Source organism: Lactuca virosa, chromosome 5 (assembly GCF_052849685.1).
Source record: "Lactuca virosa cultivar CGN04683 chromosome 5, Lactuca_virosa_CGN04683_v6, whole genome shotgun sequence".
In the NCBI taxonomy this organism is placed as follows: Eukaryota; Viridiplantae; Streptophyta; class Magnoliopsida; order Asterales; family Asteraceae; genus Lactuca; species Lactuca virosa.
This window is the reverse complement of record NC_136430.1, coordinates 213105911-213177999: the sequence shown is the minus strand read 5'-3', so window position 1 is coordinate 213177999 and position 72089 is coordinate 213105911. Positions and strand designations below refer to the sequence as shown.

The 72089-nt window shown below is 34.2% G+C and overlaps 1 protein-coding gene across 1 annotated transcript; it reads left to right on the top strand.

Moving 5' to 3' along the window:
* The first annotated feature begins 39069 nt into the window (after positions 1–39069).
* On the top strand, positions 39070–50361 carry LOC145115332 (cysteine-rich receptor-like protein kinase 26). The gene is made up of 7 exons (XM_079051606.1): positions 39070–39847; positions 44234–44365; positions 48834–48958; positions 49086–49296; positions 49384–49621; positions 49784–49931; positions 50022–50361. Exons 1-7 carry the CDS (start codon positions 39436–39438, stop codon positions 50343–50345), a joined length of 1590 nt encoding a protein of 529 aa, XP_078907732.1. The 5' UTR covers positions 39070–39435; the 3' UTR covers positions 50346–50361.
* Positions 50362–72089: the final 21728 nt, after the last annotated feature.

The window sequence follows — 72089 nt, the reverse complement described above, 5'->3', positions numbered from 1 at the left end:
ATGAATTTGTCTGATGTTTAAATGATATAATCACTTTGATTGATTTTGGAATAACTCATTTGTATGGTTTAAGTGTTTTTAAATGAAAATTTTTCTATGAATTTTTGGGACGTTACAAGTTGGTATCAGAGCCTTGGTTTGAGGGATTCAGGCACACTCTCGAATGTGATTGAACTATAACTGGGGAATTGGTAATATTTTTGAAATAAAATAAGTTTTCTAAAAATATTTTTATAAAGAAGAATGGATGTGATGTGTGCAATCATCCGAGCTTAAGTAAGTGATTCCCAAAATACCCATACATGTTAATATATTATATGATATGTAATTTTTGCATGCTACGACAAGACTAAGGATAACTTCAGGAATTGCATGATAGATTGGCCTAATTGTGATTCCTTGTTGCCTAGGAGGAATTGCATGTTATGTTAGATTTGAAATCTATATTGGTAGAAGTGATTTCTAAGTGTATGCTTTAAAAATTGTATACGGTTAGGATCAGATAGCCCTAGAATGATTGATTTAGACTTATTTCCTGATCCTCGTCTAGTTGTGGTTATAGGGTATAATCATTTATTCGACTGTCTATTTGATCTCGTATTGTATATAATTTTCATGCATAAGGTAACCGACAATGAGAGTAGATGTAACATCCCAAAATTCGAGACCAAAAAATTCATTTTTAATTTAATATTTCATAAAACAGATTCACTGAAAACATCATAATATATCATATCATAAAAACCCATAAATCATTTATCCTAAAAACATGTCATAAGGTAATAATGTCAGAGTACAAATCCCAAGAATCTCATGTGCAGAAAATCATGGGTGTGATGCACTGTAGTCACGCTGGCTCCTTTCCCTTCGAAGAAGAGGTACCTGAAACCAAAACTGTAAACCATAAGCACGAAGCTTAGTGAGTTCCCCCATCATACCACATACCATACAATAAACATACCGGGAGGCATATCTGGGTGCCCGACCTACCCTACTAAACATACCGGGGTGCTCAACCTACCCCTGCTAGGCATACCGGGGTGCCTAACCTACCCCTGTCATACATACCCGGGTGTCCGACCTACCCCTCCGGTTTATCCCAACTGGTTACGGGGACTATTTCACCCTTACCACTACTACATAACAACATAACATAAACATTCTGTCAGGCATATCGGGGTGACCGACCTACCCCTTTGGTCCTTTCAACCGGATACGGGGACTATTCCCCCTACTACCACTATCACGTGACATCATACCATACTAGCACATAAAGCATAACAGATAGTGGCATACCAGACAATTATCACAAAGGCAATCATCTAACAAACAACTCCTACTAGTGGGCCGACATTGTGGTCTTAGACCCACTTCTACTGAAAGGTAACTCACCTCATGTTGCTGAAATTCACTGCAAGAAATCCTTAGCTGTTGTCTTGGCAACTCTTCGAGCTATCAATACCAAAATATCATCCAATTAGCAATTGGGTTCTATATCAGGATTCATAATCAATACTTGGGTCAAATAAGCATTTTACCGCTGGCCCACAAGATACTTAGCTAAGGCCCGTGTAACAACCGGTTATTTCAAATCAACAAATGTCAAAGCAAGTAAATAAAAGTCAATTGTTATAACAAAAATCAAAAGGTTAGGATTTAATAATAAATTATACCCCATTTTTGTGTTTTCGGCTTTTGTAATTAAAAACCCATCCACTGAGAACCCTTGATCCGAGAAAACATTAGGCCGAAAACCAAAGGAGACCGAGAACACTTATAACCGAAATCATGCGAGGTCCCACCTTCGGACCGAAATCCCTTCCCATCGAAAACCCATTAGACCAAGAAACCATGGTTCTCGGTTGGAACTTTTTGGACCGAAATCAAAGTCTTCGGTTGGAAGATAAGCTGAAATCCCATTTTTAACGGTGGCACACTATTCAAGAAGATAAAATACACATCCCAAGGTAAGTGTCATGTCAATATTATCCCATATATATATATATATATACACACCTAAACCAAAAACTCCTTCCATAATCTCATTTTCACTCCAAAACATACCACTTTTCCTCTCAAAACCCGTACTTACGTCTTCACATCTTCATATCTTCAAAAACCATTCCCAGTATATATTCAAACTCCTCAAGAACACCATCCAAATTCTCCAAGAAACCATTTACTCAAGACTTATTTCCTAGAATTATTGTAAGTCTTCTTACATAATATAAGGATTTATCACCACTTACATAATAAACCATTTTATTTGTACACTTTATTATGTATTAAATATTATTAGGATACGGCTATTTACACGTATTCTAACCCGAGGATAATCACTATCACTTCGTAAACTAGTCAAGAACACACTCGAGGTGAGTTCATACCCTTACAGTTTTCACGATTTTTATACGTTTTAGGCGGGGGGGAATACAAGTAAAACACAAGATAAATTGTGTTAATATACAAACCGTTACATTTATATTTTTATTAAATATAAATATACATATGAGTACAAATTTGATACAGGAAAACTTTAACCCTTTTGTAACATGTCGAGCAAAAAGGGTATAATTATATAAACGAACATATATAATTATTTTACTTCAACTTATTATCATTTCAAATTTGATAATATTATACAAAGGATTCACATTTCAACGAAATATTTATATAAACTATAATAGGTATAGTTAATGGAGCATACACACTATTTTACCCGGTTGGGGGCACATAAATAATTATTTAAAAGAATAATTATTTTTCATATTATGTAAACATTTACATACAAACATTACAAGACAAAGGAGTTTCATTACACTACACATAAACCATTAATATAGCTTTGTGAGACATTCCTTCACCGTACTTACCATAGTACATACTAAAGTCCCTGTATTATAACCACAGTCTCCTGGAGAGACAGCGTGACACTTGTGTATAGATCTATACGGGACTGACAATCCCACACCTAAACTGTTAGCTACAGTTAGACCGGCAGGTCTGGGGTGATAAATGTCGTACCATTCTGACGCCTGAAGAACGTCGTAGCAGGCCATCTAGGTCATTAGCATGGTTATAATAACTCACAATTTGGTATTTGTCATATGTTTGGTTTACGAATACATACACGTCTTCAAATGGTTTTATTTATTCCTCAGTGCATACAGTTTACATTTTCTGGAAACATACAAAGGGTTTTACACATACGATTACAGTACAATACATTTTATATTTCTGGAAACATACAAAGGGTTTTACACAGATACGATTACAGTACATTATTTTCTAGAAGAATACAGTTTACATTTCTGGAAACAAGAATTCAACTAGTTTTATAAAGATATAAACTACACTATATTATTACAAAGAACAAAAATACCTATACATTTTCGTCTTGGAACATTTAAGACTACATTACATCTTAAGAAAATATTGGAATTTCTGGAAGAACATACTATCATTTTCAAGGAGCAAAGACAGTTATTTCTCACAAAAAATACTTATGAACTCACCAACTTAATTGTTGACACTCTCTTTTCAAAACCACTTGTATTCTCAGGAAATCAGTAGACAGGTACCCACACATGTATTGGTGAAGATGGAGCTTTGTATTGTTACGTATTATATTTTTTATGTATGCTTTTGGAGTCAAACAGTGAATCAAATACAATGTAAATATTAAATTATCAATACAATGTTTGTAACGCTTTGATATCTATTATGCAATTGTTGTGATACTGTACATGACGTCATCCGCCCCCCGGCGTTTCCGCCGTTTACTCGATTCGAGGGTGTGACAGATTGGTATCAGAGCATTGTCTATAGTGAACTAAGTTTATCAAACCACACAAGATATACAACTATAAATACAATGGGGCTAAAACGCTCTGACTAAAAGTATACTTTTAAAAATACAAGTATTTTTTTGTAAAAGTATACATACATGCATACATACCAGAAACAGTATCACACTAAGAACTACACAAAAGTACTTAGATAAGTTGAACATTGCGATTAATCCTAAATAGTTATGTAATCATATCTGGGATAAATATAGCCTGATCAACTATATTTATTTGAGATACGACCAACATGTGTTTGGGAATAGTCGTGGTGAACAATGAGTCTAAAACTTAACGACCCTACATACCAAGAAAACACTAGAATAGAACATAAAGTTAAAATACTATAGGAGTATTTATGACACTTTAGAGCTATACAACTAGACCCTTCATGTGTCTTTTTACTGCTATCCTGGTGCAGTCAACATAACTAAGTAGTTAAGACACTCTGTTTTGGATAATGCTCGATTCTTAGCCATTATCAAAGACTTATCATTATTCCACTCATAAACCTTATGGCAGAAAGACGCCACCACGTAAATCAAACAGGCGTTTCAACAACACACCACCAACTCCACCACCTCCACCACCTCAGTAGATGGACACTGCTATTTTCCAAGCTGATGTAACAGCTGCTGTGGCAGCCGCCATGGCACAAATCAGCACGAGCGGTGCTAGTGGGTCAGGAGGCGGGACCAATAACGCTAGCCAGGGAGACAGTCAGGGACATCCAAGGGAATGTTCCTACAAAGACTTCACAAATTGTAAACCCAAGTCTTTTGATGGCTCCGGGGGTGTCATTTCTTTAACACACTGGTTCGAGAAGACAGAATCGGTGTTCGAAATTTGCGCATGCCCTGAAGCTAGCAAGGTCAAATTTGCAGCATGCACATTCATGGATAGAGCCCTTTCTTGGTGGAATGGTTATGTAAAATCGTTGACTCTCCCAGTACCCAACGTCATGAGCTGGGAAGACTTGAAAATTCTGATGCTAGCAGAATACTGCCCAAGGGGCGAAGTGCAAAAGCTAGAGCAAGAACTCTGGGGTCTGACGATGAAGGACTCCGACATTGATTCCTACACTGCCATATTTAGTGACCTGGCTGTGGTATGTCCCGGGATGGTCACCCCGGAAAGTAAGAAAGTGGAACGGTACATCTGGGGACTATCTCCCCAGATCTAAGGAAACGTGATAGCTGCAAACCCACTTACCTTTGACAGTGCCAAACGCCTGGCACAAACACTGGTGGATCATGGAGTCCGTCAGGGCTTCATGACAGCCATTCCTGAGTAACCCAAAGAAAGTGGCAACAAAAAGAAGTTTTGGAATAAAAGGAAGGGCCAGTCATCGCAAGAGCCAACAAAGAAGCAAAAAACTGTGGCAGTTCACGCTTCTACAGTTCCTACCGCTCCAGCACCCGCCAAACGTTATGTTGGAACTCTCCCAAAATGCAACAAGTCCAGCTCCAGCACCCGCCAAACCCTATGCTGGAACTCTCCCAAAATGCAACAATTCCATCTTTTATCATTATGGTGCCTATCGAGAGATGCCCTGCAATAATTGCAATAGGAAGGGGCACACTGCCCGTTTCTGTAAGGCTCCGGCTCAATAAACCACCCAAACCGCCAATGCGGGAGTGAGCCATGCCTGCTGTGGTTGTGGTGAAACAGGGGATTTCAAGAGGGACTATTCAAAAGAGAAGAATGTCGGAGGTGTCAGAAGAGTTTTAACGATGGGACAAGAGGAGGCAGTGAATGATCCTACCGTGGTAAACGGTATGTTTCTCCTCAACAATTTATATGCATGCATGCTTTTTGATAGTGGTACGGAGAAAAGTTTTGTAAGCCATAAATTTAAACACTTACTTAAACAAAATCCCCAATCACTAAAAGACACATTCACCGTGGAAATGGCAAATGGAAAGGCAAAGAGCACTAACGATATATACATAGGATGTACCCTCACTCTAAAGAACTATTTTTTCCAAATCGACCTAATGTCAGTCACAATAAAAAGCTTCGACGTCATCATTGGCATGGAATTGTTAAGTCCTCACCATGCCGATATCCTATGTTATGAAAAAGCTATTTGTCTTAATTTGCCAAGTAGTGAAACCCTTGTCATTTATGGCGACAAACCCGACATGAACTTACAAATCATTTCGTGCGTCAAGGCTCAAAAGTATTTTCGCAAAGAATATTATGCCTTCTTAGCTCACGTCGTGGGTAAGAAGCAGGAAGTGAAAGACAACAAAGACATCCCCGAAGTCTATGACTTTCCCGACATATTCCCCGAAGATCTCCCTGGAGTCCCACCCGAACGCTAAGTCGAGTTCAGAATCAACTTGATTCCCGGAGCTACCCCCGTAGCCAAATCCCCGTACCGTTTAGCACCGAAAGAAATACAGGAATTATCCAGCCAATTGAATGAACTGCTAAGCAAAGGGTTCATCAGACCAAGCTTCTCGCCTTGGGGAGCACTGATATTGTTCGTGAAGAAGAATGATGGATCGTTATGCATGTGCATAGACTACCGGGAACTAATAAACTCATTATAAAAAACCGATACCCTTTACCTCAAATTGATGATCTATTTGATCAACTTCAAGGAGCAAGTTTCTTCTCAAAGATCGACCTAAGATCAGGATACCATCAGCTACGAGTCCAGGAGGAATATATTACCAAGACCACATTCAGAACTCGCTACGGTCACTATGAGTTTGTAGTGATGCCCTTCGGATTAACAAATGTACCCGCGATGTTCATGGACCTGATGAACCGTGTGTGTCGACCTTACTTAGATAAATTCGTAATAGTTTTCATCGACGACATATTAGTCTACTCCCGAAGTAAGGAAGAACACATCCAACACTGACGAAAAGTCTTAGAAACATTAACGGCAAAGAAGTTGTATGCGAAGTTCTCAAATTGTGAATTTTGGATTCAAAAAGTGGATTTCCTAGGTCACGTGGTCAGCGAGGAAGGGATACACGTAGATCCCTCCAAAATCAAAGCTATCGAAAACTGGGCGACCCCAAGAACTCCAACAGAAATTCGTCAATTTCCTGGCCTCACTGGCTATTACAGAAGATTCATTCAAAACTTCTCTAAGATTGCAAAGCCACTCACCACCTTGACTCAGAAGGGTGTGACCTTCAACTGGGAGGAGAAACAAGAAACTGCTTTCCAAACACTAAAGCGAGCTCTATGCAGCACCCCGATCTTGTCCTCCCAGAAGGGACGGAAGATTTTGTAGTTTTATACGATGCATCCAAGCAAGGTCCAGGTTGCATTCTTATGCAACGAGGAAAGGTCATATCCTATGCCTCGAGACAGCTTAAGAACCGTGAGGTCAACTATACCACAGACGACCTTGAACTGGGAGCAGTAGTTTTTGCTCTGAAAATCTGGAGGCATTACCATTATGGTACGAAGTGCACAGTCTTCACGGATCATAAGAACCTCCAGCACATCTTCGATCAAAAAGAACTTAACATGAGACAACGACGATGGGTAGAACTACTCAATGATTACGAATGCAAGATTCACTATCATCCAAGAAAGGTCAATGTAGTAGCGGATGCCCTTAGTCGAAATGAGTACTCAGTCCGCCGAGCAAAGTCATTAACCATGACTATCCATTCACACCTGTCCACACAGATCAAAGAGTCTCAGCTGGAAGCCTTGAAACCTGAAAACGTGGCAGGTGAAGCCTTAAGTGGAATGGATAAAAACCTAGAAGTTAAGGATGACGGAGTTCGTAACCTCATGAACCGGATGTGGACACCGAAGTTTAGTGGGTGCAGAGACGTAGTCATGAACGAAGCACACAAGACTAGATACTCTGTTCATCCTGGTTCAGACAAGATGTACCTGGACTTCAAGAAACTTTATTGGTGTCCAAACATGAGAGAAGAAATTGCTACCTATGTGGGCAAGTGCCTGACTTGTGTCAAGGTCAAGGTAGAATACCAGAAGCCTTCAGGTTTACTACATCAACCAGAAATACCCGAATTGAAGTGGGAGCGGATAACCATGGATTTCATAACCAAGTTGCCTAAGACAAAGGGTGGTCATGATACCATATGGGTAATTGTCGACAGATTAACCAAACCCGCACACTTCTTGGGAATAAAAGAAATGGACAAGATGGAGAAACTAACCAGAACATACATTAAAGAAATATTACGATTGTATGGTCTCCCAATATCCATTATCTCTGACAGGGATAGTAGATTTACCTCACGGTTCTGGAAATCACTGCAAAAGTCATTGGGAACCAGACTCGAAATGAGTACAGCGTACCATCCCCATACTGATGGGCAAAGCGAGAGAACCATTCAGACGCTGGAAGACATGTTGAGAGCTTGTGTGATAGACTTTGGTAAAGATTGGCATACCCATTTACCAGTCGTCAAATTCTCGTACAATAAAAACTATCACACTAGCATCAAAGTTGCTCTATTTGAAGCCCTATATGGCCGTAAGTGCAGATCCCATCTGTGCTGGGCTGAAGTGGGTGATACTCAACTAGCAAAGAAACAAGTACCTGACAGAACTCTCATCGGTCCCGAGATCATTCGAGAAACTACAGAGAAGATCGTCAAAATTTGGGAATGACTAAAAGCATCTAGGGATCGACAAAAGAGTTATGCAGACAAACGACAAAGCCCTTGGAGTTTGAAGTTAGTGACCGCGTTCTGTTAAAGGTCTCACCCTGGAAAGGAATGATACATTTTGGGAAACATGGAAAACTAAATCCAAGGTACATCCGACCATTCGAGATTCTTTCTAGAATCGGGCCGGTGGCTTACAAACTTAAACTACCGAAAGAACTCAGTAACATACATCCCACTTTTCATGTATTCAGTCTAAAGAAGTGTCTGTCCGACGAAACTCTTCTAATTCCACTCGATGAAATCGAGATAAACGAGAGTCTACACTTCATAGAGGAACCTGTGGAAATCATGGAAAGGGAAATCAAGAGAACGAAACAAATTTGTATACCAATAGTGAAGGTTTGCTGAAACGCCAAGAGGGGACCTGAATTCACTTGGGAACGGGAAGACCAGATGAAACAAAAGTACCCACATCTTTTCCCTAGTTCATGAGTGTCACTTTAGAAATAATTTCGGGGCAAAATTCCCTTTAACGGGGGATAATGTAACAACCGGTTATTACGGATCAACAAAAGTCAAAGCAAGTAAATAAAGGTCAATTGTTATAACAAAAATAAAAAATGTTAGGATTTAATAATAAATTATACCCCATTTTTGTGTTTTCGGTTTTTGGAATCAAAAACCCATCCACCAAGAACCCTAGATCCGAGAACACATTAGGCCGAAAACAAAAGGAGACCGAGAACACTTCTAACCGAAATCATGCGAGGGCCCACCTTCAGACCGAAATCCCTTCCCAAGAAAACCCATTAGACCGAGAACCCTTGGTTCTCGGTTGGAACTTGTTGGACCGAAATCAAGGTCTTCGGTTGGAAGATAAGCCGAAATCCCATTTTTAAACGGTGGCACACTATTCAAGAAGATAAAATACACATCCCAAGGTGAGTGTCACGTCAATATTATCCCATATATATATATATATATATATATATATATATATATATATATATATATATATATATATATATATATATATATATATATATATATATATATACCTAAACCAAAAAATCCTTCCATAATCTCATTTTCACTCCAAAAACGTCCCACTTTTCCTCTCAAAACCCATCCTTACGTCTTCATATCTTCAAAAACCATTCCCAGTATATATTCAAACCCCTCAAGAACACCATTCAAATTCTCAGGGAAACCATTTACTCAAGACTTATTTCCTAGAATTATTGTAAGGCTTCTTACATAATATAAGGATTTATCACCACTTACATAATAAACCATTTTATTTATACACTTTATTATGAGTTAAATATTATTAGGATACGACTATTTACACGTATTCTAACCCGATGATCATCGCTATCACTTCGTAAACCAATCAAGCACACACTCGATGTGAGTTCATACCCCCTATAATTTTCACGATTTTCATACGTTTTACGTGGGGGGGGATACAAGTAAAAAACAAGATAATTTGTGTTAATATACGAACCGTTACATTTATATTTTTATTAAATATAAACATACATATGAGTACAAATTTGATACAGGAAAACTTTAACCGTTTTGTAACATGTCGAGCAAAAGGGTATAATTATATAAACGAACATATATAATTGTTTTACTTCAACTTATTATCATGTCAAATTTGATAATATTATACAAAGGATTCACATTTCAACAAAACATTTATATAAACTATAATAAGTACAGTTTATGGAGCATACACACTATTTTACCCGGTTGGGGGCATAGAAAATAATTATTTAAAAGAATATTTTTTTTCATATTATGTAACCTTTTACATACAAACATTACAAGACAAAGGAGTTTCATTACACTACACGTGAACCATTAATATAGCTTTGTGAGACATTCCTTCACCGTAATTACCACAGTACATACTAAACTCCCTGTATTATAACCAGAGTCTCCTGAAGGGAGAGCGTGACACTTGTGTATAGATCTATAGGGGACTGACAACCCCGCACCTAAACTGTTAGCTACAGTTAGACCGACAGGTCTAGGGTGGCAAATGTCATACCTTTCCGACGCCTGAAGAACGTTGTACCAGGCCATCTAAGTCATTAGCATGGTTATAATAACTCACAATTTGGTATTAATAATACGTTTGGTTTACGAATACATACACGTCTTCGAATGGTTTTATTTATTTAAAACTACATTACATTATTCCTTAGTGAATACAGTTTACATTTTCTGGAAACATACAAAGGGTTTTACACATACGATTACTATACAATACATTTTACATTTCTGGATACATACAAAGGGTTTTACACAGATACGATTACAGTACATTAAATTCTAAACCAATACAGTTTACATTTCTGGAAACAAGAATTCAACTAGTTTTATAAAGATAAAAAACTACACTATACTATTACAAAGAACAACAATACCTATACATTTTAGTCTTGGAACATTTAAGACTACATTACATCATAAGAAAATATTGGATTTTCTGGAAGAACATACTATCATTTCAAGGAGCAACGATAGTTATTTCACATACAAAATACTTATGAACTCACCAACTTAATTGTTGACACTCTCTTTTCAAAACCACTTGTATTCTCAGGAAATCAGTAGACAGGTACCCACATATGATTTGGTGAAGACAAAGCTTAGTATTGTTACGTCTTGTATTTTTGATGTATGCTTTTGGAGTCAAACAGTGAATCAAATACAATGAAAATATTAAATTATCAATACAATGTTTGTAATTCTTTGATCTCTATTATGCAATTGTTGTGATACTGTACATGACGTCATCCGCCCCCGGACGTTTCCGCTGTTTACTCAGTTCGGGGGTGTGACAGCCCAAGTCCAAAACCAATCAAGTCCAAAACTCCAAAATCCATAAGAGCCCACTAATGGCCCAATTTTCCATATTAGGCCCCAGCCCTTACATGGGACTACCCTCTAGCATCCATTCCGTACTTCATAACCCTCTAAGGGTCAACCTTGGTCAAAGTCAACGTTAAAGTCAACATTCTGGTCAAAGTAAACATCCTGGCTGACTCAACTCGCCGATTTTGTCCATCAACTTGTCGAGTTCTTGATCCATGAAACTTTGCAAATATCGATCCTACTCGTCGAGTTCTTTCATGAACTCGTCGAGTTCCCCTTCAAACAGAGTCGGGACATTTCACACACAACTCGCCGAGTCCCTCCTTGAACTTGTCGAGTTCCTCGATCTTCATAACTCAAAACCATGGCCAGCTCACTGATTCATCTCCTAGACTCAACAAGTTTACTCAGTAACAAAAAAGGTTGGGGTACCACGACCCAATTCGCCGAGTTGTATGAATAACTCGTCGAGTCCCCCATAGCCTTTATCCATTAAGTCACTTTTTGTTGGGCTCAGTGCATCCAATCCATAGATCTGGTTCCCTAGAATCGATATATCACGTAAAGTTACTAACTTTACGTACTTGCATGAGTTATTTAGCTCAAAAGGCCCAAAAAAGGTGGTTCACAAGTTGCATGGGACTCCCATGGCCATAAAGTTGGCACCTTTATGCCATGGAGTCCCTCAAAGGTTCTAGATCCAAAGTCATGACTCCAATACATGTTTGCATCAATGAATGGTTCCAAAACAAGCTACTAAAAGCCCTAAACTCCTCCATGAAGAGATCTAGCAAGTGAATAGTCAAGGTATAGACTTTATACCTTAATATGGCTGCCTTAACAGAGAAACCCCTGGATCCAAAGCTTCTTCCTTCAACCAAGCACCTCCAACTTCAACTCCTTCAAGAATTTACCAAAGAATCACTCTCTTTTCACTCCTACACACTCAAGAGGGCTTAGGATCATGAATTAGGGTTTTCTAGACTGAGGGGGGGGATGAGGGAGGCCACAATGAGGTGTTAAGGTCCTTAAATAGGGTCTCACCTCTCTCTCAAGTCCTCCAATTGTTGGTGGTGTTTTTGACTTATTAGAGGCATCACACTTGAAGTGCTAAGCTCTTGAAAGGCCTAAATCAACAAGCTACAACAAGAGGTAATTTTCTAACTAGTTTTTATGAATCATATATCAAGTTGCATGCTAGTTAGGCTTCATGCTTTGGAAAATTGTTTATTGCATGTATAACTAGAGAAAACTTAGATCTAAAGCATTAGGGTTGTATGTGCATCATAGGGATGTTATACTGCTCAAAACCCATCAGTAGTATCAGAGCCTAGGATTGTTTTCTGTTGTATTGATGCTTGGTTAATTTTCAAAGCTGAAAAAATCACATTTCTGGCCTCTGACTGATGAACTCGACAAGTCCAATGACCTGACTCGACGAGTTCGCTCTCAAGCTGGCAACTCAACGAGTCCAGTTCATGCACTCGTCGAGTAGAACCTTCTACTTGCAGATTTTCGAGCCTTTTGGCCATAATTGGATTAGGATCATTACCACAAACTGTTTTGTATCATAAAATTCGTGTTTTTTGATATGGTAATGATTATCCACATCCAATTAAAGGACAACTGTCAAATTTTAAGATAATAAGTTGATTATTTGTATTATTTGATATGAATTGCCTTGCTATATGAGTTAGATTATATCAACTTGATGAATAACAAATATGATAATTGAATAAGTTTAAATTGATCTAAATTGTTCTTGAAGAGAGTTTCATAACTTTTCCTCAAGTTATGAAATATGAAATGTTTCATTCATGAACATTAAAACTCATAAGTTATGGAAATCAAAAGTTTTGAAGAGTTACAAAACTTGCCCTCAAGTTTTGGAATTTGTAAAGTCTCACTTATGAAACATTTAATTCCAAACCTTATAATTTTAAAAGTTTAAAATTCAACCCTTATACTATTATAATATTAAAAGTTTATAATTATATATATATATATATAAGACAAGTCAGTTATTGCCTATAAAATGGTGGTTTAATGGGTGTCTACTCTCACCCACCGCTTCCTTGATTGGTGGAGGGTCGTTAGCCGAACGGGTAGGATAGGACATTAATTCTCGTTAAAAGTATAATGATAATTATAAAGTAACTAAATGTTTTATTAAATTCCCAATCTTAGTTACTTTAGGAAAAATGTGAAAATGATGTTATTCCATGAAATTTCACTTTTCACCTTGCGAAGCCATTAGTGGAGCGTGTGTGGTTAACCGTCACACTAACATGGACTAACAAGGGTGGCAAAGGGTAGCTTGATGTTTTTCATAGATCAATGGAGTGTGTGTGGTTAACCGACACATTGATTAAGTGATAAATGACATCGAGTGTACCAAGCACATTTGCATGGTTATTCACACCTTGTTTGTGATCCTCAGTATCCCAGTCACAAACTTGCAGGGCATAATCGAGATTTAAACATGCCATTGAAAAGTTCAATGAATCTCAAAAGAATCTAGGAATTTCAATCCAATTTAAAACTTAATAATCAATTTAGTTTTTCACGGTGGAAATTGGTAAATCGTCATTTACGTACCTTCAAATATTTTGCAATTGGATTACGGCATCCCTCTTCGAATTGTAAAATATTGTGCTGGGTCCTAGCCTTAATATGTCATTTGGGTTTTATTTTAAGGATTCTTATCTAATCTAAACTTTGTCTTTCTTTTTCAGATGTCTTCCAACACTGCTTCTGGCTATAACCCTTCTGGCTTTTTCTCCCTCATGAACTTGTATGGGAGGGTCATCTTTGATGGTTCGAACTTCAATGATTGGATTCGGAACATTAGGATGGTCACTCGCTACGAGGACAAGGAATATGTACTCGATAAAGAGCTTAAGGCGATTGATGAATCAACTGCTACTCTTGAAGAAGTTGCTGAATTTAGGACTCATGAGAAGGACGCCACAAAGGTGTCTTGTATCATGTTGGCCACTATGACAGCTGAACTTCAAAAATCCTATGAGGACTACTACCCTTTTGAGATGCACCAAGACTTGATGGAAAGATATCATCAAAGTGCTCGTCAGGAAAGGTATGCCATCATAGCCTCCATGATTGCAACAAAAATGAAGGATGGAGAGTCCATCACAGCCCACTTGCAGAAAATGCAAAGGTTTGTGGACCGCTTGCTGAAGTTGAATGTTAACTTCGATGAAGAGTTGGCCATTGATATTATCCTCCACTCTTTGCCTCCTTGTTGTGATCAGTTTCGTATGACTTATCATATAAACAAGGAGGAGGTCACTCTTAGCAAGCTTCAAAGCCTTTTGAGAACTGCTGAAAGTAGTCTAAAAGGAAAATCTGTTGTATCTACTCCTACTCCTACTGCTTCTGCCCCAGTCCTGGCAATTGGACATGGGAAAGGGAAGAAGAGGAAGGTTCCTTCTAAGATCCGCAAGGGAAAGTCTCATGATGGATCCTCTTCTATTGGGATCAAAGCTGGTTCTGCTAATCCCTCTACCAATCCAAAAGAAGCAGAGTGTTTCTACTGTCATGAAGAGTTGGCCATTGATATTATCCTACACTCTTTGCATCCTTGTTATGATCAGTTTCGTATGACTTATCATATGAGCAAGGAGGAGGTCACTTTTAGCAAGCTTCAAGGCCTTTTCAGAACTACTGAAAGTAGTCTAAAAGGAATATTAGTTGTATCTGCTCCTACTCCTACTGCTGCTGCCCCAGTCCTGGTAATTGGACATGGGAAAGCGAAGAAGAGGAAGGCTCTTTCTATGAGCCGCAAGGGAAAGTCTCATGATGGATCCTCTTCTAGTGGGACCAAAGCTGGTTCTTCTAATCCCTCTACCAATCCAAAAGAAGTAGAGTGCTTCTACTGTCATGATAAAGGGCACTGGAAGCGACGCTGCCCAAATACTTGCAGGATGTCAAGGATGGGAAGATAAAGCCCACCCATGTAGGTATTTACACTATTCTGCCTAATAACTCATCACATGCTAATTCTTGGGTCCTTGACACATGTTGTGGTATTCACATTTGTTCTGATGTGCAGGGACTAAAAGGAAGTAGGGATGTGGACCACGGGAAGATAAACTTGATAATGGGGAATAGGAAAATGTCGCCTGTCACCAAGATTGGAGTTTATTCTTTATTGCTTAGTAATGTGTTAGAAATATATTTGAATAATTGTTGCTACTCATCCGATATGGCGAGAAACATTATTTCCTTTCATGGTTTGTACAAACAAGGTTTTAGATTTTCATTTGATAATGAAATTGGTTCTATTAATGCTTTTTATAATGGTGTATTTTATTTTAAAGCATTGCCTTGTAATGGTGTATATGAAACTGTGATGGTTGTAGACAACTTAGGAAATAATGTATTGCATATTGATTCGTCCAATAATTTGGACAAGACATGCTTGTGGCACTGTCGTCTTGGACATATCAACAAGAAGCGTATAGGCCAACTCCAAAAGGCTGGTGTGTTGGAGTCATTTGTCTTAAAGTCGGATGACACTTGCAAATCTTGTTTGCTTGGAAAGATGACCAAGTCACCCTTCACTGGTACTTGTGAGAGGGGTGAGGGTTTGTTGGATCTCATACACACCGATGTATGTGGACCCTTCAGATCCGCCACAAGGGATGCTAACCGCTTCTATGTGAATTTTACTGATGATTTCAGCAGATATGGCTATATCTACTTAATCAAGCATAAGTCAGAAAATTTTGAAAAGTTCAAAGAGTTTAAACAAGAAGTGGAGAATCAATTGGGCAGGAAGATAAAGATGCTCTGATCCGATCGGGGTGGTGAGTATCTTAGTATCGAGTTCCACGACTATCTTAAGGAATGTGGAATTATTTCATAATTTACGCCACCTAGGACACCACAACTTAATGGTGTGGCTGAGAGGCGCAATCGAACCTTGTTGGACATGGTTTGTTCCATGATGAGTCAAGCTTCGTTACGTATCTCATTCTGGGGGTATGCCTTAGAGACTGCCGCCCATATCCTTAATCTAGTCCCCACTAAGAAGGTTCCAAAAACACCTCACGAGATGTGGACACGAAATGTTCCCTCGTTAGCACACATCAAGGTTTGGGGTTGCGAGGCTTTTATGAGGCGTGAGACTCACGACAAGCTCGAACCTCGTAGTGAGCGTTGTATTTTCATCGGCTACCCATAGAAGTCTTTTGGATATCTCTTCTACAGACCGAGTGACAATGTTGTCTTCGTTGTGAGGGGAGGGGTTTTCTGCGAAAGAGAACTCATATGCCAAGAGGATAATGGGAGACAAATTGATCTTGAGGAGCTTCAAGAGTAAAGTGATGAAGGAACCTCAAACACTAGCGCTCAACCTGAGGAGGAAACCCATGTTGAACCTATTGACAAGTCATTACCTCTTCGACGTTCCTCTCGAGTTAGGATGGCACCGGAATTTTATGGTTTTCATATTACTACGGAAGGTGATACGTTTATCAGTGATAGCACACTGGTAAATTTGGATGAGCCATCTAACTACAAGGAAGCCATGGCAGGCCCCGAGTTTGCAAAATGGAAAGAGGCTATAGACAGCGAGATTCAGTCCATGTATGACAATCAAGTTTGGAACTTGGTTGACAATGTACCAGGTCGTAAGACAGTTGGGTGTAAATGGATCTTCAAGAAGAAGACCAACATGGATGGAAAAGTACACACATATAAGGTGCGATTAGTTGCGAAGGGATTTACTCAAACTCATGGAGTTGACTATGATGAGACCTTCTCACCAGTAGCGAAGATTAAATCTATAAGGGTTGTGCTTGCCATAGCTGAATTTCATGATTATGAAATATGGAAAATGGATGTCAAAACCGCTTTCCTTAATGGGAAGTTGGCTGAAGATGTTTACATGAGTCAGCCAGAGGGTTTTGTCAATGCAAAGTATCCTAATAGAGTGTGTAAGCTTGAGAAATCCATTTATGGATTGAAACAAGCATCTCGCAAATGAAATCTTTGTTTTGATGAGAAAGTCAAAAAGTTTGGATGTTTGAGAAGTGAGAATGAGTCCTGTGTATATGTCAAAGCTAGTGGGAGTATAGTTACCTTTCTGGTGTTGTATGTGGATGACATACTTCTCATAGGAAACGACATCCCAACCTTGCAGGAGGTTAAGTCCTGGCTTGGGAAGTGTTTCGCTATGAAGGACCTTGGAGAAGCTGCCTATATTCTAGGGATAAGGATATTGAGAAACAGGAGTAAAAGACTAGTAGGACTTAGTCAAAGTACCTACTTGGACAAGGTGTTGAAGCGTTTCAACATGGAGAATTCCGAGAAAGGTGACTTACCTATCCAAAGCAATACCAAACTGAGTAAGACTCAGAGTCCAAGTACAGAGGCTGAGATAACAGAGATGAGTCGAGTACCATATGTTTCTGCAGTTGGCTCGATCATGTATGTTATGACTTGTACTCGCCCTGATGTGGCCTTTGCTTTGAGCATGGTTAGCAGATATCAAGGGAATCCTGGTAAAGCTCACTGGAATACGGTAAAGAACATTCTAAGTACCTGCGAAGGACATTGTAACGCATGGTTCCATGAATCCTCTAGCTTCTTCTTCTTCCACAAGCTTCAAAACACACAAAGTTCACTTAAAAATGGCTCACAAGCTCACAAATGCATTAGGGTTTCTAAAACTAGGGTTTGGAGACTTGGAGGCTGGAAATAAGGCCAGCAAGTGGGGATTAGGATGCTTAAATAGGGTGCAAAATCCTGAAATTAGGGTTTCATCCTGGCAGCGCTACTCGTCGAGTTGAGGCTCTCAACTCGTCGAGTAGGTGATTTAAAATCCCGCGTCCATTCTGGTTTCTACTCGACGAGTTTGGGGCTCCCAACTCGTCTATTTGCTCTACAAAAGTGAATAAATTAAGATTAATTGCATACCAGGAACCAGGCGTTACAATAACAACGTAAATCTAGGGCTTAATGTGATAAATAAAGAAAAGAGGGTTTTCGTGAGTGAAATTTTGAAGGAGAAAGGATGCAGGCCGTTACAGTAACATCGTAACCTTGATCATAATCTTTGCGAAAACGATTTGATATATGTGTAAAATGACGATAATAACCCTAACCAACTAACTTAACACCATTAAGTTTGATAATTCAACAATAATTACAAGTATGCCACCGCATAAATTTGTTTAATTAAGATCGGATAATCAAATGGCTATGGGACAGTCTCAAAATCTCTAATTTTATTTTAATCTCAAAGGAACCAACATCTATATATATATATATATATATATATATATATATATATATATATATATATATATATATATGTATGTATGTATATATATACACACACACAGACACACACACACACACACACACACACATATATATATATATATATATATATATATATATATATATATATATATCCATAGGGGCAGGGTCCCAAAATTATATTTAGGATCCTTAATATTTTTTAAGCTTCAGGATCCTTAAGCATATCTCGGGATCCTAATTATTAAGATTAATATTTCCTAACACTTTTAACGAATATATTCTACTTTCTTTTTCTCACATGTGCATAATTAGTGAACATAAGACCCATTCTCCATGAAGAATCGTTTCAACCAGGCTAAAGACCCGGGAAAACCAAGTCAAACAACGTGCATATATTTATTCTAGCGGATCCCGAAAATATCAGACTTATTGTTACTTAATCTAGACTATAAATAACACTTGTAAAACACACGCGAGACACACAATTAGCTCTACTACTAGATTTTTATTCGTATTATCTTCATCATCCCTGTAATCTCATATTCAAATCAATAAAAAAATAATATATGTGATCATTATCACCTCCCAAGGTTTTATGCCGAAGATCCTATAAAGGATCAAGAGCTTTCCTTGTAAACCACTTATGCAACATTGTTCTAATTTTATTAATCACTTCAACCATAACACCACAACCTCTCATAAAATTTGGTTGGATATTATTTGATCAGTTTTTGACCAAACCAATTTGACACCATCCATGGGACCGTGGTGTTCACAATCATTCGAGAATCATGTCTACCCAAATAATCTTACGCTCTTCCTCCATTCCTCCCATTTCCTCTAAAAACCTTCCACCGCCTCCAAGCGGAGTTCACAAGAAGACTTCAGAGGCACAAAAGAAAAACACCGCTCCGACCACTACCCAAGGATTTCAGGATCCTCTTGTAGTGATTTCCAATAATCATCTATTTGCTATGATGAAGAGACTGGAACGCCGGGTTACTCAATAGCAAGAGGACAATAGGAAGGTGCTCAAGGAAATAGAGGGAATGAGGACGGAGATCCACAAACACCAAGAAGCAAAACCCTCGATCTTGCAGCATAAGATCCTGAACTTTAACGATACAGGATCCCCAGGAAACCGTCGGGAGATAGGACCCTCAACACCAGCCCTAACTCCTTCTTTGTATTCAGCTCCAAACGAGCGAGCTCATCTGGTCCAAGATCCTGACGAAAAGTTCATCACTCTCAATAACAAGGATTTTGGTAACTTCATGAATAATAATACTTTTAATACTAACTTTATGGACCTCGATGCAGGAATGAGCCCGGTCATGGTCAAGGAAATCCAACAGTTAAGACAAATGATCTCAAGTGAGCCCAGAGTAGTCCAACCTATACCGAAAGTTTCCCCCAACAAGCCACATGATCATAAGATTTCCTCCCATGATTGCTGACACAGAAGTCCCGAAGCGCATATAAACTCCCACCATGAAGTCTTATGATGGGACTACGGAACCTGAAGAACATGTAGCACAATATAGGGAAAGAATGGAGATCATCCCCATTCCCACACATTTGAAAGAAGCTTGCCTATGCAAGGGTTTCGTTTCAACACTCACAAGATCATCCTTAAAATTGATTCTAAACGTTCTCCCCTACTCTATTACTTTGTTTGCTCACTTAGTTAATCTTATAAACAATTAATTTTCTTGTACCAGAACATTCGAGAAGATCACTAGTGATCTTTATTGGGTATTTAGGATCCTAAGGAATCCCTTAGGGATTTTGTGAACAGCTTTGGTAGGGAAGCCTTGAGTATCCCCAACATCGATATGGAAACTGTCGTAGAAGCCTTCAAAATGGGCTTAAAAAGGACTCTCATATCTACGAAGACCTTGTAATGACTACATGAAAAAGAATGAACGAAGTGAGGAACAGAGCACTAAGATTCATAAGGCTCAAAGAAGACAAGGAGATCCAAAAAGGAGAAACCTACCAAAATCCTATGATAACCCCAATAGAAAGGCCGACTCCTCGACCCAAAGATCCTACAAGTCCAAACTTTATTCTAAGCCTGCTCATCATAGGGTCAATTCCCTTAAAGATGAAGGGGATGAAGAAGAATTTCCTAAGATCACTGACTATTGCTTTTTTATGGATGTCTTAGGTTTAATATTTGCTATGCAGGATCTTGGCGACTAAGCGAGATGGCCAAGAAAGGGAGAAAACTCCACCAACTAGAAACATAAGTCCAAAAGGTGTGCATACCACAAGGACTTTAGTCACATTATGGAAGATTGAACAACCCTCAGGAAGGAGATAATTTACCTACTCAACAAGGGTCACCTCAAAGAGATCCTTAGAGGAAGAAAAGAAAGATCCAAAGAAAAGGATCAGAATCTTTATAAGATCCTAGAGAAACCAGGATCCCCTCCTGCGGACACCAAGGTAATCAATGTTATCTCTGGATGATCTGACATTTGTGGCACCTCTTATTCTGCAGCAAAAAGGCATGCCAAAGTGTCGAAAGTAGAAAAGAAGAAAGGTAGAAGAACACGACAGTCACAAACGAGAAGGAGATCACTTTCAACGAAACAGATAGAGCTGATGTCCAGGATCCCCATCACGATGGACTGGTGATCACCTTTTACATCACCGACCATTTTGTTATAAGGATCCTTGTTGGCGGAGGATCCTCGGTTAGCATTATACTCCTGTATGCTTTTAAAAGGATGAACATCCTAGAGTCCAAAATAGTTAAAAGATCCTCAGTGCTAGTAGGGTTCAGTGGCAAAATAAAGTTCCCTATCTACATAGAGAGGGTAAACTCTATGCAACAATTTTGTTTAATCGATACATTAGCACCCTATAATATTATATTAGGAAGGTCCTGGATCCACGACATGAAGGCGGTCCCATTAACATACCATCAATGTGTAAAGATGCCCACCCTATGGGGGACAGTAAAGATCACATGTGACCAACAAGAATCCAAAGAGTGCTACAAGACATCAATGAAGACTTCTACAGTCCCATGACAAACATAACACTTAAATCAAAGGGCATGAGATGTACTAGAAGCCGAAGAAAAAGATACAAAAGAAGTACCCCTTGACCTTAAGGATCCCGATGCAAAAATACTCATAAGATCCTCACTGCCAGAAAACATAGAATAATATATAATAAAGTCCTGAAAGAAAGAAGGAAAAGCTTCACATGGAAGCTTGAAGACATGACAGGTATAGACAAAAATATTATAAATCACAAACTTAACATTGATTCTTCTTTCAGACACATACATAAAAAAAGGAAGTTTGGACCCAAAAGAAATCAGATCATCCATGAAGTAGTTGAAAATCTTCTTAAGACAGGGATAATCAAGGAGGTCAAGTTCTTAAGGTGGCTAGCCAACGTGGCCGTTGTACATTAAAATAATGGTAAATGAAGAGTATGTGTGGACTATACGGATCTTAATAAGGCTTGACCTATGGATCCTTTCCACCTACCACACATAGATTCCATGATAGATGCTACGGCTGGCCAGGAACTGCTAACGTTCATGGATGCATCAGCAGGATTCCAACAAATTCAAATGGAACCATCTGACCAGGATGATATCGCATTCATAACCCTAAATGGTATATACTTCTATATTGTTATGCCCGTTGGTCTTAAAAATGCAAGTGCAACATACCAAAGGCTAGTTAACCGGATGTTCAATGATAAACTGGGGGACACCATGGAAGTATAAATCGATGACATCGTGGTCAAATCAAAGAAAGCTGAAGACCACCAAGGATCTTGAAAACGCCTTCAACATACTAGAAGTGTACAAATTGAATCTGAATCCTTCCAAATTCCATTTTGGAATGAGATCAGGAAAGTTCCTTGGATACATGGTGACTAAAAGAGGAATAAAATCAAGCCATAAGCAAATAAACGCCATCATCGATCTAAGATTCCCATCACAAAGGATATTCAAAGACTAACAGGAAGAGTAGCAGCCCTAAACAGATTCATCTCAAGATCCTCAGAGAGGTGTAAACCTTTTTATGATATCCTGAAGAAAAATAAAATCTTTGAGTGGAACAAAGAACATGAGGATGCTTTTTAGGAACTTAAAAATTATTTAAGTTCAACACCCTTGTTAGTGAAACCATTATATGGGGAACAACTCATTCTATACCTTTCAGTATCCTATAATGCTGTAAGTGCAGCTTTAGCCAAGTATATTAATGGGGACCAACATCCCATCTACTATGTAAGTAAAAGTCTCTTGGATCCTGAGACTAGATACTCCCATCTTGAAAAACTAATACTTACATTAGTAACTGCTTCCATAAAAGTAAGACACTATTTTGAAACACATACTATACATGTAAGAACTAATTATCCTATTAAGAATGTTATGCAAAAACCAGAGATGTCAGGTAAGATAGAAAAGTGGTATGTGAAGCTAAGCACATATGACATCAAATATGAACCGAGATCAGCAATAAAATCACAAGCACTAGCAGACTTTGTGGCTGATTTCAGTGATAATCTACAACTGGAAGCCGAGTTGCAAAGCAAGGAACTCCAAAAAAAATCATGGGAATATGGACACTATTTACTAATGGATCCAACAATTTTAGAGGAACATGCCTAAGGATCATACTAAAATCACCACAGGGGGACATCATACCCCAGGCAGTCAGCTATGAATTCGATGCAACCAACAAAGAGGTTGGATACGAAGCACTGATCATGGGACTATAGTTGGCAGAGGATCTTCAAATAAAGGATCTTCAAGTATTTGTTGATTCCTTATTATTAACTAATCATTTAAATGGATCATGTGTAGTAAAAGGCGAAAGACTAGCACTATGCCTCCAGATCCTCAAAAAATTAGCTTCTGGATTCGAAACTTTTAGCCTAAGTCAAGTTCCCAGGGAAGAAAACGTTGAAGTAAACACATTGGCCAACCTAGGATCTTCCCTTAGGATCCCGCCAAAAATCAGGATCCTTATAACCTATATATTGATTCCAGAAATAGAAGATCCCTCCAACAAACCAGATAATCCTAAATGACCATGATCAAGCAGCCAACATAGCAGCAATCGAAGATCCTAATCCTCAACAACTTCCTCAAGATCCTAACCATCAGGATCCTCTTTAAAGTTTGAAATCATGGATCCAACCCACCGTTGAGTGTCTTCAGAATGGTACGATCCCAAGAGAAGACAATAGAGCATTTCAGATGAGGGTGTCACACTTCATGATGATCCAAGGGAATCTATATATGAAATCTATGGCTTGAGATGCTTCAAAAATCATGAAGCTATCGAAGTATAAAATGACATAAACGAAGGATATTATGGTAATCATGTTGGGGGCAGATCCTTATGCTCTAAAGTATTAAGGATATGGTACTACTGGGAAACGATGAAAAAGACGCCTTCTTATACGAATAAAAATGCGATGCTTTTCAAAGGCATAACAACATCCTTCATTAACCTACAGAACCATTACATTATATCATTTCCCTTTGGCCATTTATGAAATGGGGAATGGATATAGTTGGCAAGTTACCGAGAGTTCCTGGTGGAAAGGTCTTCATTCTAGTAATGACAGACTATTTATTGAAATGGATAGATGTTGAAGCCTTTGTTCAAATACAAGACAAGGAAGTAGTCTCATTTATCAAATGAAATATTCTGACCAGGTTCGAGATCCCTACAGAGATCATATGCGACAATGGATCCCAATTCATAAGCAAAAGGGTTCGAGACTTTTGCATGAAATGGATAATTAAAAAGATAAGTCCACTACCGTTCATCATCAAGCCAATGGACAATTTGAATCCAACAACAATATCATGGATAATTAAAATGATAATGTCCACTGCCGTTCATCATCAAGCCATATCTCATCGATTCAGAAGCAGGAAAGTTGGCATATTGTCTAGCTTCCTTTGAGGTAAATGTCTTTCCAAGATCCTGGAATGCTATACGTCTAAAAGCATACTTCAAGTAAGTTGTAATAATCATTTTTCAACAAACTCAAGGTACACACTCTCTACCCGTTACTTTTATCTAGTTCTTTCGTTTACTTATTTCAAAAGCATTACTGACTTAAGCATCGGAGGGGCGTTATCCAAGCTAACGCCTATCCCAAGCTTATGTTTGCAACGTGTAGGAGTCTAAGGATCCTAAGAACCACGAATAGAGGCTGATCATCTCTCCTACGATTACGGGTACTTAATCCCCTCTATGGTTTAAAGAGTTAATAACCTCATTCACACGAGTTAAGGTTTCTACACGTCACTTGGACGCATTATATCTGACTGTGGGATGTGGATAAAGGGATCATTTCATGCTTTGGTAAGTTGGCAACCCTCTTATTTCTGAACATATGTTAAGATCCTAAAATTTAAATCTAAGGTTTATAGCATTAACATGTTATCTTAAGTTGGGATTTTCCCTAGTAATTTGCTAAGGTTTATAACACTAACGTATTATCTTAAGTTAGGATTTTCCATAGTAATTTGCGAAGTTTTATAACACTAACATGTTTTCTTAAGTTGGGATTTTCCACGGGAATTTGCTAAGGTTTATAACGCTGAAGTGTTATCTTAAGTTGGGACTTTCCCTAGTGATTTGCTAAGATTTATAACATTAACATGTTATTTTAAGTTGGGATCTTCCCCAGAAGATGTCTATGGCTTATAGCATTATCATATTGCAAAATGGATCCTTTCTAATTATATCTGAAGTTGGGATTATCCCCAGTTGTTTCCTAAGTTGGGATCCTCCCCACTTTACTAAGTAAAAGACAAACAAGGATCTTCTATGATGAACTCCTAAAACAAGAATCCTTCCATATGCAAACTTCAAGATCATGCAAAACTAAGGGAATCATAATTTCAAACTTCTCCCGAGTCAAGAAATTATAAATCCTAAAGATCGTCAGGTTCTATCTATCCTTTAAAATTATTTTTTCCTATGTAATGATTGAACGTTTATTATCCTAAAATATCTTAACTATTTTAAGATCCCAAATTGGTTAACTATTTTAGGTTATTCTAATCTTGAGAGTTCTTGTAAAGACTGAACTCTTTAGGATCCTGATCACATAAGGATCCTCAGAAGAACTATAATCATGTCAAATATTTCAACCACATAAGCAAGAATATGAAGCAACCATTATAAATTAAAGGGGGCTGCAAATTAACCCCACCAAAAAAGAAATATTAGTTTACAATAATTATTTAAAATATTTCCTTCAAACTAGGCCTAAATCGTAGACTGGTTATCATCGCCCGAAGCTTTTTCCTCTTAACCTGCCTTTTGTTGCTGTCCTTCAGGATCCTGACTGGTGTTAACAGGCTTACTAGTCAATTTGGCTAGGGTTTCACGCCAGCCAACCAAATTCCAGATCCTACGTTGGCCACGTCTTCATCAAGCTCAACCTTTACCTCCCAGACGGCCACACCAACACTTCTCTTCACCTCGATGATCACTTCATCAATCTTTGTAGCGTGGTCTTCATCCTCCTTATCCTTCTCGTTGCTCAAGAGCTCCACCCTTTTCAAGAGATCGTCATTAGTTTCTTTCCATGCCTTCTCTTGCTCCTTAAGAGCTTGTTCAACCCTCTCAGCCCAAATCCTCAAGTCAGCAAAGATATGGTCAGAGAACTAAAACAAAAAGGAAATCAGGAACAGTGAAAAGAAAACCTGAAAAGCGCAAATTGCAAAACACGTATAGCTTGAGAAAAAGAAAAGAGCTTCCTAAGAGCCTCCTCGGGTCCAAGGTATTCGAGGCACAAATCCATAGCTTCAGCAGTTTTTCTCTTCCGGGATCCCGGAGTCTTCATAGCCAGGTCGATATGGGACCTCTTTGAGGCGAGGGGAGGAAACCTTTTCTCTCTATACAAGCAACTGGCCACTTTCCATTGTTGTGTCAAGGTCAGAAAGGGAGAAATAAGCATTAGCGCGTGTGGCTCTGGATCCTGGAAATAACAAAGAAATCTGTAGGATCTTGCAGGACAAAAAAAAGATAGAAGTAATCAAGGATCCTTACCTGAAGTCATGGGGACGATGACAGTTAAACTTTCTTGGAAGCTAGGATGATAGCGACTGAATGTTCTATCAATCTCGGGCAGGGCAAGGAAATTCTCAATCGTGTCTACAGAATCTTCAGTGGGAGGAATTAACTTGTCAAACTTGAAAGCTGCAAAAAAAATCAAACAAAATAAGAAGTGTGAATATCAAGATCCTTAATATAAAAATATGAAACCCTACCCTTTTTTACCCAAGACTGTGGTAAAAGATTTCCACCAAGAATCGAGTCACGTTTCACGAAGAAGTATTTCCCTTTCCAAGCACCATCGTTATGTTTGGAGTTCAAACTGAAGGGTGATTTATCAGTCTTAACTTTCCACAAGAAATGAGAGTTCCCAAAATTCGATAGATTGTAGACATAAGCTAACTCATTTATACCAATGTTAAGACCCATGGAACGCTTAAGACGATCAATCCAGTAAAGGATCCTCCAAACCGTTGGCATGGCCTGGATATACGAGATTTTGGTAATCTCGAAGAGTTTAGAAATAATTCTGGAGAAGGGATAATAAAGACTTAAGGTGAAAGGGTACCCAGGAAAACAAACCCAAATTGAAGAAACAAAATATGGCTGGATCCTTGCATCAAAAGGCCTAAAAACAGTATCGGTAGGAAAATTTCCAAACGAATTCAGGGCTTTGATACTGTCGTCATCAAAGGTACAAGTTTCCTCGTAGGACAAGATTTTCTGGTCCACGAAATCATCATCGGGTATAGCAATTATGCTTGCGCGAGAGCAACATAATTTTTTGACCATGATTAAATATGAAGAAGGAAAAGGAGAAAAATAGACAAGAAAGGTAGCTTCGATGATATTCGATGAATGTAGGAGAGCAGAGCTAAAAGAGCAAGATAAAATCGGAAAGCTAGATATCCTATTTATAAAAGAATCACGGAAAGGTTAAAGGGTGATTTAACATATTCCAACGGCTAGAAATCAAACATTGAGATTTAAATTACCCTATCCGTTAAAACTATTATTTTTCTTTTTACTTTAAATTATACCTTTAAATATTTAAATATCGATCTTAATATTTCACAGGTATAATCTGGGGGCAATTGTTAGGGGCATGATTCCTGAATCATATTCAGGATCCTTAATATTTTTGAAGCTTCAGGATCTTTAAGCATATCTCAGGATCATAATTATTAACATTAATATTTTATAACACTTTTAACTGCTATATTCTACTTTCTTTTTCTCACATGTACGGAAATAGTAACAATAAGACCCATTCTCCAAGAAGAATCTTGTCAACCAGGCTAAAGACCTAGGAGAACCAAGTCAAAAAACGTGCATATATTCATTTCAGAGGATTCCGGAAATATCGGACTTATTGTTACTTAGTCTACACTATAAATAACACTTGTAAAAAACACACGAGACACATAATTAGCTATACTACTACATTTTTATTCATATTATCTTCATCATCTCTGTAATGTCATATTCAAATCAATAAAAAAAGCAAGACAGGTGATCATTATCACCTATAAAAGATCAAGGACATTATCGACAATGTTGTCAACAACTTTATCCAACATATTTTCATTTTCACTTTGTTGAAAAGTCTCTCCATGATTATTTGTTTCTTCAGCCTCATTATCGTTTTTCTCTTCATCATTCTCATTTTCATTGTTCTTTCCATCTTTCTCTTTTACTTCAGTTTCACCTTCTTTTTGATTGTTATCTCCATCATTCATTATTCCTTCATTCTCTACTTCGTTTGAATCAAGAAAATAATCTACTTCCGATTGACTTCCATCATTATAATTGTCTTCTTCACCATTTCCGTCTTTATCTTCATTTTCTTTTTTATCATTTGTTTTTTGACCCATTATTGGTGTCAAATTGATACCTTCAACTCCAGTTTCATTACTTTGAATTCAAAAAGTTTCGTGCTTTCAGTTTTTTCTTCAACAATTATATTTGTCATCTTTTCTTTGAAAATCCTAAAACTTTCCTTTTCAGGGAACTTTGTTATCGCATCATTGAGTTTTGAATTCAGCTTTTCCTTCATCCTCTCAAAACTATTAAGCATTTTAGATAATTTTGATTCATATGCCTATGTAATAAAAAGAAGTATGATTAGAAATTAATATAATAATTTAATGTAATCATATATTATTAACATGTTCAAAATAATGACCTCAACAGAATCATCTTCATCTTTATCAGAATCACTGTCTTCGAGATCTGTATCTCCTTCATCTTTTTCATTAACAAATTCTTCATTTAATTCTCCAAGTCCAAATCTACATTTTTCTTGTTCAAATGTCTCTCGATATCTAATCTTCTCTGAACTCCAATAACAAATTGTTGGACATTTATGTGCTACCGTTAAAGCTTCTAAGTGGATGTTATTAGCATAGAACAACTGCAGATAAATGATAATTAATTGATATTCATAAATGAATTTTATATATTCATATGAATATGCAAACCATTACTTATTCATATATGAATATATATTCATATATGAACAAGTAATATTATCTTTTACTTATTCATATATGAAAAAGTAATGTAAAGCATTACATGTGAACAAGTATATTTTACTTATTCATATATGAATATGTGCTATTCAGTTATGAATAATTAATATTATTAAAAATTGAATATAAACATTATAATAACTTACCACCAAGAAAGCTGAAGGTCCAAAAAAGTAGCTGGTATCTAAGTATGGTATGTATGAGTTCTTTGTTCTGACAAGGCAGTCCAAAACATAGTTGCACCAGTCTATGTTGCTGATATATGTTTTTCTTGAAATATAACTCAAAGGAAAAGGTTGCATCTTCCCATTGATGTTGACTCACAAAACGTGTTGACAAAAAGAACTAAGAAGTTAAATTTGAAATTGAAATCAATTTCTGTAGTACAAACAATAACTTTTTTATTGCATTCAGTCGGATGATTGATCCATCTTTAAATTGTTGCTTCTATTCATCATAACTTGTATCATCTTTAGGCCATTGATCCAGTTGTGTAAGTATGGTTCCACTAGTTGGAATGCCCAAGATGTCATGAACAGACTCTGATGTTACTTTCAGTTCCTTTCCTTCAACATCTATCACCATTCTCTCATAATCAAATTTTTGAAGAATATAAAATCCCAGATTTAGTGGTATATCTGTGATTTTCATTTTTAACAGACTTCCAAAACCCATAGATCTTACATATTCTTTTTGGTTTTTGCTAAACCTAAGAATTATAGATAGTAATGACTCTGGTGAACATCTGTTTTTCATCGAGTAAAATTCATTTACCACTTGTTTTTTTTTCTCTTTCTTGATTGGTGACTTCGTTTTCCTTGCCTTCTTTGATGGATGACTACTTTCAAAATCAGAGTCTAAATCATGTAGTTTTCATTTTTCAGGAGTTTTTCTTTTTTGATGGACTTTTTTTTCTTTGATGCTTTGTTTTCTTTGGTGTTTTTGTTTCTTTTATTTTCTGGGAAATGAAAACATATAATACTTGAATAAGTTGTAATTATTTATATATGAGTAGTGCAAATATATAACAGGTATATACAAGTTATTGATATATGAATATGATATATATATATATATATATATATATATATATATAAGCCATATATAGTTATTCATATATGAATATCCTCGTTGATTTATTAACATTTGTTTATTACAAATATATAATAGGGATATACAAGTTTATTCATATATGAATATATTAGATATAATAGGAATTTTATACCTTTGGCTTTTTTCCTCTTCAAATCTATTTCTCTCATTGTTGTTGGGTTTTTATCAGAAATGTCAATCTTCTTACCTTCATACATTAGTGAGTAGAAGATAAAAAAAAATTTAAAATACATTTTACAAAGAAACTATTTTATATTCATAAAGGAATAAATGAATATAACAGATATATCCATATTTATATATTCACATATGAATATATATGTTATATTCATATGTGAAGATACTGAAGATCAATCACCAATTTCAAAAGAAAATTGTTTCAAAACAAAACAACGTAAAGGTGTGAATAATTGTTTTCATTCACATATGATTAGCTTTTGAATACAAACAAAGTTAAGACATATATATTTATTCATATATGAATAAAGGAATTCAATAGTTTTTTTTAATATAAAACATATCCAGATTTAAGTATTCATATGTTAATAGAAGAAAACTATAGCAGGGATCTACAAGTTATTCATAAATGAATATAACAGATATATCCATATTTATATATTCACATATGAATATCTATGTTATATTCATATGTGAAGATACTAAAGATCAATCACCAATTTCAAAAGAAAAATGTTCCAAAATAAAACAACATAAAGGTATGAATAATTGTTTTCATTCACATATGATTAGCTTTTGAATACAAACAAAGCTAAGCCATATATATTTATTCATATATGAATACAGGAATTGAATAGGTTTTTCTAATATAAAATATATCCAGATTGAAGTATTCATATGTTAATAGAAAAAAATTATAGCAGGGATATACAAGTTATTCATAAATGAATATAACAAATATATCCATATTTATATATTCACATATGAATATATATGTTATATTCATACATGAAGATACTGAAGATCAATTACCAATTTCAAAAGAAAAATGTTCCAAAATAAAATAACATAAAGGTATGAATAATTGTTTCCATTCACATATGATAAGCTTTTGAATACAAACAAAGTTAAGCCATATATATTTATTCATATATGAATACATGAATTCAATAGTTTTTTTTAATATAAAACCTATCCAGATTGAAGTATTCATATGTTAATAGAAGAAAATTATAACAGGCATATACAAGTTATTCATAAAATATAGCAAGGATATACAGGATATGATATGAATTTTATACTTTGTGATTTTTCTGCATTGAACGTGTTTCTCTCATTGTTGGTGGGTCTTTATCAGAAATGTTAATCTTCTTACCTTCATTCATTAGTGAGTAGAAGATAAATGAATTTGATATACATTTTACAAAGAAACTATTTTTATATTCATAAATGAATATTTGAATAAAACATATATATTCATATTTGTTATTCACATATGAATATATGTGTTATATTTATATGTGAATAGAACATATATAAGTCATTTTTGTTGTATTCATATTTGAATAATGTATATATGACAACAAATTATGTTATATTCATATGTGAATAAAACATATATAACTTAGTTTTGTTTGTGTTCAGAAGTAAATAAAACATATCAAAACAAAATTATCTTCAATATCTTCATTTTTTGTTGTATTTTTAAGTAAAATCTCATCTAAATGTTGGAAATCACATATGAATAAAATTAATCATATCTAAATGGAATACCTATTTTATTTGCCTTTTTCATTGGTTTTTGTTTTTCGTTTATATATATGCTTCACTGTTGGTGTTGTTTCTGTATGGGTAAGTAGTTAATATTAGGACAATGTAAGCGAAATGTGAAGTAACGTTTATATTTTAACAGAAAAGTTGTGAATAAGTATGAAAAATGAAGAGAAGATGAAAAATCATTTATCTATCAACTAATAACGGATGCTTATTACAAAATTTTCAAGTAAATCAAGTAATAATGAAGGAGGGTTACGAGAATGAACGAGGATCACAAAATTTGAAGTAAACAACCTAGTTTGAAGAATGAACAGTGTGAATACAAAATGTTTAGTTCCAAATCAACTAATAATGAATGACGATTACAAAAAATTTCAAGAAATCAAGTGATAAGTTTACAAATGATTACAAATCGTTAAAAAGCGAAGGAAAAAACGCCGATGATTACCTTTCATAGTCAACAGTGAGGAAATTGTTTCGTTTAGGTTTTCTTCGGAAGACATTTTTCTTCGATTTGTTCTTCGCGATGTTGAGAATGCTTTTGTGATTGAATCCTTCTGCAAGTGGTTTTCGTGTTATAGGGAAACAATGATGTGTTCGAAGAGGAAATGATGGTTTTGCTGTCGAGATTTAATGTGTGATGAAATTACTCAAGTGCCCTGACGGTTTAATGTTTTTGGATTATTCACCAGTTTGCCATCGCTCATTAATGTATTTGGATTATTTACAAGTTTGCCACCGCGTCTTTATGTTTTTTAAGCTCATTAAATGATTGGCTGAGAATGATTCCCCCATTCTCAACCTTTTTTTTCTCAATTGAACCCTCCTATATATATATATATATATATATATATATATATATATATATATATAGAGAGAGAGAGAGAGAAAAAAAAAGGATCATTTGAGAACCTATAGTTTCCCGAGAACCCGAGAACCAAACAAGGACCGTTAGATCAAAATAATAGACGGTCAAGATGATCTATGGCATTTTTGTAAATAGTTAGAGAAAATAAGACACAGGGGTAAAGAAATTGAAATGAATCAAGGGCATTTTAGGAATTATTTTAATTCCCTGATTAAACCTCTAATTTATGTCTCTCTCTCTCTCTCTCTCTCTCTCTCTCTCTCTCTTTCCCTCTTTCACATTATCTTATTCACCGTATCTTTTCCCTTTTCGTCCCTCCTCTATTGATCGACCACCTCTACCTCTGCAGACTACTACAAATCCACTGTTATTCATCTCCAAATCATCGATGAATAATCCACGATCCAAGAGATCGATGATGGTCGTGTTCATCTATCTAGGTTTTATATTCAATTAAGTCGAAAGTGCTTTTTATTCTTTACTGAAATCAGAAATTCATCATATCAACTTGATAATCGAGATTTTTATAGGTTCTGATTTGCGTTGACTTCCAATCCACAATACCTAATTTCTAAATCGTCGGCAGATAATTGACGAAACAACAAATCGACACCATTCCGCAGATTAACAGATCTAATCTATTCTGAAATAGCCATTGCCAACTATGAAGGTATTGATCATGTTTTCGTATGATTTTCCGATCAAATAATCAAAGACGAATTCCATGTTCATCACAAATCAAGTATGTTTATCTAAATCCTTAGGAGGTATTTACAATAGATACGTCGCTGCTTGTTTCCTGTTGATTTTGTACATCTTGAGTGTTTGTGATTTTGTATTCTCTCGATCTTGATCTCACAATCTGCCCTAATCCACCTCTGGATACTATTGATCGACCACAGTTACTGTTAATTTCAACAAAAATCAATATAGAAGGTTGATTATGCTAAGAAAGCAGCACCAGTTGCTGTTGAAACCAAGGTGTGTGTTGATGTATTGAATTTGACCCTACACCAGTTTCTACTATAATTAAGCATGATGATAAGGTCCACCAAGAATACGATGAAGGATCTGTGACACTAAACTCAAATAATTTCGATAAAATTTCTCATCAGTAAGTGAAGTCAAGTCAAGTTAAGTAACTAATCTCATTTTTGGGCAATATACTCATAACTTACAACAACAAAACATTTTTGTTTGGTCAAAGTGTAGGCATGCGATTTTGGTTGTAAATTTATTTGCTCCCTGATGCTATTGAAGTAGTCGTATGGTATGCTTATTTACCATGTATTAAATCAACTTTAAGGTTTGAATTTTTTACAAGTTAATATGCATGCCAATTTAAATATATTGAAAAAAAGAACAATTGATTTTGGAATATAAGGGTAAAACGGTAATTTTGTCTAACTGAGATGGTTTACTTAGTTCTAGAAAATTTGGCGGACCAACTGAAAAGCTAGCTGTTAAAAAATGATGTTTGGTAAAACTAGTTGTAGCTGAAATATGTGAAATGACATAAAAGGGCATGTAGAAGATTTATTTTTATATAATTAATAAGGGGTATATTTGGAAGAATTATTAAAAAGTTCAATATTTATATACCAGACTTCCATCTACTGCACGGATCACAGGACCAGCACCTGCAGGTCCAACGTTATTTTTGGCTGCACCATCAAACTCAAGAATACAGGAGCATTGAGAACATAAAGATTAAAGACAGTTTTAGTTAATTATTAAAGATGATTATAAACTTATAATTACTGGAAATGAAGAACATGAAGACTCCACTCAATGGTGTGAAAGCTTACACAATAAGCAGAAATTGGTAAGGCCTCTATAAAGCTTTTTGTTTCGGGTAACTGTCTTTGAGAAGCTTCTGATAATGAAGTTGATCCAACAACATCTTTATGTGTAAAAAAACACAAATCATAAAATTTAGACATGAAAGAAGTTTGTTACATCTTCAAATTGTAGAGAAATGCGAGTTGGAGAATAAAGTGGTTCCCAAAAGGCCAATAAGTTTCTACAACCTGTTTAGAAAAGTAGAACAAACATGTGGTAATAAGTCTTCTTCATTGTTCTTTTACTACATCTTTCAACTTTCATTTTTATTCATATTTTACAAGTTCATCTAAGAGGACACTCTCCATTAATAAACAGTTATACACCATTGCTGATTTTATATGCAGACTCAAGTCTCAACTACTATTGGAAGCCTTTTTCAATTTCACTGAGAGATTAAAAAAAAGAATCTAAGCAGGGAGCAAATCTTTAGAGTTGAAGTATAATGAAGTAGAAGCATCAATGAACATAAAAAGATCATACATAAGCTACTGTCAGGGATATAAGTCAAGTGTTAGAGAAAGAGATCAAAAATTACATACTCAACATTAGAAAGAGAACAAATGAAGTAAAGGAAGGTAAGCTCTACTGTTCCATGTCACTTTATTTGAGTCATTAACCTTCATTATAAAACAATCACTTACATGGTTAAAAAAGATTAGATTGAAAATAATAATAATTTGTCAATTTAATCAGGAAACAAATGCCCTTGATGTTAGATCAATGCATGTAGAAAAAAGGGGCTCCAATGCTCACTTTTATGAAAATGCTCCTATTTTAATCACCATTAAACTTAAGTGATTGTTTTGATAAATTATTTAATTTCTATGATTGCATTAATTTTAGTAATTATGAAGAGCTCTCTCAACTTACTTGATTTGTGCAGGACATTGCACTAGTAGCAGAGAGCGAGTCAAAATGGAAGCAATTGGGTTAATTAGCCATGTCTGCTGGATTGGTATTTTTCGTTTCAAAAATTGAATTATTTTTTAAAATGTTTTTTTAACAATATTTATGATTGGAATGCAGTTGGACATGGCAGAGGATTGTTTGAAACATGCAAACGATTTGAGTGGTTTACTACTTCTTTACTCGTCTTTAGGAGATGCTGAAGAGACTTCAAACTTGCATCTTTTGCTAAAGAAAACAGAAAAAACAATGTTGCATTCGCTTGTCTCTTTATGTTGGGCAAATTAGAAAACTGTTTACAGTTGTTAATTGACAGGTCACCCCGTTAATTAATCATCCCATCCCATTTTATAATATAAAATCAAACACATTTAACATTTATTAAAATACAATTACTGTCCTTCCATTCCAGCAATCGGATGCATGAAGCTGCTCTAATGGCACGATCTTATCTTCCCAACAAGGTTTCAGAGATAGTCGCCCTTTGGAAAAAAGCCCTTAACAAGGTTAATTTCGGAATTCCACTACTTTTTTCATATTTATTTTCTCTGTTTAGAATATATCAAAATTTAAACTTATGATGATGATAGCAGGTTAACGAGAAAACTGCAGAGTCTTTAGCGGACCCTCAAGAGTACCCCGAATATGTTTGAGGACTGACAAATTGCACTTGAGGTTGAAGAAAAGGCTGTAGAGATAAGGTTTCATTTATTTTTCTTCTTATAACTTATTATATATACATATTATTGTGGATTTAAGTTTAATGGTGCTATTGGAGTAGTCGTTTGGTATGCTTATTCACGAGTGAATCACATATGAATTATATGTGATTCACATATAAATCACATGTGATTCAAATATAAATCACATGTAATTCACATATGAATAACATGTAATTCACAAGCGAATCACATATAAGTCACATGTGATTAGCAGATAAATCACAAGTGAATCACATATGAATTACATGTGATTCACATATAAATCACATGTGATTCACATATAAATAATATGTAATTCACATATAAATCACATGTAATTCACAAGAGAATCACATATAAAATATGAATTACATATGATTCACATATAAATCACATGTAATTCACATATGAATCACATGTAATTCACAAGTGAATCAAATATGAATTACATATGATTCATATATAAATCACATGTGATTCACATATAAATCACATGTAATTCATATGTAAGTCACAAGTGAATCACATATAAATTACGTATGCACACATGCATTTTGTGTGAGTGTTCTTCATTTTTATTTTCTTGTGAATTTCACATTTGAGTTTTAAAAGATGCAAGCACATGTGAATATCACATTATATAATCGCATGTGAATCTTACATGATATATACATATGCATTTTTGTGAGTGTTCTTGTATTAATCTTTTTTTTTGTAGATTTGAAAATTTTTGTGGAAAATTTTAAAGATGCAAAAAGTGATAAATTGAAGAAAATATGGAAATCTTGATATGAAGAAATGATAATACTGTGAATCTTTGTAGCTTTTTTTATTTTTTATATTTTATTTTGTATCGAACAAATTACTTGTACTATTATGTTTATAAATTGATTAATAAAAATAAGATTTTTTATGATTACTTACGAATATTATAGTATAAGAAATATGCATATATACATTTGAAAAAATATGCATATATGCACCTAAAACGTTGATTTTTTTTGTTAAAGAAATTAGGTTTTTTTTTAAATATTCTAGTTTTTTTTAATTACTGATTTTTAAAAATTTACTTTTTCAAAAAATGCAATTTTTTAAAAAAAAAATTGGAGTTTTTTTGAAAAAAAAATGCAGTTTTTTTAAAAAAACAGTTTTTTTTGAAAAAAAAAATGCAGTTTTTTTTTTAAAAAAGCAGTTTTAAAAAAAATGCAGTTTTTTTTTTTGAAAAAATTACAGTTTTTTTTAGAAATTACTTTTTTTCAATTTTTTTTAAATTCATTTTTTCAAAAAAATATTAAAAAATCTCCATTTTTAAAAAAAAATCAAAAATGTTTTAAAAAAAATCCGAAATTTGATTTATCATGTTAATTTTGTCCAATAACACAAAAAATAAACATTAAATGAGATCTATATGATTACGATCATGTCATTAGTGAGTTAATTTTGATCTAACGCTCCACATTTAGTTCTCAGGTTCTGAGGAAACTATGAGTTTTCAACCGATCTCACCATATATATATATATATATATATATATATATATATATATATATATATATATATATATATATATATATATATAATTGTTCCATATACACTTCGAGCTCTTTTCTAAGTCAACATAATTTTGTACCGCCTCAATTCGTCTTATACGTGTATGGGCATGATGTATTCAGGCATGATCTGGATATTAGGAATATGATATAAAAAAAAATGTTTCTGCACGCCACTATTTCACCCTTTTTACAGTTTATTAATCATCAAAACTAAATATCTCACAATTCAACTTGTCGATGCCTCTAATGTACATTGAACTTTTTTACATATTGAAACAAAGCGAGCACATGCCAAAGCCTTTATGAGTTCATAAATAAATTCATTACTTTGGCTTTAAGGATTATTATTTAGTGGTATTTGACCACATGCATTATGCCCTAAAGAACTATTTTCGTAAGGCCTCTAGGTCCCTACAATAACAATAATAAACAAAAATACAATTAAACCATTAAAACAAAAAAAGCTAAAATCGTAGACATGTCTCGTGAGTAAAGATATTCAATCAACTTATTTATTGAAATTAGATCTTATGAAAATTCTTGATCGTTACATTGAGAATTTCATCAAACTAACCAATTTTTTTGAAAATCCAAAAACACTTCATTTGAGATATTTCATCAATAACGTGTCATGCACTACAACAAACTCATATCAAAGTATGGCTATAACTCGACTTTACCTAGAATCCAACAACAGTAAATTCCAAATTCAATGGGATAGGAAAGAAATCACAAATTTTACGTGGTGGATTTAATAACAAAAATCAAAATTGAACGGATGAGGATACCAATTGAATTGCATCTGTAGATAAAATTTGAAACAATAATCATGGAGAATCACCGAAGGAAAAATTGAATTATTTGATAAAAAAACTCTGGGAAGAGCAATCTGGATCGAAGGCAGAAGTTTGAGTCGTACAAGAAAAAAAAAGCAATTGATTGAGTTTACCCCAAAACAACACGTGTTCTACATTCTATACTTAATATTATATACACAACGCGATATATTCCCTGTGCCTATATATATATATATATATATATATATATATATATATATATATATATATATATATATACACCACAAAAACCAATAGCGACTGAATCATGTCTAAAACTTCTCGAAAGCAACTTACGTTTATCTCTTTCAATTTCATATACTTGCTAAACGTTGTCACCATTGCTCAAAACAATTATGTTGACAGAGTTTGTGATAACGACTACACTTACATTGTCAACGGTACCTTCCGCACAAATCTTGACAAGACGTTGGCCGATCTACCCACCACCAACTCCGGTCATGGTTTCTTCAATAGCTCTTCAGGAGAATATCCCCACACAGCATATGCGATTGGTCTTTGCCGGGGTGACCATACAGATCAGATTGCATGTGGTAGTTGTTTGGACACGTCTATAGTGAAATTGAGGAACGTCTGCCCAAAACAAAAAGATGCAAGTGTATATTATGATAATTGTATGGTGAAGTATTCATACGATGTTATTTTGTATAGAAATAGTCAAAAACATTTTAACATCCACAATAGCACTATTTACTCGAAAGATGTTTTTGGTTTCAACCGGAGTGCGTTAGGGTTGGTGAAAAACCTCACGATTAAAGCTGCTGCTGGTGGTCCGCTGCTGAAGTACGCAGCTGGCACTACCCCACAGCCTAATTTAACGATGATTTATGGGTTTGTGCAATGTACACCGGATCTAACGGAGCAACAATGCAGCAATTGCTTGGATGATGCAGTTTCTCGTATTGGTAGTTGTTGTTTTGGTAAACTTGGGGTGAGGGTGCTTTTGCCTAAATGCAATTTACGATATGAAAATTACCGGTTTTATGATGACCGGGTGATAGTTTCTACTCCGACACCGACTTGTCAAGGTACGTACTTTGTGATTTCAGACTACATATTCTTGACGGTATAGAGAGGTGCGTTTTACTAAAGTTATTTCTATATTAATAACTAAGTGGCGTTTATTTTTAACGGCGGAATTCGAAATTATATTTTCAGTATAAATAATTAATATATTTTGAACGGTTGTGAAACAAAATATATATATATATATATATATATATATATATATATATATATATATATATATATATATATATATATATGACCTAATTTTGTGAGACCATGAGATTATTTTTTTCTAGTGAAATATTCTAATATTTTAATGTTCATAAAAATTAAATATATGGAATATTCTAGTATTCTAAAACAAAAAATTTAACATATTTTACATTGAAGTATTGTAAAACATATAATATTATAATTGAAAATGTTATAACATATGTAGGCAAATACCATTTCTAAGGCTGGAGGGAGTGGCCCTCGCCTCCAGCTCGCCAAGAGAGGCCATTTGCTCGCCAGAACCACCCCTTAGTTTTGCCACAATACTTGTCATGCTAAGATCGCTACTTGGTTAGCGAGAGGAAAGAGAAGTTGGAGAAGAAAAGATAGATTCTGATTGGCTCTTTTCCTTTTGTGTTTTTTTCTTTTTTTTTTCAAATCAAGGAATTGGGGAAGAAGATGCATTCATTTACAGAGAATTATTGAGGAAGAAATAAAAAAGTTACACATTTGGTCCCCAAAGTTTCAACCATTTAGTATTTTTTTTGTCCAAAAATAGAAACCTTTTTATTTAATATTAAATTTTTATGTTTTATAAAAATATAATTTATTTAATATTAAATGTTTGTGTATTAAAAAATATAATTTATTTAATTTTGGTAAAAAAGTTATAAAAAAATCAAGGAATGTTAGGGGTACTACCACTCCCTATAAAATGTTAAGGAAAAGATGCTAGCAAGGTGGCATGCCAAAAAATAACATGGCATCAAAAAAAATGATGTGACAGGATGTTAGGAGTATCACCACTCCCTTTAGCCTAATTGAAAATGTTATAACATAAAATTTCAACCTACAAATAAAGGTTGTTCACATAACGTCTCGATTTTATGGGGCCAAGTATATTGAAAATAGGGAAATCGTAATACACTTTGGAATCATATGCTATCAGCAGTTCCTAGCATTACATACAATGTTTGACCTAGCCACAAAGAAAAATTATGTTAATGACGTATATTTAAGTCATTTGCAAATCATATATGAGTTCCTAGCATTACATACAATATTTTTCTTGAAACATAATTTTCCTAAATGAAAACCACAAATGCAGCTTTTAAACCATATCTTAGCTAAAAAAATTCGAATTTTTTTCTACTGTTGATTCTTATATATGTATGCATGCATATTTATGAATCAGCGTCATATAAACTGCACACACATATATAACTGTTGAGAGAGCTAAAATATCAATAGAAAATGCATAAACCTAAAAAACCCTAATACCCCTAAAAATGTATAAAAAAATATTTTGAGATATCTAATATTTTTTTGACTTTAAAAAATTAAAAATCGCTACCTTTTATATAAAATCGTTGAAAATAATAATAATAATAATAATAATTTTTATCAACACATATATCCCAAAACCTATGATTTTTAGCCCTATAAAGTAAAAATAAAAAATTAAATATCTTAAAGTATTTTTTTATGTATTACTCTTGATTTTCTAGGTTTTAGGGTTTTCAAACTTTTATACATTTTCTATTGATTTGCTATATATATACTATCTAATAATTAAAAAATGTCTACGTATCACATGACATTTTTATAGAGCTTATATTTAATTTTCAACTTTATTTGTAAGATGACGATTGACATCTTAATATTTTTTTAAATTATCCAATTTTAATTTAACTATTTTAGTCCTTTTTTAAATTTTAAACTAAATTTAATAGATTACAATTTAAGATGACGATTGACATCTTAATATTTTTTTAAATTATCCAATTTAATTTAACTATTTTAGTCCTTTTTTAAATTTTAAACTAAATTTAATAGATTACAACTATATCCCGTAGTTTTAGCCATTATTTTAGCTCATTTAATATTTTTGTATTTACATAAATGATGAGATAAACAATAAATTAACTCTTGACGATAATTGTTTAAATAACGGTCTTTCTAAGATTACATGTCATAACAATGTTGATTAAATTTAGTCGCAAAAAATAATGGAATTCTTTTTGAGTTGAGAAATTAAATATCTTCGTATATTTTCTGTTTATAAATTATTCTACCCTTAAATGATGACATGTGTCACACTTAATAAAAATAATAATATTTTAATACACTTGTATTATACATGTCAACATTTAAAATGAATATGAGGAATATATAAAAAAAATTAGAAGAATATTTAATTTTTTCTTTGTTTTTTATTGTTTACAATCTACAAACGAAGTATCACTAATTATTATTTCGTAAACCGCCAAATGTCTTATTTGTCGATAAATAATGCGATGAAAATATATACTTTGTCATCACATTCAATGTTTCATTTTCATTTAGCTTTTTTGAGTCAAGTCTAATTATTTCTTTGTTTCCAAATGGAATAGATTTTTAAAAATGTCAATTGGCAACCCTTTATTCCATATCTCAATTAAAACATGTGCATGAATCAATCTTTTTGTGATTATTCGCCAATTGCCAACATAACTCATTTTCCTCATTTTCGATCAACTTGGCATCCTCTCTCTCTCTCTCTCTCTCTCTCTCTATATATATATATATATATATATATATATATATATATATATATATATATATATATATATATATATATATATATATATATATATATATATATATATATATATATTCCGCTTACATTTTATTTTTATGATTTATGTTTTTTTTTTAAATTTTATTCGAATATAATTTTTTATGTTTTTTATATTTTGTTCGTTTATATTCTTTTGACGTTTATTTTGAATAATTTCTCTAGTTTTTTTTTTAATATTTTGTTCGAATATAATTTTTTTATTTTTTTTTATCTTTTATTTTTTATAAAGTTTTTTATAAATATTTTTTATATAAAAAATATATAAAAGTTTGTTAAATGTAAATATAATTAACACATAATTATTTGTTTTAATGGAGATATTGTATAGACTAACCGAAATTCAAAACGTGTGTCAATCGCTTCATGTATAATTTTTTAGTTTTAGAATTTTTTTTTTACATTTTGTTATGAATGACAAATGCTAATTAGAATTCCTATAACTCAAACATATTTGTCAATGTTTTTGACATCATTTTTTTATTTTTAGAAATTTTGTTCGTTTGCGAGTTATATGGTTTCTAATTAGACATTTTATAACTTGAAACCTGTTTTTGAATTTCGATTAGTTTATCTATTAATCCTATTAAAAAAATAGTTTTATACCTAATCTATGTTAATAATATTCACATTTAACAAACCTTTTTTTTCATTTTTTACAAAAGATTATTTTAGAAAAGTATAAACAAACAAAACATCAAAAAATTTAAAATGTATTCAAACAACATGTAAAAAAACTAGAAAAAATATACTGAAAAAACATCAAAAAAAAATATAAACGAACAAAATGTAAAAAAAATTAAACAATATATTAAAAAATCAAATAAAATAAAATGTAAGAAAGAAATATAAAAGAAAATTAAACAATTATATATATATATATATATATATATATATATATATATATATATATATATATATATATATATAGAGAGAGAGAGAGAGAGAGAGAGAGAGATATGCCAATTTACCCCCATATATTATGAATCTATGTGGGAGTTGTTTTTAAAATACAAAACTTATATCACAAGTGTATCTAAGTTGAGGTTAATTCACTTGACTAAGTCAAATATTGTATTTTAAACGGATTTAGATTTAATGAGAGGTATATACTAACTCGATATTTTAAGAAAAGAAAAAGCAAAATAGACAAGTCCTACTAAAAGAATCCGTGTTGCAAATCTATTGACAATTTCAGGTCCACCTAGGCTTCACCATCTGAAAGTCAAAGTCATCTCCTTGGCCCCATTTTATTTTCTTCAATCATTTTAATATATTAATGTGTCTTCAAGTACATAATTATACAATTTAAATATATAATTATATTTATTATAGTATATAACACTTTATACAGTAAATATAGTTAGATTCTCATCTAAATATATTGTAATTGCATGATTGTTTTTAATTTTGAATAAATATTTTTACTTTTTATGATTACATGTGTATAAAGAAGTTGATATTAGGAAGTGCACGTAAATGGAAGATAATTACAAAATAGTTGTGACACAATTAAAAGACCGATTGACATTGAATTGTATGAATGGACTAACGATAATTATTCTTCGATTTCCAGGAGAAATTACTAGATACACTCATAGTGTACCGTTTATTGTTACAATGGTGGTTATTTTTGCGATACTAGTTGCTTGGATTTGTACCTTCATAATGTGGAGGAAGAAGGAAACAACCATACAAAGCTTTGAAAGTAAGTTTACAAATATGCATCTTGATATTCATTTGAAAGATCTCTCAAATATGTTATTAAGCCTGGCTTTTCTGTTGAACTTTGTTTGTTTAATTTACAACTTGGGCAGTTTTCAGGCTCAAAGGTATTTTACGAAACTTTCCTACTTTTTATGATTTTGAAGCAGATTAGGTCCTTTAGCGTTTAATATAAATATGGCTTAATACTTTTTGTTTTGTATTTAGTTTTCTGGCTTCAATTTTAATAAAACTTTGCTAATGATGTGTAAATGATTTTATATTTCTAATCGTATTGTAGAATAGGTCATTATTCTATAACCAAAATTCACAAATGAAATTCAATGTTTATACCCCAAAATCAAACATTAACATCTAACTACCAAAATAAATAATGAAATTCAACTTACAAAATAATGATTCATATTCAATTTCCTAGTTCCTAAAATTGTTCACAAAAATCAAAAGTTCTAACATCTAGTTAAGTGGTGATTCCACTACTAGAAGCTGGGACCTCACATTCTTGAAAGACTTCCTCTCACTTCCTTACAAACATGCTTGATATATTGTACATATGAAATGGAATCCATAAATAAATAATTGAAAGCATAATTCTATAATGTTTAGGGTTATTTGTATCTTTTTTTCATTTATAGAATATTAGTGAAATTAAATTCCACTAAAAAGAATTAAAAAGGATACAAGAGCACGTTGAATGTCAATTGATGGGAATCTCACACATGTTATTACATATGAAATCAAGCCAACTAAAGTTTGAAAGTACATGTGATACAAAGTAGATTACATATTCTTTTCTTGAGTTTTTTCCCTTGTTTTTCTGGTCAATATTCATATGGCACATGTCCATAATACAAAGTAGATTAGCTTCTTCACTTGAGCAATTGGGCAACCATATTGCCCTTCTTGGGCTTCTACAAGACTTGTTGTTTGCTTCCATATTTGCTTGCTGAAATCGTACCCTAAATATCATAATTAGAGCCATAGCAACTTCAGGAATATGACAACTTAATTTAGGGAACAAAACTATAAATGATGAAAAGTTATAATCCAAATTGACAAAATATGGATAACAACACTATGTATTAATGTATATACCTGCTAAACTAGTTTGATGTCTTTCAAACTTGTAGGCAGGGGAAACATAATAACAGCTTCACACACTCATTGAAAAATCTAGGGTTGTTGTATAGGATAACCTATATGAACTTAACTTTACTTATTTCATTATTTTCTCATGGGTTACTACAGTTTCAACTCCTTGTACATCTTTCTTTTTCATAAATCTTGTACACTTTTCCCCCTTTCCCTCCCCTTCTATCTCCATCATTGGTGATAGACTTCAACTCGCACATATTTACTTTGGATCCCTGTAACACTAAGCATAGCCGAAACCAAAACTAGATAACTTCAAAGACACGTACAAACTCTACTTATTTCACCTCTTTCGAGTATGGTAAGAACCAACAAAAAATAAATGAAAAAATATAATCTTTTAAACAACATTCAAATCAAAGTATCAAACACACATACATTAGAATCTTGATGATGGGGTTATGCGATTGGCAACAATTAAAGACACTATCTATGGAGGTCGATGCCTCAAAGAGAAATCAGAGTCTTGACTCTATTGTCCTGAATTCATGAATCGATAATGACAGGGGTAGAGGTGGTCGGAATCGGCGATAACGGGGCAGGGGCGGCAGGAATAGGCGATATTGGCGTTGGGGAGGCTAGATTCGATGTTAGGGGTAGGTGTGCTAAATAAAATTAGGTTAAGAATATAGGGATTTGGGAGGGAGGCATCGGGGGAAATAAAAAAAATGGGGGGGAGTTGAAAATCAGTTAAAAAAATGAGAGGGAATTGAAAACTAGTGAAAAAAATGAGAGGGAATTGAAACTAGCGATAATTCATACAACTATTTGCGAGATATTTTTTCCATTGTTGATTCCACTGTTAATCCCTCGTTAAATTGCTAAAATTCACAGAATAGAAATTTTGTTGATTTCCGTCGATGATCAACTAGGGATTATTTCCATCGCTGATACTTGTTTTTCTAGTAGTGCCGGCGTGGAAGGTCCGAAAGTCCTATACCCTATGTTGTCCATGTGAAACTACACAGCCTGAGCCATAAAGATAAATTTTTTATGTATGCTCAAGATGTATGAGATGTTGTAGATCCCAAGAACTCAAAAAATCCATTTAGTGTTAAGATACATAAGTTGGGTCTCGCTGCTATCACGTAACGGATTTGGAGAGATTTGTTGTTGACGACAGTCTAAAAGCAAACAACAAAAAAAAATAATCATGGAAAACTCTAAAGATCATGTACATGGGTGCATATAGAGTCAGAATTATGAAGGTCTAGGTTGTGTAACCTTAGTAAAAAGGCAGTGGAAGCTTAGTTATGTCTTGGGAAGCTGGAGTGAGTGGGAGTGAAACCATAGAAAAAAAGCAGCCAAGTCAAAGACAATGTGAGCAAAGCAACTAAAACCGTAGCTTTAAGAACTCCCCGAATATCAAATTTGAAAGGAGACTTCCAGTTATATATATATATATATATATATATATATATATATATATATATATATATATATATATATATATATATATATATATATTCTTCGTCAACAAATTACTTACAATGATAAATCGAGAAGCCTATAGAATGAAGACTCCATACAATGGGAGAATGTTATAAAGGATGAGTTGAGCTTATTTGACAAGAACAAGATGTGGTTCTTGGTCAAGTTACCATTAGGGAAGAAGGTATCCAAGGTTAATGATGATATTAATAGACACAAGAGGTACAAGGACATATTGTTTTTGAAAGGATTCCAACAAAAGACCGGAACTAAGTACAGTGAAGTTTTATCATTAGTTGTGAAGATGACTACAATAAGGAAACAACAATTTAAACAAGGAACTTGATTATGACAAGTCTTCATACCTTCGTGATAAATAAAAACCAAATGATATGAACTTGTAGTGTGTACGAATGTTTAACAACACTAAATTGTGTCATAGGTTATATCTATTTATAGGATCTCAAATTGATTGTTAATAGTTGTCAAAAAAACTAAATCGAAATTAAGAAAATACATATAATTACAGTGAAGATTATTTCGTAATTAACAGATTAATTTTTTTTTATCAGTCATGAGGCCATAAAATATGTTATGCTAATCCAACCCTAATTTGGCTAGTTCAACACCACAATTCAATCCTAAATCGTTTGATGACCGTGAACAAAATTGCTCTTGAGCCCATCTTGGGGGACCCGGTCCTTATCTCAGTCAAAGCCAATAGGTCTTGTGCAAAATGTGGTTGGATCAGTTTTGAATAGTGTTTTTAGCAGTTTTTTAAAAACAGGTTTGAACCGGCCGGTCGAACCGGTTGGACAGGGAACCGAGAAAATGAACGGTTCAACTATCACCGGTTTTACATTAATTTCTGAACCGGATTGAACCGGCCGGTTTTAGAAAAAACCAGTTGAACCGGTTAAACTAAATAAAAATATATGGAAAAGAACCATTCTCAATACTAAACTTTGGTGGACTTTTTCATATGTATTTAGATTTTTCTAATTAAAAGCACATGGTAAATGTTATGATGTTTTTTGATGCACTTGTATTCATCTAAAACATATATTTTGTTTCAGTATTGTACTTTATTTTCTTTTTGACGTATGTGAATTGATGTAAAACTTATAGTTATGTGTTTTTTAATGTATTTAGATTGATCTACAATTTATTTTTATGTGTATTTTTAATGTTTGAACTTGTAGACGTCAAATTCATGATTTATGTATGTATGTATGTGTAGAAAAATAAGAAAAAAAAATATGAAAATTATAGAAACCGGTTGACCTGGCGGTCGAACCGGTTAAACCGATTGAACCGGGAACCGGTTGCCATACCGGTTCAACTAAAAAAACCGGTTTTTAAAACATTGGTTTTTAGTTGTATTTTTTTTTCGGGTCGAATTCAGTTATTTTGGACCAGTTTTTGGTTTTTTCTAATTTGGTTTCAGTTTGTTTCGTCCGTTCTTTATTGGACAGTTTTATCTTATAACATTAACATAAAAAACTTAAATATTCCATTGATAAGTGTATTAAAGAACATAGAAATAAATATGATTTTATATGATTTGTAGTATATATAAATATATGATATGCTAGTTAGTATATATATACACTAGCATATCATATATTTATATATACTAAAAATCATATATATAAACGATTGTTAGTATAAAGATTTCTTAAAATGAGATAATATATATAAGTGAGCATGACTAGAAACTATGAGGTATTCATAGGGTGATTTTTTGGCAAGTGGCTACCATTTTTACAGAACAATATATAGCTAGTATCTGCACCGCTTCCCCACTCTTACAGTCAAGCTCGATGATTCTCCCTACAAATTGATATTGTTTTTCTTTCTTCATCTAGCTTCAACTACAGGCATGAGCGTTGTTGAATTTTTTGAATACGACTTTAGTATGGTGAGGGCGGCCACAAATAATTTCTCCGAAAGGAATAAGATCGGACAAGGCGGATTTGGATCTGTTTACAAGGTATATCAAAAAAACTTTTCTAAACGAACTTAATGTATGGGTTTGATTTCATATTGTAATGAAAAACGGAATAAATAAATGGAGACTTATGTTACATTGGTTAACTTTAATGTATGATGATAAAAAGGGCGAGCTTGAAGATGGACGATTGATAGCAGTGAAGAGGTTGTCAATGGATTCGGGACAAGGTGAAAAAGAATTCAAGAACGAGGCATTATTGGCTGCTAAACTTCACCATCGTAATCTAGTTGTGCTACTTGGTTTTTGTTTGGAAGGAACGGAAAGACTCCTCGTATACGAGTTTGTGCTAAATGGAAGCCTAGATAAGTTTTTATTTGGTAATGATGTTCTTCGTAATGCACCAATGATCTCCTTAATTTCTATATGCATCTTTTTTCATATGTTGTTAACATCTAAAATTGTAGATCCACAAAAGCGAACACTTATCGATTGGGATACGAGCTACAAAATCATAGAAGGTGTTGCTCGAGGACTACAATACCTTCATTATGACTCAAGACTAAGAATCATCCATCATGATCTGAAAGCTAGTAACGTTTTGTTAGATGATGATATGAACCCCAAAATAACAGACTTTGGCATGGCAAGGTCGTTTCACACTGATGCAACTGAAGGCGAGACAAGAAGGGTTGTCGGAACCTAGTAAGTATACGACCTTTATGACACAATCTGATTTGTAACTTCCAAGACTCATTTAGTGTACAAATAATACTTAAAAAAATTTGAATGCTAGTTTTATATGTGTTATTGTAGTCCTATTGATCATCGGTTGCTAACTTTTATTCATTTAACTCAATCTTACAGTGGTTATATGCCGCCAGAATATGTAATGCATGGCCAATTCTCTGTGAAGTTAGATGTCTTTAGTTTTGGGGTGCTGGTATTAGAAATAGTAACAGGCCAAAAGAACCAAACTTTCCGAAATGAGGATACAATCTTCCTTCTCAGCTATGTAAGTATTCCATTTAAGTTGATTCTGAAACAACCACATTGTTTTTACCATTTGACATAACATCAAAGAAAATACATCAATCTCTTTTAGGCATGGAAAAGTTGGCGAGATGGAACAGTAACAAACATAATAGATCCCGTATTGTGTAATGGGTCATATTCTTTGGAGGGCATCTTCAGAACCATTCACATTGCGTTATTATGCGTTCAAAAACATGCAATAGACAGGCCAACAATGTCTTCGGTTGTTCTTATGCTCAGTAGCTTCTCCCTCACCCTCCAAGTCCCATCAGAGCCTGCCTTTTACATGCATAATAGTGTTACCAATGAAGGGCCTGGTGTTCCGGATGAGGGTAATAAAGCATCGCACTTTACTAAAAATGATGATTCCATTTCTGAGTTAACTCCTCGATAGTTTTGAAATACTTATGAAAACGCATGTGCCTACATGAGTGGAAAATTATTTATGTTTTGTATCATGATTTTGTGATTATTATTTTGTCTTTTTTTCTTATATTTATGAAGATTATCTTTCAAAATCTGAATTATTATAGCTTAATGTTTGAAACCAAGTATAATTTCAGCTTTTTGTTAGTAGACCAGTTATTTAAAAAATAATTAAGTGATCATATACTACAACATCGAAAAGCGTCAGTAATCCGTGGGAAATGGAACAGAAAAAAAACATTTTGTCAACAAAAATGTATGGTTAATTTTTTACAGACATATTAGCAGTGACAGATTCTTTAAGGGGGCCAGGTTTTTGGCATAGCAGTTAATATCATAAAGAATATAAACTAAATTTCCAAAATTTCAAAACCAAATCATAAAATGAAAACCAATCCGAACTATAAAAACAAAGTTTTAGCACATCATAACAACAATTGAGGTATTATCTGAATTTCTGTAACATCGAATTCTTATAAAAAAAAAAAAAAAAAAAAATCCTAACTAATTTGGGAATCTACCAAAATTTGTATCAGAAAAATTAAAAACAAAATCTCAAACATTTGTAAAGTCATAAAACCTAACAGATGGACTCCGTCTTTAGTCACCACCTAGGGTTCGTGTTGTCACTCGTTCGACGGTGGCAGTATAGTTTGACGGAAATTGTCCCTCACATCGCCTATGTGATGCTTTGAGTTGGTGCAGTGTTTCGAGGGTTAGCCAATCAAAGTCGAAGTCACTGAGGTCTCACCAGTTGACCTTGTGGATTGATGTATGTCCTCCTATCGACTAATTCTTGCATATTCACTCACTCTCACCGTATCTTTATTTCTATCTTTTGCCGTGTGTTTTTATATGAAATTGATATTTCCTGTTTTTGTTTTGAAGTTGTCATTCTTCTCTTTCTATGTGCTATCAACAGCAAAAAAAAAATTTGGAACATAAGAAAGAGTTGATTATTTGCCTAGTACCCTCCACACAGAGAGAGAGAGAGAGAGAGAGAGAGAGAGAGAGAGAGAGAGAGAGAGAGAGAGAGAGAGAGAGAGAGAGAGAGAGAGAGAGAGAGAGAGAGAGAGAGAGAGAGAGAGAGAGAGAGAGAGAGATTTTATACTAAATATTGTGTTCAAATATTCTAACTAAATATTGTGTGGATGTAAGAATAATTGTGGGTCAATCATTTCAAAAGGGTAATTTGGTAATGTTAGCTATAATTATTTGTGGTAATTATTAATTGAATTAATAACCCCTTTAAATAGAAATCAATTTTACATCACCGGTCGTTCAACTTTGTTAACCCTATTCCCTGATAAACCATCGACCACAACCATTTTATCGGCGGCCAAAAACCACCGGTAACTCTCTCCACCGGCTGTCCTCTACCGGCCACCACCATTACTGCCTCAACAATCCCACTCCTCCCTTTCATCATTGAATCATGTTGCTATCTCCATAACCCTATCCCCATAAATGATAGATCATTTTATTCTTAAATTAGCCGTCAACAATCAAGTGCGACGAACCATGGAACACCAAAATCAAACTGCTTTGGCTTAATTGAGAACTATTATTATAAAATTGAATTTTTTAACCGCCGGCGACGCAACCTAAAGGTATTCCTTTACTTTTTATATATATGCTACTTGTCATTGTTTTTGTGTATATATATTAGTTTTTTTGTTTAATAATTGTAATTTCTTTAATTATCAATTGCTTAATTTTCATATTTATTCGGTAAACTTGATTTGAGTCCCATAGTTTCCATTTCATATATTATTGATAGCATGAAATTTAGAACGAAGCATATATGATTTGTAAAGTTTAGTCCCCTCGCTAATACTAGCATACAATTTAGCCACTAAATTAGTTTACAAAATTATGGTTAGTATTATAATAGGTATTATTTCATGGGTAATTCTTTTCCGGTGAATCAAAACTTGTGGTTTTATCCTATCATAGCTTTTGGTTTTGTAATTTTTTTATGTACGTGAACCGTTTGATGAAATGTCTCAATGTTTTTTTAAACGAAGTTATTTGACTGAAAGTAGTATATGATTCATCTGGGTTATTTGAGTTATGTGTATGATTGACATGTAATGAAAACCAATGGAGAATGATAATGTATTCTAGCGGAATGTATTCGGCTAGAATATATCAAGCAACTCTAAGCAATGTCTGTAACGGTGTTGTTGGAACCACAATGGCCTCTATTATCTATTCTCCTCATGTTATGATTTTCATGTAATGATTTTTACATCTTCTTTGATTTTAAAGCGGTTTCTATGTATAGAGGCAGCAACAGTTGAGAAGTCGGTTTGAAGCCTGGTGAAGAATGGAAAGTAAGGCAACAATATATGTTCAGAATGGATTAGCATGTTTTTCTGTCAGAATAGATTAGCAACAATATTTTACCAGAATGTATTATTGTACTACTTACATTTCATTGTTTTTATTTAATTTTTAACCATTCTTAGTTTTATTTTTTAAGAATAAATGTAATTGCTAACCATTATTATTTGTATTCTTTCAGAATGAATGTCATTTATGTATTTTCATAGTTGTATTTGTTAAAATGAGTGTAATTACTGATTTTAAGCTATTAAAATTCTTTTCATATAAAACTTGTATTCATTAAAAATTATTAATCTTGATAATATATGTTTATAATATTTCTGTCAGAATTTAATGTTGTTTCAAGAATAATAATAAACACATTCTTTTAGAATGGCCGAGTTAAAATATTTATTATCCAAAAAATCAGATTTTTAAAATTTAGAGAATTAATTATTCCCTAAAATCTGTAATTTTCCTTTTTTTAAATTTATGTTGATTGACTTAAATACCCTTAGAATGAAATTAGATGAGATTTTTCAATTATCTTTAATTTAATAATATGTATTAATCACTTTCTTAAAATAAGTAAAATGATTGGCTCACAATCAATCTTACATCCACACAATAATTAGTTATAATACAATAACCTAAGCCTATATATATATATATATATATATATATATATATATATATATATATATATATATATATATATATGGCAAAGTGAATATACCCTTAAGGGTATATAAGCTTAGGTACCCAAACTCACCATACTATGTCGTTTTGTATCATATATGCATTGTAATCGTCAAAAGTTCTTAAAATTAAATTCCTAACTTGATTTACTTCTAAATTTTGTATAAATTTCACCATTATCTTCTCTTACATAATTTTCATTTTCATCTATAATATATATACCCTGGTAGGTGTTTGACAGAAAGATGTGATATAAGAGAAAGATAATACCTAAATTTAGAAAATCTTGAAAGTAAATCAAGTTAGGGGTTGAAATTTAAGAATATTATAATAAATATATGATACAGAACAACGTATTTTGGAGGGTTTAGGTACCTAAGCTTATATACCTTTAAGGGTATATTCACTTTTCCACACACACACACATACACACACACACACATATATATATATATATATATATATATATATATATATATATATATATATATATATATATATATATATATGAGCATTTTTCAAAAATAAAAATCTTCAAATATTGTTTTTAACCCTTGATATGGCTTAGACGTAACATTTTGTTAATATTGGTAGTTTTAGTTTTGAAAAATAATGAACAGAATAAGGGTGATGTTCAATATAGAACCATTATTGACAAGGAACCAAGGAACGAATCGTGAGTTTTGGAAATCATAATGATCAACGGCCAATGAAATAGATGTACGCTTGTACATTAGATGCACATATACTGCATTATACCAAAAAACTCACCTCTTTACAAAAAAAAACTACATCTTTTTTTTCGTTTAATTTTTTTAGGTCATGTTTTTTTCGAAAAAAACAAACTGAATATACGGTTGTTCACGATTTTTCGTCATCTTTCCATAGAGATTCATATTGATATATAAAAACCAAAACTTTTTTTCAAAAAAAACCAATTCGTTTTGTTTAGTTTTATCCAAAAAAAACTAATTATACCAAAAATCTTATTTTGATGTCCTCTATTAATAAACATCACATCGATTAAAAAAAATCTTAATTTGTTGTCCTCTATTAATAAATAACCCCATCTGGCACGTATCACGATATTGTCCGCTTTGGGCTCCCGGCGCGAAAACTTCCCAGGGGGTCACCTATCACTGCATTGCTCTCGCCCGGACACGCTTAACTGCAGAGTTCTTATGAGATCTGCTGCCCTCACGGCTTTAAAACGCGTTTTGACAAGGAAGGTATCCAGACCCCTTTTAAGGAAATGCTTCGTTCCCCTTCCAAGCCGATGGATGTGGGATCAGGTGCAACCCACCTTCACCCCCCATTATAGGGTTCGACGTCCCCGTCGAACACATCGACCTATGCCCTATCTCTGATACCATTTGTAACAACCCCCTCTGGCACCTATCACAATATTGTCCGCTTTAGGCTCCCGGTGCGAAAACTTCCCAGGGGGTCACCCATCCCTTGATTGCTCTCGCCCCGACACACTTAATTGCGGAGTTCTTATGGGATCTGCTGCTCTCACGACTTTAAAACGCATTGTGACAAGGAAGGTATCCACATCCCTTTTAAGGAAATGCTTCGTTCCCCTTCAAGCCGATGGGGGATCAAGTGCAACCCATTGCACCTGATCCCACATCGGCTTCGAAGGAGAACGAAGCATTTCCTTATAGGGGGTGTGGATAGCTTCATTGTCACAATGCGTTTTAAAGCCGTGAGGGCAGGACATCCCATAAGAACTTTGCAGTTAAGCGTGCCCGGGGGAGAGCAATCCAGGGATGGGTGACCCCCTCGAAAGTTTTCGTGCCGGGAGCCCAAAGCGGACAATATTGTGATACGTGCCAGATGGGGATGTTACACGAAGCTTGACGTGAACTCTTCGAGGTTTGTTGTATGAGGTGTAGAGTCCAACATCATTTTGAGGAATTCTCCCCCATGAACCCTACCCCAAGTGGCATAGGCTTGATTAATTGGTCTAATGGTGAATACATGGAATGATCAATAAAAGTCACCTCCAAATTATTATCAAGAAGGGATGACCACTCATATCATATGAAAGAGCCTCGAAAAGATATTTTGTGGAAGTAAAGATGTTCGGGCAATGTAAGTTGATCATGAGATACACTTTATTGAGAATGTAGACATGACTGTCACCAAATATGTTGGGTTTTTATTCAAAACTCCAGTTTCACAACCGGTAAAAAAGACAACGGAAGCTTTAAATGTTGAATAAAACTAAAACTACTTTACCCACCAATGATCATTTTGCAAGAGTTAAAAAGATTAAAACAACCATAGAAGGGAAAGCATAACAACCTTTGAAGACTTTGATCCTCATGGGAGGTTGGAAGTTGATGAAGTGTGGCATGAAACTCTAAAACAAGAGTTCTTTACAAGTTTCTACCAAGCAAGAGTAAAACCATCAAAACATGCTAGTATTCAATTGTAATTTGTTGTTCATAAGACTTTGAAATATATACCAAATATATGATCAAAGGTGAATCAACAAAGGGACATTCTTTGAACATCAAATGGAAGAGAATTGAGGAGAATAGGAGCTTGCAAAGCTCGAAATTTGGCAGCCCCTTTGAGAGCACTTATGCTCACGGTTTTGGCTTCAAAGAAGGAAAATGAGACTTGCAAGAAGTATATCAAAAACCCTTCCATGCTCTCTCTTATATAATGGCCAAAAAGTGAAAGGAAACCATAAAGTAAAAGGAGAGACAACTTTGTCCCAAGCATGGCAAAAGAAGACCATGCTTGGTCTCCTCCCTTAATTTTGAGAAATGCATGTCCAAAAGAAGACAAAAGTTGTTTCATGGTTAGTTTATATATACATATATGTTATCTTTATAAAAATCAATCATTTTTATAAAGAATTCCCAACATATATATATATATATATATATATATATATATATATATATATATATATATATATATATATATAACTAGTCATATATAAATATCTTATTTTATATAAAACTATCTTTTATATAAATTGAACTAGTTTATTAAGATATAAATATAACTTATAAATAATCATACTTTATGATATATTTAATAAGTTGTTATTTATCCAATAAGTATTATTTCCACAAATAATAAATTCCCAATTAGTAAAATATCATTTCCATGAAATAATAATTTTCCAATTAAATACAAATGTTGATATATTTATTAATAATCAAATTATATTAATAAATAATCAATTGACGGTAACTTGCAATATGGTGTGACCCTATAGGATCATATATTATTAGCAATATCATTCTATAATGACTCATGGGCATACAAAATATTTCAATCTCCCACTTTCACAAGACTCATCATAGATTGATATAGACAGTGGTGAACGTCTAGCAACATTTCACTGCCCCCAATAACATATGACGAAGAATGTCATTCATCAACATCCAATTCCCAAAATCTCTAAGCTTCAATTGATGTATTAAGGTAAGTTTATCAATTATCCCTTTGTTACAGACATCCTATTGAACATGAGCCTTTGATCGCAATCAATCTCATTTGTAATTCAACTTTGGGTAACGCGCGTTAGATGTCTAACTCTCAACACATAATAGGAACAAATCCCATCTTGACTACATAATCCTTTTGCATAGTTTACACCATACCCGAATATGACTTTTATAACTGCTCGGTCAAGGAACAACATTTGGTCATATCAAAGCACAATACTCCCTATACTTAAGTCCCACTATGTGTCTCAAGTGTTAAGGACATGAAGATAGTACCTTTTAATCAAGTATCACTCATAACTGCAATCTATAAGATGATCTTGATGTGGGTCCGTTCAGTACTAGTTCTCTGACAAGTACCTATGAAACTTGGTTGCAACCACTTGCCTACTTTCATCTAGTGAGAGTCAACCAATCCATTTCATATTAGTCTTACTTCATAATTGCTCCAACAATCATAACCGACTATGAACCTTTAGAATAATAAGAGTATTCATGGATTAAACATGTTAATATAGAACACAACAAATACTAATGTAATGATCTTATCCCAGTATATCAAAACATTATTTAATATTTGTCGTTACAATGTTCCAATATCCAAATACTAAATTCAAATCAAAATCTCATTATTAGAATAATAAAGGTCTTATGGATGAAGTGTGACCACTCATACTTAGCTTAAAAGGAAAGACTTTATTAATTGGTTCAACTAAATTTAATTTGTGTGAATTCTACGAATATAATCATCTCCATATTTGACATTACTCTAAGTATAGTTGTAAACAAAAGTCTTAGTGATCTAAACAAAAGTCGTTTATGATGGAGCGACTTTTAGCCTTAGTGATCTAAACAAAAGTCGTAGAAAACGTTAAACCGAGAGCGTCCATAAAAAGAACGCCCAAATCTGACTTCGTATGAGGAAGTTATGATTTTTCGAAGTTTCGGCTTAGCAGTGTACAACCCGAAACTCGAATTTTTGTTCGAGCGGTTTTTGGCTTACGCGACCTAAATGAGAGTTGAAGATCTCATTAATAGGAACTCAACGGTAAAAAAACAGACAAAAACGGAGCTCGTATGCGAAAGTTATGGACGAAGCTTAGTCTCTACTTTTCGAGCGCGACAAATTCGATACAGTTTTGTAAATCCGAGATAGAATGAGAATTAGCCAACGAGGTCTAAATGAGAGTTTAAGATCTCATTAATAGGAACTCAACGGTAAAAAGACAGACAAAAACGAAGCTCGTATGCGAAAGTTATGGACGAAGCTTAGTCTCTACTTTTCGAGCGCGGCGAATTCGATACAGTTTTGTAAATCCGAGATAGAATGAGAATTAGCCAACGAGGTCTAAATGAGAGTTGAATATCTCATTAATAGGAACTCAACGGTAAAAATACAAACAAAAACGGAGCTCGTATGCGAAAGTTACGGACGAAGCTTGGAGACTACTTTACTATAGAATTCCTATAAATAAGAGATGAACTCTTCATAATTTCCTCACACCTTCAAACCTTTCTTTCTCTCTCTAACTTCTCTCTAACCACCCTAAACCCCTCCCAAGTCTAGGGAACCTCCCTAGCACGAGAAGAAAGCCCCGGAGCGCCCGACGGCTCCGAGAAGAAAAGCTTTCGGCTCGGAAACGCTGCTCCAGCTAAGCCCGGTTTTTAATAAAAACTCGCTGTAAGTGAGCTACGCCTACGCTATTTTTAATATAACTTCTAATTAATTATAGTAACATTATTAGGACCTTAAAACAATTATTTGGGATATTATTATGAGTTATATAAGAGTGTTGTTTAACGCTTATATAATAATAATAATAATAATAATAATAATAATAGCTAGACTATTAATTAGTCGCGGTTAACGTTAGACTAAACCCTAGTGGTATTGATACTAGGTTTTGTCGAAGGAAATTGTTTTAAGAGTAACGAAGCACTGTCTGAGTTTGGAATCATCACTTTAACAGGTGAGTGCATGGTCCCTTTCATCTTACACATAGATATGAAGTATTTTATATAAATTACGTGCTATGTGTGTATATTATCTAAATACTTGCTGTCTATGATGGATGAATGATTTTATACATGTTTTAAATGATTTAAATATATATTTATTTTATATCTACAAATACGTTGGGATAAAACATGGGTAGATGAAATAGTTGGTGTGTGATGAAATAAAATGATGAGAGATAGGTGATGATAGGAAGGTGATGATAATTAGGTGATGGATAGGTGATGATGAATCGGTGATGTAGGATGAAAGATACTCTAACCTTGTCCGACAATTTGGAGATGTAGTCATCTACTAGAGTATAGATGGCGACCACGGAATATTCTAGACAACCCGTGGAAACACCAGCAGACTTATAACCTGTAGGTGATGAATTACGAGTCCAGGTGATGTGGTGACTGTATATTCATGCGATGATACTCTAACCCTTACTATGAATTACGAGTTCAGGCGACGTTGTAACTACGTATTCATGCCTTAGGAACGAGCATATAAGGAAATGTGAGGTAGAAAGATGAGAGGTAAATATGATATAGGAGATGACCCTTAAGATAATTCTTTAAGGAATATTAAAGAAGATAACGGGGATGGGTAATCGGGTTGATTGTTTGATGTTTAAATATAATAATTATATTATTGTGGGTTGAAAACCCTATGTACTCACCAGGTTTCCCAACCTGACCCACTCCAGCTTATTTGTATCACAGGTGTCGATACGAAGCTACTTTGCACTGAGAGATTTAAAAGAGATGTTGATCACTAGTGTAAATGAATGTAAGTTATGTTTATGCTTATGTTTCTGTATTGACGATGACATCCCAAATGTTTTAAATGAATAAAAATACATTTCTTCGGAAATGCTTTGATAACGTATTTATCATGTTTTTCTGGGAACAAATTCCGCAACATTTTTATTAAAAGAAGTACTCTGATTTTTATAAAGCATAAACAAAAATCGGTCTTTTCTGGCCGTCAAAATGGGGATGTCACAATAGTTAAATATTTTGGAGAATATAATTGGTGCTCTTATGTGACATAGAGTTTCTTAGCTTGATTAAGTACACTCCATTACTCAGAAAAGATTTCTAGGTTATTCCTGCTGGATTAGGTGTCTAAGCCCATAACTATAATTGGTATGTACTTGAATTGATAGCAGCACAGTCCTTTTGGGTTGCCCTCAACCTAGCAACTGGACAAGGAAATTATGAAAGGAGAGATATTAATTTATAAGATTAATTAATTAATATATAAATGATTTATTAATATGTTAATAGATTAATATATTAATTAGAAATCATTATGTTTAATTAATAGTTAGCCAGAAATTAATCAGAATTAATTTTGGGGTTAAAAGTATTAATTGTAAAGTGCAGGGACTAGTTTGCAATTATCTAATAGTTGAGTGGAAGGCTCCAGAACCTCCTTGGAAGGAGGTGAACGAAATCCATAGGGGAAACCCTAGAGATTTCGTCCAAGGGGTCCAGATAAGGCCCTTGGGTTTTGCTTAGGCCCTAAGCAAAGGATAATTAGGGTTTTTCCCTAAACCCTAGATCCCTCAGCTATTTAAGGAGCCTCATGGCTCACATTTGAGGTCACTCTGTTCTTTGGAAGAAACCCTGGCCGAAATTGCATACTCCCTCCCCTCTCTCTTCTTCTACTTTCCTTCTTGCTAGTTCTTGGGTGTGATTCCATTAGAGGCATTACACTTGTGGTGCTAAGCTTCCAAGAAGATCAAGATCAAGATCAAGGGAATTATCAATTATTTGCTATAACAATTGAAAGGTATGTAACTCCTAAACCCTAGTTTACTATTTTCGAAAATAGCCTCCTCCTCTAGGGTTCTTGTTTTCCAATTCAAAGTTGTATGTTCAATAGTTAAAACATAGATCCAAAGTAGGTTGCATGTGAACTTAGGAATTGTTTTCTGGTTTATTTGTTTTACCGAAAACCCATCAGTGGTATCAGAGCCATTGTTTGTTTTAAATTGAATTGCTATAATAGTTGAATTGCAAATTAGGGTTTATAGCCATTAAACCCTAAAGGCCAAATTTTCGCAATTAGGGTTTTGGATTGAAGGGTTTTTGAAAACCCTAGCCTCCAAAGAACCCTTATCGAAATTAGGGTTAGGGTTTTGAAAACCCTAGCCTCCTCCCTTGTAAATTGCGAAATATGCTAGAAGTTTTAGGGTTTCTTGTTTTGGATAATTGTTACATGATTAGATTAATTGGATAATTATCCTTACCCTATTTTTCGAAATTTAGAGGGATAAGGATTAGGATTAAATTAATTGATTAATTTGATTAGATAATCCTTACAAGATTTAATAAATTGATTAAAAGTTAATTAATAGATAAATATTAAATCTAGTTAATTGGTTTATTTAAATTAAAATTTAATAGTTTGAATTTCGAAATTTATATAAACCTTGAAGTTTTAAAAAGTTTTAAAACACACCTTATATATGTATTATGATTAAATGTTTAATATTATATATGTATAAGAATATGGTCAGTCAAATCGCTAGTATGCCTCATTCACGAAGCTAGTCTATAAGGGGGTATAAGGAAACTGCCTATAAAATGGTAGTTGAATGGGTGTCCACTCTCACCCACCGCTCCCTTGATTAGTGGAGGGTCGTTAGCAGAACGGATTTGATAGGACAACTACTTCTCATTAAAGTATAATGTTATTAAAGAAAGTACTAGAACATTATTTTACAAAATCCCAACTCTAGTTACTTTAGGAAAAATGTGAAAAGTATGCTAATCCATGAAATTGCACATTATGCTTTATTGGTCGTTAGTGGAGCGTGTGTGGTTAAACAGCACACTAAAAGGCACTAATAAAGAGTAGTAATGGGTATCTCATAATTGTCATTTTGATGGAGCGTGTGTGGTTTACCAGCACATCAATAGTTAATGATAAAGACAATGAGGTTACCAAGCACATTTGCATGGTTATTCACATCTTGTTTGTGATCCTCGGCATCCCAGTCACAAATAGAAGAGCATAATCTGTGATTAAAACATGCCATTGAATAGTTTCAATGTATCTCAAAAGAATTAGGAATTTCACTTCGTTTGTTTCGTCTAATGGTGGAATTGGTGAATCGTCATTCACCTAACTTTATGAAATTTACACTTGGATCTCGGCATCCCATTTCTAAGTTGTGAATCTTCATAGTTGGATCCTAACCTTGATATTTTATCTTTGGGTTATTATATTGAGGTATCTTGAAATCTAACTAAAACTTTCTTTCTTTTCAGATGTCTACTCCTGGAAACACTTCTGCTTCATCCTCCTCCAACCAAAACTTCTCTTTGCTCAATATCTGCTCCAAAGTCGTTATGGATGGCTCAAACTATAACGATTGGATGCGCAACATCAAGATGGAGCTTCGTTTTGAGAACAAAGAATATGTTCTTGAAAAGGAGCTCAAAGAGCTTGATGAGTCTGAAGCTACTCCTGAAGATCTTGCTGCCTACAAGAAACATTACGACGATGCTACCAAAGTGGCGTGCATCATGGTGGCAACCATGTCCCCAGAACTGCAAAGGTACTATGAGGACTACTGGCCTTTCGAGATGAACAAGGACCTTATGGAAAAGTACCATAAGCGAGCTCGTCAAGAAAAGTTTGAAGTAGTCAAGTCACTCATGGCTTGCAAGATGAAAGAAGGGGAATCGGTTGTGTCACATATGCAAAGAATGCAACGCTACATAGAGCGTTTGGTCAAGCTCAACATTCACTTTGATGAGGAATTGGCCATTGACATGGTCTTGAACTCACTACCTGATTGTTATGGTCAGTTTATTCTAACTTACCATTTGAACAATACTGAGCAGACTTTGGCCCAATTGCACAACTTGTTGCAGACAGCTGAAGCAGGGATGAAGGGTAAAAGTATACCCTCCACACCTACAAGTGCCCCTGTCTTGGCTATTGGACAGGGAAAGGGGAAAAAGAGGAAAGGTCCTCCCAAGCAAAACTGGAAGAGCAAGGCTCAAGCTGGGTCATCTAGCAATGGCCCAAAGGCTAAGCCCAATGGTTCCACTCCCCGTGTTTCTGATCCAAAAGAGGCCGTTTGCTTTTACTACAATCAAAAGGGGCATTGGAAGAGATCTTGCCCACAATATCTGCAAGATATCAAGGATGGCAAAGTGAAGCCATCTTCGGCAGGCATTTACACTATTTCTGCTAATAACTCATTATCTTCTCATTCATGGGTCCTTGATACAGGATGTGGTTTTCATATCTGTTCTGATATGCAGGGGCTAAAGGAAAGTGAGGAGATAGAGCGAGGAAGGATAAACTTGATCATGGGAAACAGAAAGTCTTCACCAGTAACCAAGATCGGAGTTTATCAGCTTTTGCTTAGTAATGATGTTAGATTAGATTTGATAAATTGTTGCTATTCGTCTGAGATGACGAGAAACATTATTTCATTTCATGCATTGTTCAGACAAGGTTTTAAATATTCTTTTAATGATTTGAATGGTTCAATTTATGTTTATAAGAATGGTGTTTTTATGTTTGAAGTTTTACCTTGTGATGGTGTGTATGAAACAGTTACTTGTGTTGATAGCTTAGGAAATAGTGTACTTAATATTGACTTGTCTAATAGTGTAGACAAGGCATGCTTGTGGCATTGTCGTCTTGGACACATTAACAAGAAACGCATAGCCCAACTCCAAAAGGATGGAGTGTTGGAATCATTTGACCTAAAATCAGATGATATGTGTGAATCTTGTCTTTTGGGAAAGATGACAAAATCACCATTCACAGGGTCTTGTGAAAGAGGTGAAGGTCTGTTGGATCTCATACACACAGATGTGTGTGGGCCCTTCAGATCAACCACAAGGGATGCTAATCGATTCTATGTGACTTTCACTGACGATTATAGCAGATATGGTTATATCTACTTGATCAAACATAAGTCAGAAACCTTTGAAAAGTTCAAAGAGTTTAAGCATGAGGTCGAAAATCAATTGGGCAGAAAGATAAAGATGCTTAGATCCGATAGAGGCGGGGAGTATCTTAGTATCGAGTTCAACGACTATCTGAAAGAATGTGGGATAGTCTCACAATTGACTCATCCTAGGACACCACAGTTAAATGGTGTAGCTGAGAGGCGTAATCGAACCTTGTTGGACATGGTTCGTTCTATGATGAGTCGTGCTTCGCTTCCTATTCACTTCTGGGGGTATGCCTTAGAGACAGCCGCCCACATCCTCAATCTTGTCCCTACAAAGAAGGTTGCCAAAACACCTCACGAAATGTGGACGGGGAAAGTTCCCTCGTTAGCACATATTAAAGTCTGGGGTTGTGAAGTTTTCGTAAGACGAGAGACTCACGACAAGCTAGCAGCTAGAAGTGAGAAATGTGTTTTCATTGGTTACCCAAAGCAGTCTTTTTGATATTTGTTCTATAGGCCTAGTGAAAACGTGGTCTTTGTAGCACGAAGAGGAGTCTTTCTAGAAAGGGAGCTCATATTCAAAGAGGACAGTGGGAGTACCATTGAACTTGAAGAAATTCAAGAGTTAGCCAATGAAGGAACCTTAGATGACACTAGCACTCAACCAGAGGAAACAGTTCATGTTGAACCAGTTGATAATTCATTACCTCTTCGAAGGTCCACTAGGGTGAGTGTGCCACCTGAGTTGTATGGTTTTCATATTACTTCAGATGGTGACACATTCATAAGTGACAGAACACTGGTAAACTTAGATGAACCAGTCACTTATAAGGAAGCAATGGCAGGCCCAGAGGCTTCCAAGTGGAAAGAGGCAATGGACAGCGAGATTAAGTCCATGTATGACAACCAAGTTTGGAATTTGGTTGATAGTGCACCAGGTCGTAAGACAGTTGGGTGCAAATGGATCTTCAAGAAGAAGACAGACATGGATGGGAATGTGCATACATTCAAGGCTCGACTGGTTGCAAAAGGTTTCACTCAAACCCCAGGGGTTGACTATGATGAGACCTTTTCGCCAGTAGCTAAGATTAAATCTATTAGGATATTGCTCGCCATAGCTGCCTTTCATGACTATGAAATCTGGCAGATGGATGTCAAGACTGCTTTCCTTAACGGGAAGTTGGCTGAGGATGTTTACATGAATCAGCCAGAGGGTTTTGTTGATGCAAAGTTTCCCAATAGATTGTGCAAGCTTGAGAAATCCATTTATGGATTGAAACAAGCATCTCGCAGTTGGAATCTTTGCTTCCATGAGAAAGTCAAAGAGTTTGGTTTCTCTAGAAGTGAAGATGAGTTTTGTGTGTATATCAAGGCTAGTGGGAGTATAGTAACTTTTCTGGTGTTATATGTCGATGACATATTACTCATTGGTAACGACGTTCCAACCTTGAGAGATGTTAAGTCTTGGCTTGGAAAGTGTTTTGCCATGAAAGACCTTGGAGAAGCTGCCTATATTCTTGGGATTAGAATATTAAGAGATAGAAAGAAGAGACTAATTGGACTTAGTCAGAGCACATACTTGGATAAGGTACTAAAGAGGTTTAGTATGGAAAATTCCAAGAAGGGAGAGCTACCTATCCAGAGCAATACCAAATTGAGTAAGACTCAATGCCCGAGTACAGATGTTGAAATAGATGACATGAGTCGTGTACCTTATGCTTCCGCTGTCGGATCGATCATGTACGCTATGACATGTACTCGCCCTGATGTGGCATTTGCTTTGAGCATGGTCAGTCGCTATCAGGGAAACCCAGGTAGAGCTCATTGGATAGCGGTTAAGAATATACTCAAGTATTTGCGAAGGACAAAGGACTGGGTCCTTGTACTTGGTGGCAATGATACTTTGAGAGTAGATGGTTACAGTGATGCCAGCTTTCAGACGGATAGAGATAACTTCCGTTCACAGTCAGGCTGGGTATTTCTACTGAACGGAGGAGCAGTTACTTGGAAAAGTTCCAAGCAAAATACGGTGGCTGATTCTACTTGTGAATCAGAGTACATAGCAGCGAGTGAAGCGTCGAAAGAAGCAGCTTGGTTGAGGAACTTCATCGGAGATCTCGGAGTTGTTCCAACCATCCAGGAGCCTATGGAACTGTTCTGCGATAATGAAGGAGCGGTTGCCTTGACAAAGGAACCGAGAGATCATGGTAAAACCAGACATATCGACAGAAAGTACCATTTCATCAGACATAGAGTAGAAGAAGGCCATCTTGTAGTAAAGAGGGTGTCATCTGAAGATAACCCAGCAGATCCCCTCACAAAGGGTCTGAGTAGGGCTAAGCATATTCAGCATGCTCGGAGCATAGGACTGAAAGATGATATTAGTTTTAGTAGTTAGATCAGTTTTGTTCTGAAACTTGTAACAAAATAAATATAATTGACTTTTGGTGATTAAATAATAAAGTATTGTTTATTAGTTTGATTACTGCCTTTTGTCAATTGTTTATTATTGTGTTTCATATTTTGCATGTTTTACTTCCTGAATAATAAGATTATTCAAACTCCACAGTCGCTCATACTTTTGGAAGTAAGTAGTGAACTAAGACTGTCATGAACTAGATTGTAGATTGTCTGAGGATAGACATGGCAATAGAATTGCTGCAATGTTCATGAGTACTCAGAAATTGAGATTTGAGTATTGGATAAACCCTCGCTCAGAGTATCACTTCATGGAATTCATCACGAGTAATACTGAGACGATAATATCTTATAATCTTGAAACGAAGATATATGAGTTGTAATTTACAAAGTCGGTTATACATTGGTGATACGAAAACGCATCAGTAACTTGGTGTTATAAAACGTATTGTCATGTATAATTTGATGAGTAAAAGATACAAGCATATGAGTCAACGTTTATTCGTTCCTTTTGCCCTAACCGGAAAAGCGATATCTGTGGGCCCCTCGATGATTTGGTGTTGACTTATGTGCTGGGCCCAGCCAGGACTAGATTGATGTGTTCGATTAGAAGTCCTACATCATCACAAATCAGAAATCGGGAAACATAGATTTTGGACAAAGAGATTGATTACATTCCATGTCTTTTGTCTGGGGATATCCAGGAGAACGAAGGATTATATGATCACTTATCTTAGGACACGTAACTGACCGGGTCAGAGTTCGGCGGCAGCTTTTTGGAAGCTACAATTTGCTGGTCAAATTTAGAAGGCATACTAGCAATTATAGTTACAGACTTATCCAAGTGGGAGACTGCTGGATTAGGTGTCTAAGCCCATAACTATAATTGGTATGTACTTGAATTGATAGCAGCACAGTCCTTTTGGGTTGCCCTCAACCTAGCAACTGGACAAGGAAATTATGAAAGGAGAGATATTAATTTATAAGATTAATAAATTAATATATAAATGATTTATTAATATGTTAATAGATTAATATATTAATTAGAAATCATTATGTTTAATTAATAGTTAGCCAGAAATTAATCAGAATTAATTTTGGGGTTAAAAGTATTAATTGTAAAGTGCAGGGACTAGTTTGCAATTATCTAATAGTTGAGTGGAAGGCTCCAAAACCTCCTTGGAAGGAGGTGAACGAAATCCATAGGGGAAACCCTAGAGATTTCGTCCAAGGGGTCCAGATAAGGCCCTTGGGTTTTGCTTAGGCCCTAAGCAAAGGATAATTAGGGTTTTTCCCTAAACCCTAGATCCCTCAACTATTTAAGGAGCCTCCTGGCTCACATTTGAGGTCACTCTGTTCTTTGGAAGAAACCCTGGCCGAAATTACACACTCCCTCCCTTCTCTCTTCTTCTACTTTCCTTCTTGCTAGTTCTTGGGTGTGATTCCATTAGAGGCATTACACTTGTGGTGCTAAGCTTCCAAGAAGATCAAGATCAAGATCAAGGGAATTATCAATTGTTTGCTATAACAATTGAAAGGTATGTAACTCCTAAACCCTAGTTTACTATTTTCGAAAATAGCCTCCTCCTCTAGGGTTCTTGTTTTCCAATTCAAAGTTGTATGTTCAATAGTTAAAACATAGATCCAAAGTAGGTTGCATGTGAACTTAGGAATTGTTTTCTGGTTTATTTGTTTTACCGAAAACCCATCAATTCCTAAATGGAAGGATTCAACCTAGTTTTTCAATGATCTAGTTCATCCAATTATATTTGATTTCAACTTCTGAAAAGTAGTGTATTCTTATTTAGTAGATTGTGTTATTTCGTTTTGCTTGGACCTCATTCCAACTAAACTTACTCTCATTCCAAAGTGAAGTCATAATCTAATTATAATTCATAATTATATATATTTATTTAGAAATTAAATTCATATGTAGCTCTTTACATTAATATTTTTGTTCTAAACAAATTATCTCATATACATTCTCTTAGCTCTTCTTAAGTGCTCTTAGAATGTTCTCATAGTCACCTAGTGACTTAACCATGTATTCAATTTTGTATCTCATCATATGACATATATGATGGATTCATTTGCCAAGCAAATAGAATATAAATCATTTCATCTTGCTCAACCTATGTGCTAGGTCCATTTGAGACAAACTCAAAAATGGTGTCATGTGACAATGTCAAGAATCCTCCAAAGGAATCTTGTTTCTTGACCTCTTTGAAGATATTGTCATTTCATGCAAAGAGAATTTTAAAACCTTTAACATTCATCTTTATCTATCTCTTATACATTTTACATTTCAATAATGTATCTTGTTATTCCTAAGTCTTTCCTTTTAGAAATACTTTCCGAGTCAAGGTGAAAACCACCTTGCATAGTCGGAATGTCATTTCAAATGATTAAGTATGTCTCTTTCATACAAGATTAGGAATATCACTATCCTCCCACTTGTACTTAGTAAACACACTCACGTTCTTTTCATTTTGATATAAAAGCATACCTTGTATCTTGATATTAAAATGACTATTCCAACCTTGAGATGTTTGCTTTATATCCACAAGTGGATCTTAAGCCTTACACATTTGGTTAGGATAACATGGATTAAAAAAACCTCCGGTCTAAGCTATATAGATATCTTCTAGTAGATGTCTATTAAGAAAAGTCGTGTTTCTTGAAATCTATTTGCTATATCTCATATTAAGAATATGAAGTTGTAGTAAATAATATCCTTGTTGATCTATTCATAACTACTTGTGAAAAGTTTGATCATAGTCAATGTCATGAGTATGATAAGGACTATAGTCAATGGCATGAGTATAAGAAAATCCTTATATAACAAGTATTACTAAATATGTGTGTGTATATATATATATATATATATATATATATATATATATATATATATATATATATATATATATATATCCATGTATATATTCTTTCTAGAAGAATCTCTTACTCCTTCTAGCCTTGCTATAGAGAGAATGATTAATCAAGCCCATACTTGATTATTAAACTTGGATTACATCTCAATGTTTATGACTCTAATTCATTTATCAGATCCAAGATCTAATATATAACATTTCTATAGTTGATGGTTTAACTAGAAACCATCAAGAACTTATCAATGATAGATTCCACATATCTCAAGTCATAGATGATTTCTACCATTATTGTGAACAATTTGTGCTTATGAATAGCTACTATTCATGTTCAACAATTCCTTGTTGAAACTAGTGCTAACAATTGTTACATCCGCTATGGTTCTTGAGCTGCTTCAAGTTCCACGTGCCTCCCACTTGCTTTGTCATTAGAAGCTTGATTTCTGCTAATTCAGCTTTCAGAGGAATAAATGAGCTTATTCTTGGTGGGTTTGTGTATAATAATCTAAATGTACTTTTAAAATATTCTACAATTATGTAATTAGTTGGTGTTTGTATTCTAGATACAATTTATAGTGATTGAAGTATAATCCCCAAAAGGTTAAAAAGGAGGATATTTCTACCGATTAGAAAGTAAACTATATCAAGTAAAGTTTAATTCACCCTTTATCATCACGAAGGCTTTAGATGGTACTACTGGGTTGTATCTTGTGTTTAATCATAGACATTCAATAGAAAGGAAGTCATACACCAAAGTGTATAGTTCCTTAATAATTATTTTCTCTACACTTTAGTGAAATTATTATTAGGAATCTTTTGTATATATAAATAAGATTCACATATGTCAAATAAACTACATTATTTGCCTTCAAAGATCCATTTCTTGAAGTTGGAATATGTGGATTTCATTTATACAATAAAGATAACAATGTCATGAATAAGTTTGAATTAAAACAAGTTTAATTTAAAAGTGCTTGCATATAGAACTTAATTTTTATTTATAAAATGTTGATATTTACTTTGTAATTCTATTAAGAGATATAGTCTTAGAAATAGAAGTCAATCATTTCAAATTATGAGTATTATCATTATAAAAACGATCTAGTAAATAGTGAAACATTTAAATAAATAACTGAGGCATAAATATTTAGACATGCTAAATTTAAAACATACATTGTTCCAAAACAAACATTGTTTTATATTACAATAAATTTATGTTCTAAGCATAAATAATAAACTAAACTTCGAGAGTATAGTTCAAACTTGCTTGTGCTCAGCTAGTTACTCTTCTGTAAATATTTTCAATCAAGTTACAAATATTAGATTAACATTTAAGTACCAAGTACTTGAGTGTTACACGAAAAGTATGAGTTTTGTCCAGTAGATACCTGAAGTACTAGTCTCTTTGAGACTTTCTTTCTAGATAAGAGGAGCAGATCCTCTACCACTGTCCGGTTTCTTCACAAAAGAAACAAGATCCATCTATGTGGGCCTTATTGGATTTCTTGGGCTTAAATGTGTTTATTCCATCAAACATGGGCATTTTAGATCACACAAGGTGACTCTTTTAGCCTTGCACTATTCCAACAAAATATCACTATATTTAATGGAATATTGCTTAAGCTGTTATATTATCAGATATATCTATCTAAATTATTAAAACTTTCTAGAAGTCATGAATAATTGTTCCTAGTATGACGTTAGAAGCATCTTGAGCATCAATGTGATGCATTTACTAGGTATCATATTCAGGTTTATTGCTCAAAGCAACTTGTTTAGGAATAGATCATTTAAGTGTATACAATTTCACATCTCTCACGAGATTGTCTCTTAAGACATGAGCCCGTTCATTGAAGTTGTATCTATTGAATGTTATTGTTTCATTAAGTTATTTAAAGAAAAATGACAATTCATGGTTATGAGACTGGAATATATATCTACAAAATTTTAACAAAATTCATTTAGTATTTTCAATATTTAATCTTTAATAATTAATACCCTTTTAGTTTCTAAAAACATTAATTATCAAAGTTTAGGATCCAACTTGCAAAACAAATAAATGGTTAGGTATCCTTTATCTCATTCATCCGAATTCAACCCGGTAGATATCGATTATCAATTATATCTTACCATATAATTCCTAATTTTATGGGATCGCTAATAACAAATTTAATTAGACATGTTTGATCCTATCTATGCATCGGAACTCTCTTGCTTAGGTATCCTTTATCATAAGAGATTTCCAATCAAATCATCCAATTTGAAAAACTTGTGTAACCGGCATATAACTTGGTTATAGAAATCGCGAAAACACCTCGGCCATCAAAAGATAACACTAAGCGGTTAAGTATCTTTTATCCCACTAGTGCATACAAGAGACGTGCGAGTGTTCTTTAAAAATGATTGCATAGATTTGAGGTTTGTAAGGGATCTTTGATGTTTTTATAATTGTAGTTTAAAAAACATGTTATATCATGGTTATTGCATGCATTCAATAAACCATGGTATACTTTAAAAAACTTATTTCATGTTAAAATCACATTTTTAACAATATTCTATATATAAAACCCTGTTTTATATAATTAACGCGATCAAAGTTTTTAAATTAATAACTAGTATTAAGTTATATGGTTTGAGCGCTTTATAACATTTGAAAACCTTTTAATAAAACTTCCTTCTACAAAATAAGGTTTGAAGTTTGATAAGTTTACAAATCTCTATTTTAAAATTATACAATTTTAATCCCGAAATTTTACCAGTTACTAGTTTGAACAATAAAGCTTGTTTTATTGTAAAACTATTTTTAGCATCTTATGTTAAAATGTAAATTTCATTAAAACCAAACTCCTTGTGATGTTTATTTATGTTCAAATATTATTTTGCATTTGAAAAACTAATTTATCAACCATAACATAATAATAATAACATAAACATAAAACAACACAAGCATGCATAACAATTATAACATATGAGC

Excerpts from the sequence above, each read along its gene's own strand:
- LOC145115332 (XM_079051606.1), top strand. The coding sequence starts at position 39,436 with ATGGTGAAGTATTCATACGATGTTATTTTGTATAGAAATAGTCAAAAA. Across the intron at positions 39,848-44,233 it reads TCCGACACCGACTTGTCAAG|GAGAAATTACTAGATACACT; the intron begins GTACGTACTTTG and ends TTCGATTTCCAG. Across the intron at positions 49,297-49,383 it reads CCTAGATAAGTTTTTATTTG|ATCCACAAAAGCGAACACTT; the intron begins GTAATGATGTTC and ends CTAAAATTGTAG.